At 39.9% G+C, this 72089-nt stretch overlaps 2 non-coding genes and 1 pseudogene across 2 annotated transcripts; 1 reads left to right on the top strand and 2 right to left on the bottom strand.

The window, feature by feature from the left end:
• Nucleotides 1–19891: 19891 nt before the first annotated feature.
• LOC148544749 (uncharacterized) lies at nucleotides 19892–21397 on the bottom strand (annotated as a pseudogene).
• A 3721-nt stretch (nucleotides 21398–25118) lies between these two features.
• Nucleotides 25119–25226, top strand: LOC148544748 (small nucleolar RNA R71). The gene has a single exon (XR_015900859.1). It is a non-coding gene; the product is annotated as a small nucleolar RNA R71 (small nucleolar RNA).
• A 25678-nt stretch (nucleotides 25227–50904) lies between these two features.
• Nucleotides 50905–51011, bottom strand: LOC148544747 (small nucleolar RNA R71). The gene has a single exon (XR_015902098.1). It is a non-coding gene; the product is annotated as a small nucleolar RNA R71 (small nucleolar RNA).
• Nucleotides 51012–72089: the final 21078 nt, after the last annotated feature.

The following is a 72089-nucleotide window of genomic DNA, read 5'->3' as shown; positions in this document are numbered from 1 at the left end:
TACTGTCTAACTTCAATAACGAATGATTCATTCAATGGCAGCTGTTTCGAAGGTTACCTGAAACTGTTGGTCGATCTCGGACGAGATCTCTTGTACTGGTCGGGGCTGTTGTGTCCGACTTGTTGGGCTTAGTGGTGGTGCTGATCCTTCGTCACCGGAGGGTGGTGGTACCTGGAAGGGACTCCGATGCTTAAGTTAGCAAGGGTATTAAGCAGGTTTTTTAGTAGAATTAGAGTATGAGTTATACGTGGGTGCTCTAGTGTATTTATAATGGTGTAGGGTGATCTCCTTTTGGGATAAGATAGTTATCTTATCTTATCTTATCTTTTGAGTGAAGTCATCCTATCTTTAAGGGAACCGCCCTTATCCTTCTAGGCTTGGGCTACCCTTGGACTTTGGGTCGTGTTCCTTGGTTTGGGCTTGCTTTGGGCTCCTCTGGTGATTTGGCCGAACTCTTTATGAAGAGGTCGGGTAATCCTGACCTGAAGAGGTCAGTCGGCTTGCCTTCAATCAGCCCGGGTCATACAGCTCGACCCAGGGCATGAACAGTGCCCCTGCTTGAGCTCAGTCTTTCTTTTGAGGTCGTATCTTTTGCTAGACTTTGACCCCTTTTGGGAAAGTCGAGCTTGAGCATTGTCAATCTCGTCGTAGAGCTTCCTTTTTGAATGCGGAGCGTTTTCTCACCCTTTTTAATTTTCATCGTGCATTGCATTTTTCATAGGGAACGTGTGAAGGTTTTTAAAGACTCATTAACTCCCTTCTGCCATTTTCCTCTTTCTCATTTCATTTTTTGAATTTTCAAAGTGCCATCCTTTCAGCTCTTTCTTTCATTATCTGTGATCTTTCCTTTCTCTTGCTCCCAAGCTTCCACGTCTGCGTGCTCTCCTTGCTTTCGGAGGTGACTGTCAGTGCGGTCTCATCAAGTCTTCATCACTTTCTTTACAGGTTGGTCCTTTTCTTCGTTTTTCTCTTTCCGCGCTATATATTATTTTTTTATGCTTGGATGTGTTTGATCTTTGCTTGAATTTATGTTGGAAAGTTTGAATCTTTCTCTGGTTTTGTTGCATGCGGTCATCGCTGTAATGTGTGCTCTAAGAGCTTCTTCGATTTGTATAAACCTTTTCGCGTTTCCTGATGGTTAATGCTTTTAGGGATTTGAATGTTATTACTGTCTCTAATTGTGTCTTCTGATTTGAAGCTTTGGAATAATGAACTATTTGATTCTGAAAAAGGTTACATCTTTATGGCATGTTTGATGTCGATAGTTCTTGTGTTTTGTATGGCATGGATGATTTTCCTATGACTCTTTTGATTCGTGACTTTCTTTTCGGAGTGTCGCTTGTTGAAAGAGGGTTATTTTTTGTTGAGAGATGTCGAGACATAGTACTTGTAATTTTTCCCGAATTCTTATTCTGTTGCTGCCTCCAAAGGATGGCCATGGACCTTGGTGTGAGTCCTGGGATTTCCTTTTGCTGTTGTGTACTTTAGTCTGAGTTGTATCCACATTTGCCGAGCTGATTTTTCGATCCTATTTTTTTTCTTGCTGTAGGACTAGTTAACCCATGTCTTCTTGCAAAAATATTGTAAAGACATCCTCCAAAGTCCCTGAGGACAAGTCTGACTGGCTGGATTCCCTCGTCTTGATGTGTGTTTCAGTGGTTAATTCTGAATATTGCATGGAGCTTAAAAAGCATCATCGGATCTGTAGTAGTAGGGATCAGGAGAAGAATTACGAGTTGGTAGCACCTTACCCTGACAAGAGGGTTTACTTTCCTTCTCTGACCCAGGGGGAACATTCCTTCTTTTTTGCTTATGACTACTTCTTTAGCCAAATGAACATTACCCTTCCTTTTACCTCTTTCGAGACCGATTTGTTGTGGTCATGTAATGTAGCTCCGTCCCAGCTTCATCCGAACTCCTGGGGCTTTATTATGATCTTTCAGTTGCTGTGCCAAGAATTGGATGTCAAGCCTTCTCAAACTCTTTTTCTTTACCTCTTTGTTTTGACCAAACCTGGGACTTCCAAAAAGAAAGCTTCTTGGATTCCTATCCAGTTTGTCCAAGGACATAAAGTGTTTTCTATGTATGACGAGTCCTTTAGGGACTTTAAGAACTACTTTTTTAAGGTCTGAGCTATTGAGGGAGCTCGACCATTTTTCTTAGAGCCGAATAATGAACCTGCCTTCCCCTTATGTTGGCAAAAGAATGTTGCTGTGTCTAGATATTCGTAGGAGATGCTTGATGAGGTCGAGCAGGCTTTTGTGAATGTGTTGGAGGAGATTTGGGGGCAACCCCCTCATCTCGACACAAAGAAATTCTTGGAGGACCCCTCCCTTATCCGAGCTGAGCTGAGTAGTAGTCGTCTTCTTTTTTCTTTGCTTTGTTTATTTACTTTTGTTTCTTTTTTTCTAGTTTTGTAACTTGATTTTGCTATGTTTTTCAGAGATGGTTAAGAATAATGATTCCATGAAGGCCTTTAAGAAGGCGAGAAAAGCTACAGCTGCCCAGAACATCTCGGCTAAGGCTGCTGGGGAAGGATCTTCTCAGGTCCCTCCTAAAAAGTTGACCTTGAGCACTTCTGGGTCGAGGAGGGTGATTTCTACTCCTCAGGTCCATTTGGTTGATCCTCCCCAGACTTCTGTTGCTACCTCTTCTCCCACTGCCAGCTCTCCTCCAAAAAGACAGAGGACTGTTGAGCCTTTTAATTTGGATGCCCCTGATTTTGATGCTGTGGGGTTTGTCGATCATCAAATTGCTCCTTATGGTGTTGTTCCTAATGATGATGTATCCATTCTTTGTCATCTAGACTTCATTACCCGAAGCAGTATTAAGATGGCACACATGGGAGCAGCCTTATTCCGAACTAACCAGGATCTTCCTATTCATGCGACAAAGACTTTTATGGAGGAGGCCAAGTCGGAATTCGACAGGATCAAGGGGTTGAAGGAGGAACCTGAGGTGAAGGTGGCAAAGCTTGAAAAAGAGTTAGAAGGTGAGAAGACTCAGGCTACTGCTGTAGTGGCTTCTGCAAATCTGGCTGAGGAGATGACGCAGCAGCATAAGGATAGCTATGTTCGGACTTATGGTGAGATGATAGAGCTCAGGGAGTGGTTGGAATCTGCTCGAGCTGATTATGCCGAGCTCCAGGGTCATCTCGTGGGCAGTGTAACTTCTGCCTATGAGAATTTGAAGGACCAGGTCCGAGTTCATGCTCCCGAGCTTGACCTGTCTCTCTTCAATTTGGATAATATTGTGGAAAATGGGAAGATCGTTTCTGCCCCGGATGAAGATGATGATGATGTAGATCCACCTCCTGTGCCATCCATCAAAGCTTCTATTGCCCCAACTTCTCCAGCTCCTGAATCTGAGGTCGGCCATCCCGATTCTGACCCTGATGTTTAGATCCTGACTCGCCCGGATGGAACAGTTGATGCGGTCCCTATTGCGACTCGTCCTCCTTCACCCCGAGATGCAGCCACTGGAGAGTCTTTGAATACTTTATAGTTTCTTGTTTTTCTTTGGTATCTCGTGGCCCGACTTTGTTGGTCTTTGAAATTCTGGATTTTTTGTAATTAGTAGTTCGTTTGACTTTGACATTTTGGTTGCTTTTGTTAGCAACTTTCTTTAGTAAAACAAATGCTTTTGAACTCTTGAGGTCGACTCTCGGGTAGCCTTCTGAGTCTTTATTATAGTAGATTTGTTTCCTCTTGACGTGTTTGTTTACAATCTTTTGGAACTTCCAGGAATCTTAAGAGTGTTGGCGCTTTTGCTACCCGACCTCTTTTTTGATTGCCTTGGTGCTTGTTTATTTCCTGCTTTGGTCGAAGTGACCTTTTGAGGTTAGCCTTGTTCGACTATTCTTTTTAGTATTCTCATAGAACACTTGTGAATTGATTTTGGAGAGGTCGTGGCTTTCTTTGGGTCGAGCTGTGTCCCTTTTAGCGCACGCCTTCTGTTGGTCGACTTCTTTCGTTGAATCTTTCGAGTTGTTTCTAGTAATCCAGTTTTAGTTGGACCTCACTGAGTCTCTTTTTGTGGATTTACTTTTTACTAACCCTGTCGCTTTTGACCGGCTTGGGCCGACTTCTTCACGTCGGTCCCTTCTTAGTTATTTCTAGTAATCCACTTTTGATAAGGGCTGATCAGGCCTCTTTCTTTGGATTACTTTTTTATAACTTTGTCGCTTTGGTCAATTGGTCCGACTTCTTCATGTCGGTCCGTCTCAAGTTATTTCTAGTAATCCATTTTTTCTCAGACCTCGTCAGGCCTCTTTCTATGGATCACTTTTTTATAACTTTTTGTCGCTTTGGTCGATCGGTCCGACTTCTTCATGTCGGTCCATCTCAAGTTATTTCTAGTAATCCATTTTTTAGTCAGGGCTGGCCATGCCTCAGCTTATGAATTACTTTTTATAACTTTGTCGATTTTGTCGTGATCGGACGGTGAATTTGATCTTCACCTTGCTGACTTGTAGCTTTGTCTTTGATCAAGCAGTGAATTTGGTTTTCACTTTTTGCCGATCTTTGTCGAAATTCGGACGATGAATTCAATTTTCATCGTGGTCGGGCGGTGAATTTGTTTTCACCTTGCCGACCTATAGAGACTCTTTGTAGAAGAAATCTAAAAAAATTTATTCAAATAGGAAGTGGACATACAGGAGAAATATATATATGTGGGATTTTACCCTCTTAAGTTAGGTAGTTTTGCAGATCTTGGCTTGGTGCCTCGTTAAAAAACCTTTTCAGGAAAATGAGTGCACCTTTGACCTAAGATCCTTTATTACTTCCTAACTATAATACCTTCTTAGGTTGCAGGTGTGCCATGACCTTGGTAGCTCTCGCCCTCAAGTTCAGACACCCTGTAGTAGGCTTTTCCTAATGCCTCTGTGATTCGGTAGTGTCCTTTCTAGTTAGCCGCTAGTTTTCCCTCTCCAGGTTGACTTGTTCCGATATCATTTCGGATTAGGATGAAGTCGTTGTTGGCAAAACTTCGCTGTACTACCTTTTGATTGTACCTTGAGGCTATTCGACGTTTTAATGTCACCTCCCTGATCCGAGCACTTTCCCGTATTTCTGGAAGTAAGTCGAGCTCTTCCTTTTGAAGTTGGGGGTTGGCCTCTTCACTGTAGAAGATCGTTCTGGAGGACCCTTCTTCGACTTCCAGTGGAATCATTGCCTCCATTCCGTAGGCTAGTCAGAAGGGTGATTCCCTCGTTGTGGAGTGTGGAGTTGTCCGAGATGCCCATAGGACTTGTGGGAGTTCTTCAGCCCAGGCTCCCATTGCATCCTGTAATCTTCATTTTAGCCCGGCTAATATGTGTTTATTGGCGGCTTCTGCCTGTCCATTAGCCTTGGGGTGTTCTACAGAAGTGAATTGGTGCTTTATTTTTAAGTCGGCCACCAATTTTCTAAAGCCTGTGTCTGTGAATTGAGTGCCATTGTCTGTGGTAATGGAGTAAGGAACCCCAAACCTTGTGACAATGTTTCTATATAGGAATTTTCGACTTCTTTGAGTGGTGGCGTTAGCTAGGGGCTCGGCCTCAATCCACTTTGTGAAATAGTCTACCCCTACGATGAGGAACTTGACCTATCCTGATCCTTGAGGGAAGGGCCCAAGGAGGTCGAGCCCCCATTTTGCAAATGGCCAGGCTGAGGTTATGCTGATGAGTTCCTCTGGTGGGGCGATGTGGAAATTAGCATGTTTCTGACATGGTGGACATGTCTTTACGAACTCTGTTGCTTCCTTTTGCAAAGTTGGCCAATAGAATCCGGCTCAGAGCACTTTTTTGGCAAGAGCTCATGCTCCGAGATGGTTGCCACAGAAGCCACTGTGTACTTCTTCTAAAACTTTCTTTGTGTTGGAAGTCGGCACACATTTTAATAGTGGTGTTGAAATCCCTTTCTTGTATAGAGTATTGTTTATGATGGTGTAGTATTGTGCCTCCCGTTTTAACCTCTTCGCCTCTTTCTTATCTGTAGGGAGTGTTTCTGTTTTGAGGTAGTTAATTATGGGAGTCATCCATCCTTGATCCAGACCTGTTATGGCTAGGACCTTTTCTTCTTCTGAGATTGACGGGCTCTGTAGTATTTCCTCGATGAGGCTTCTATTGTTCCCCCCTGGTTTGGTGCTAGCTAGTTTTGAGAGTGCATCAGCTCGAGCATTCTGTTTCTGAGGTATGTGGCGGACCTCGTATTCTCCGAGTTGTCCGAGCTGTTTCCTAGTTTTGTCCAAGTACTTTTTCATGGTGGGATCCTTGGCTTGGTAGCTCCCTGCTATTTGTAAGGTGACTACTTGTGAGTCACTGAAGATGATAAGCTTTTGAGCTCCAACCTCCTTAGCCAGCTTCAAACCAGCTATTAGTCCTCATATTCGGCCTAGTTATTTGAAGCAGGGAACCCGAATTCGAGGGAAAATTCAATTTGGGTTCCCTGATCGCTTTCTATTATCACACCTGCGCCATTTCTGGTTTTGTTTGAAGAGCCGTCTATGTAGAGATTCTATTCTGTGGGAGTTCCCGGAGTGTCAGTGTACTCAGCAATGAAGTCGGCCAAATATTGGGACTTGATGGCTGTTCGAGTTTCATATTGAATATCAAACTCGGACAGCTCGACTGCCCATTGTAGAATTCTTCCCGCTAAGTCTGTCTTTTGGAGAATGCCTTTCATGGGCTGATTAGTCCGAACCGTGATAGTGTGAGCCTGAAAGTAAGGGCGAAGTCATCGGGAAGTTAGTATGAGGGCGTAGGCGAACTTCTCTATCTTTTGATAGTTCAGTTCTGCCCCTTGTAGAGCTTTGCTGACGAAGTAGATGGGTTGTTGCCCATTTTCGTCTTCTCTGACTAGTGCTGAGGCTATTGCTCGATTTCCTACTGCGAGGTATAATACAAGTGGTTCTCCTTCCCGTGGTCGAGTTAGAATAGGTGGTTGTCCTAGGAACCGTTTGAAATCCTGGAAGGCCTGCTCGCACTCTGTTGTCCATTCAAACCTCTTTCCCTTCTTTAAAGTGGCATAGAAGGGGAGAGATCTTATGGCCGATCCGGCTAGAAATTTGGACAGGGCTGCCAGTCTTCCGTTGAGTTGTTGTACCTCTTTGACGCAGGTCAGACTTTTCATGTCGAGTATTGCCCGACATTTATCTGGGTTTGCCTCAATTCCTCTTTGTGTGAGCATGAAGCCCAAGAACTTGCCAGCTTCTACTGCAAAGGTGCATTTTGCTGGATTGAGTCGCATACCGTGCTTTCTTATGGTGTCGAACATTTTGGTGAGGTCGGATAGTAACGATTCATCACTCTGTGTTTTTACCAACATGTCATCTTCATATACCTCCATGAGTTTCCCGATGTGGTCTGCGAAGACTTTGTTCGTTAATCTTTCGTATGTAGCTCCTACGTTTTTGAGTCCGAATGGCATGACGACATAACAATAGTTTGCTTTTGGAGTTAGGAATGAGGTTTTTTCTTGATCAGGTGGATACATTGAGATTTGATTGTATCCTGAATAAGAATCCATGAACGAGAGGTATTTGTATCCGGAGGAAGCATCCACTAGAGTGTCGATATTTGGGAGTGGATAGGGATCTTTTGGGCAAGCTTTATTGAGGTCAGTGTAATCAGTGCACATTCGCCATTTCCCATTTGATTTTTTCACCAAGACAAGATTGGCTAGCCATAGAAGGTACTTGACTTCTCTTATGAATCTTGCCTCCAGTAGAGCTTGTACCTGTTCTTCCACAGCTAGGAATCTTTCCGGTCCGAGCTTCCTACGCTTCTATTGTACCAGCCGAGATCCTGGGTATACTACCAGTTTATTGCACATTAGCTTGGGGTCTATGCCCGGTATGTCTGCGGCCCTCCATGCAAAGTGGTCGACATTATCCCTTAGGAACTATATCAAGGGCTTTTTTACCTCTTTCTTCAGGGTTGCCCCAATATTTGTTGTTTTGTCCAGGGTGTCTCCGAGCTGGACTTCTTCGATTTCGCTCTCAGGATGTGGGCGAAGTTCTTCCCGACTTCGAACTCCCCCGAGTTCGATGGTGTGAATTTCTTCCCATTTGCCTCTGAGGTTTAGACTTTAATTGTAACAGCGTCGCGCTATTTTTTGATCTTCATTTATCGTAGTGATTCCTTCTGGAGTTGGGAATTTCATGCATAGATGTAGAGTTGAAACTAATGCTGCGAGCTGATTCAATGTTGCCTGACCTATCAGGGCGTTGTAGGCTGAGTTTACATCGACTACAATGTAGTCTATGTTGAGTGTCCTTGATCGGGTTCCTTTTCCGAAGGTTGTGTGTAGTGAGATGTATCCAAGCGGTTGGATTGGAGTGTCTCCTAGTCCACACAAGCTGTTCGGATATGCTCTAAGTTCTTTCTCCTGTAGGCCGAGTTTATCGAAGGCGGGTTTAAACAAGATATCCGCCGAGCTTCCTTGGTCCACCAGGGTGCGGTGGAGGTTTGCATGGGCCAATATGATAGAGATGACCATAGGATTGTCATGTCCCAGGATGATGCCTGCCGCGTGTTCTTGGGTGAAAGTAATAGTAGGGAGGTCGGGTGATCTTTCTCCTCCCTCAACATGATATATTTCTTTGAGGTGTCTTTTGCGAGATGATTTTGAGATCTCCCCTCCTGCGAATCCTCCATTTATTATGTGAACGTGTCTTTCTGGGGTGTGAGGTTGTCGTTCTCTTCGTCCGACCTCTTCGTCCCTTCTTCTTTTTTGAAGCTCATCCGATTTGTTGGCTAAATACCGATCTAGTCGTCCTTCTCTTACCAATTTCTCAATAACATTTTTCAAGTCGAAGCACTGGTGCACGAAATTTTGATCTCTAAAACGGTACCAAAAACTTGGTACGCACAATCATAATCTCAATTCTTTTTCACAACTCTGCACAACTAACCAGCAAGTGCACTGGGTCGTCCAAGTAATAAACCTTACGTGAGTAAGGGTCGATTACACGGAGATTGTCGGCTTGAAGCAAGCTATGGTCATCCTTGTAAATCTCAGTCAGGCAGATTCAAATGGTTATGGGATTTTGATAATTAAAATATAATTAAAATATAAAATAAGATAGAAATACTTATGTAATTCATTGGTGAGAATTTCAGATAAGCGTATGGAGATGCTTTGCTCCTTATGAATCTCTGCTTTCCTACTGCCTTCATTCAATCATTCATACTCCTTTCCATGGCAAGCTTTATGTTGGGGGATCACCGTTGTCAATGACTACCGTCCGTCCTCTCAGTGAAAATGATCCAAATGTGCTGTCACCACACGGCTAATCATCTGTCGATTCTCGATCATGATGGAATAGGATCCATTGATCCTTTTGCGTCTGTCATTACGCCCAACACTCGCGAGTTTGAAGCTCGTCACAGTCATCCCTTCCCAGATCCTACTCGGAATACCACAGACAAGGTTTAGACTTTTCGGATCTTAGGAATGGCCGCCAATAATTCTAGCCTATACCACGAAGACTCTGATCGTGAACCAGGAGGCTAAGAGATACACACTCAAGCTATTGCAGATAGAACGGAAGTGGTTGTCAGGCACGCGTTCATAGGTGAGAATGATGATGAGTGTCACGGATCATCACATTCATCAGGTTGAAGTGCGAGTGAATATCTTGGAATAAGAATAAGCTTAAATTGAATAGAAAAATAATAGTACTTTGCATTAATTCATGAAGAACAGCAGAGCTCCACACCTTAATCTATGGGGTGTAGAAACTCCACCATTGAAAATACATAAGTGATGAAGGTCCAGGCATGGCCGAATGGCCAGCCCCCTAAACGTGATCAAGAGATCAAAAGTGATACAAAGATAGTCTCAAAAATGATCAAAAGATGTGAAATAAATCACTAAAAGTAGTTTTTATACTAAACTAGTAACTAGGATTTACAGAAATGAGTAAATGATGCAGAAATCCACTTCCGGGGCCCACTTGGTGTGTGCTTAGGCTGAGCATTGAGCTTTATACGTGTAGAGACTTCTCTTGGAGTTAAACGCCAGGTTGCAGCCTGTTTGTGGCGTTTAACTCTGGTTTGTAATTTGTTTCTGGCGTTTAACTCCGGAATAGGACAGGAAGTTGGCGTTTGAACGCCAGTTTGCATCGTCAAAACTTGGGAAAAGTATAAACTATTATATATTTCTGGAAAGCCCTAGATGTCTACTTTCCAACGTGATTGAGAACATGCCAATTGGGTTTTTGTAGCTCCAGATAATCTACTTTGAGTGCAGGGAGGTCAGAATCCAACAGCATCTGTAGTCCTTTTTCAGCCTTTGAATCGGATTTTTGCTCAAGTCCCTCAATTACAGCCGGAAAATACCTGAAATCATAGAAAAACACAAAAACTCATAGTAAAGTCTAGAAATATGAATTTTGCATAAAAACTAATAAAAACATAGTAAAAACTAACTAAATTATACTAAAAATTACCTAAAAACAATGCCAAAAAGCGTATAAATTATCCGCTCATCACAACACCAAACTTAAATTGTTGCTTGTTCCCAATCAACTAAAAATCAAATAGGATAAAAAGAAGAGAATATACTATAAATTCCAAAACATCAATGAAACTTAGCTCCAATTAGATGAGCGGGACTAGTAGCTTTTTGCCTCTGAATAGTTTTAGCATCTCACTTTATCCTTTGAAGTTCAGAATGATTGGCATCTATAGGAACTCAGAATTTAGATAGTGTTATTGATTCTCCTAGTTTAGTATGTTGATTCTTGAACACAGCTACTTTATGAGTCTTGGCCGTGGCCCTAAGCACTTTGTTTTCCAGTATTACCACCGGATACATAAATGCCACAGACACATAACTAGGTGAACCTTTTCAGATTGTGACTCAGCTTTGCTAGAGTCCCCAATTAGAGGTGTCCAGGGTTCTTAAGCATACTCTTTTTGCTTTGGATCACGACTTTAACCGCTTAGTCTCAAGCTTTTCACTTGACACCTTCACGCCACATGTGATGACAAGTCATCTTAGCCTATTTTCACTAGTCTTTTCTTTTGTTTTCAATCGATTTTATGCACTTTCTTAAGCCATAAGCAAGCCAATTGGGTAGATTTCCATGTTTCCTTTGATTCAATCAACCATGGATGAATTAATGCACTTTCATGAGATTTTGTGCTATAATTGTCATATATTATGAAAGAAACACAATCTCATGATTTGGGGCATAGCTTTGATTGTTTTGATTGATTGATGATAGGTGAAAAGAGTTTTGAAGAAGGTTGAAGAAAGACGGAATGGCTAGGAGCAAGAGAGAACAAAAAGCTTGAGCCAAAGTTTGCCTCAAACTTTAGCTCAAACTTTTGGAAGAGTTGAAAACACCCTGGGGGAAAAAGCTTGAGCCAACGTTTGCCTCAAACTTTTTGGCAAACGTTGGCATCACAAAACCAACACCCTGGAGGAGAAAAGCTTGCGCCAACGTTTGCCTCAAGCTTTTTGGCAAACGTTGGCGCCACACTTGCACACCCTGGAGGAGAAAAGCTTGCGCCAACGTTTGCCTCAAGCTTTTTGGCAAACGTTGGCGCCACACATATACACAAGGGGACCAACGTTTGGCCTAAAGTTTGACCTCAAACTTTAGCCCAAACGTTGGTAGCAGCAAATGAGGGCAGCTGGTATAAAAAGTTTGAGTAAAAGTTTGCCTCAAACTTTTACTCAAGCTTTTATGATTCTTGGCCCGGTTCACAATGGGTTTCTCTCCAACTCCAAGAGCAATCAACAGAGGCTTTTATCAACCCAATTCCATCAAGTTCAAAGGCCCAATTCAAGGCTTGAAGACCATTTGAAGAAAGTGTATAAATAGCTTAGGATTTAAGTTTTAGAGGAGCTTTTCCTTTTACTTTTGCTGAGTAGTTTTTGGAGAGCTTTTGGTTTTGAGTTGTTTGGAGTTTCTGAGTTTCGGAGTAGGAGAATTGAATTCTCTTCCTCTTAGTTTTCTTGTTTTCAATTTCAATTACATTTGTCTTGGATCTTGGGTTGGAGAATTGAAGAAATTCTATTTCAATCTCATCCTGAGATCTCTCTATTTTCTTTACTGCATAATTGAATTTAAATTTCTGTTCATTGTCTCTTCTTCTACTCATTCTGCTACTTACTTTTCTCTATTTCTTGCAATTGAATTCTACATTTGGATCTAGGAAGGCATTGAGATCTAGACTCGGTTATCTAGTCTCTTGGGTCCTGAGATCTGGAGTTTGCATTTTAAATTCTCTGTTTAAAGCTTTTCAAGTTCATTTACATTTCCGTTTTAGATCCGGTTCAATTCAAGTCACCTTCTACTTGTCTGATTAATGCAATTTACTTTTCCTTGTTTAAATTCTGCAAATCCACTTCCCAATTCCCTTTACAATTCAAGCCATTTACATTTCTTGCACTTTAAGATTCTGTAATTTACATTTCTTGCGTTCTAAGTTTCTGCCATTTAATTTCTTGCTCTTTAAGATTCTGCACATTTACCTTCTCTGCTCTTTAATTTACTGCAATTGTCCCTCTCCCTTTTAATTTCATGCAATTTAGCTTCTGTCGAATACAAACCACTCAAATCAACTCTTGATTCGCTTGACTAAATCAACCACTAAACCAAAATTGCTCAATCCTTCAATCCCTGTGGGATCGACCTCACTCCCGTGAGTTTTATTACTTGATGCGACCCGGTGCACTTGCCGGTGAGTTTTGTGTGTTAGGAATTCGTTTTCCGAAAATACACATCAACAAGCACATGGTTATGGACAGCTTGGTTTAGCCGCTTAGGCCAGGATTTTATTCCTTTGGGCCCTCCTATCCATTAATGCTCAAAGCCTTGGATCCTTTTTATTTTTCCCTTGCCTTTTGGTTTAAAGGGTTACTGGCTTTTTGCTCTTGCCTTTTGGTTTAAAGAGCTCTTGGCTTTTTCTGCTTGCTTTTTTTTTTCGCCATTTTTTTCTTTTTTTTCGCAAGCCTTGCTTTTTCACTGCTTTTTCTTGCTTCAAGAATCAATTTTATGATTTTTCAGATTATCAATAACATTTCTCCTTTTCCATCATTCTTTCAAGAGCTAACGGTTTTAACATTCATAAACAACAAATTCAAAAGACATATGCACTGTTCAAGCATTCATTCAAAAAACAAAAAGTATTGTCACCACATCAAAATAATTAAACTAATTTCAAGGATTAATTCGAAATCATGTACTTCTTGTTCTTTTATGGTTAAAACATTTTTTCATTCAAGAAAGGTGATGGATTCATAGGACATTCATAGCTTTAAGGCATAGACACTTAAACACTAATGATCATGTAATAAAGACATAAACATAAATAAACATAAAGCATAGAGAATGAAAACAGAAAAAATAAATAGACAAGGAGATTAAGGAAAGGGTCCACCTTAGTGAGGGTGGCGTCTTCCTCCTCTTGAAGAACCAATGGTGCTCTTGAGCTCCTCTATGTTTCTTCCTTGCCTTTGTTGCTCCTCCCTCATAGCTCTTTGATCTTCTCTAATCTTATGGAGAATGATGGAGTGCTCTTGGTGCTCCACCCTTAGTTGTCCCATGTTGGAACTTAATTCTCCTAGGGAGGTGTTAATTTGCTCCCAATAGTTTTGTGGAGGAAAGTGCATCCCTTGAGGCATCTCAGGGATTTCATGATGAGGAATTTCTTCATGCTCTTGTTGAGGTCCATGAGTGGGTTCTCTTGTTTGCATCATCCTCTTTTTAGTGATGGGCTTGTCCTCTTCAATGACGATGTCTCCCTCTATGACAATCCCAGCCGAATTACAGAGTTGACAAATGAGGTGAGGGAAGGCTAACCTTGCTAAAATGGATGACTTGTCAGCCACCTTGTAGAGTTCTTGAGGTATAATCTCATGAACTTCCATTTCCTCCCCAATCATGATACTATGGATCATGATGGCCCGGTCTATAGTAACTTCAGACCGGTTGCTAGTGGGAATGATTGAGCGTTGGATGAACTCTAACCATCCTCTAGCGACAGGCTTAAGGTCATGCCTTCTCAATTGAACCGGCTTGCCTCTTGAGTCAATTTTCCATTGAGCTCCTTCCACACATATGTCTATGAGGACTTCGTCCAACCTTTGATCAAAGTTGACCCTTCTAGTGTAGGGGCATGCATTTTCTTGCATCATTGGCAAGTTGAACGCCAACCTTACATTTTCCGGACTGAAATCTAAGTAGTTCTCCCGAACCATTGTAATCCAATTCTTTGGATTCGGGTTCATATGTTGATCATAGTTCCTAGTGATCCATGTGTTTGCATAGAACTCATGAACCATTAAGATTCCGACTTGTTGAATAGGATTGAAGAGAACTTCCCATCCTCTTCTTCTAATCTCTTGTCGGATCTCCGGATATTCGCCTTTTTTGAGCTTAAAAGGGACCTCAGGGATCACCTTTTTCTTGGCCACAACTTCATAGAACTGGTCTTGATGGACCTTTGAGATGAATATTTCCATCTTCCATGACTCAGAGGTGAAAGTAATTGCCTTCTCTTTCCTCTTTCTTGAGATTTCTCTGGCCTTAGGTGCCATAAATGGTTATGGAAAAATAAAAGTAATACTTTTACCACACCAAACTTAAAAGGTTTGCTCGTCCTCGAGCAAAAAAAGAAAGAAAGTAGTAGTAGAAGAAGAAAATGGAGGAGATGGAGGGAGATATGTGGTTCGGCCAACGGGGTATAAGGTGTTTGTGATGTGTGAAAATGAAGGAGTGGTGAGGGGTTTATATAGGGGTGGGGGGAGGGTTAGGTTTCGTGTATTAGGGTTGGGTTTGGGGGGAAATATGGTTTTGAATTTGAAGGTAGATGGAGTTTTGGGGAAGAGTGAATGAGGTGATTGGTGAAGGGTATTTGGGGAAGAGTGTTATGAAAAGGTGTGGAGAAGAGAGAAGAAGAGGTGGGATAGGTGGGAATCATGTGGGGTCCACAGATCCTGAGGGGCAAGGACTTACCATCCCTGCTCCATTTAGGCGTGTAAATGCCCTTAGAGTGCAATCCTGGCGTTTAACGCCAGACTGCTGCTTGTTTCTGGCGTTAAACGCCAGCTTTTCTCCCTTTCTTGGTGTTTAACGCCAACTTGGTGCCCTGTTCTGGCATTAAACGCTAGTCTGGTGCCTGTTTCTAGTGTTTAACGCCAGCTTGATGCTTCTTTCTGGCGTTAAATGCCAGTCTGATGCTTCTTACTGGCGTTTAAACGCCAGTAAGCTTATCCTCCAGGGTGTGCTATTTTTAATGCTATTTTTCATTCTGTTTTTGATTTTTCAGTTGTTTTGGTGGCTTCACATGAACATCAACCTACAGAAAACATAAAATAACAATGGAAAATAAATAGATATAATTAAATAACATTGGGTTGCCTCCCAATAAGCGTTTCTTTAATGTCAATAGCTTGACAGTGAGCTCTCATGGAGCCTCACAGATAATCAGAGCAAGGTTGGGACCACTCAACACCAAACTTAGAGTTTGATTGTGGCTTCCCAACACCAAACTTAGAGTTTGAATGTGGGGGTTTTGTTTGACTCTGTATTGAGAGAAGCTTTTCATGCTTCCTCTCCATGGATACAGAAGGAGAACCTTAAGTCTTAAATACAAGGTAGTCCTCATTTAACTGAAGGACCAACTCTCCTCTGTTAACATCAATCACAGCTTTTGCTATGGCTAGGAAGGGTCTGCCAAGGATGATGGATTCATCCTCATCCTTCCCAGTGTCTAGGATTATAAAATCAGCAGGGATGTAAAGGCCTTCAACCTTTACTAGCACGTCCTCTACTAGTCCATAAGCCTTTTTCATTGATTTATCTGCCATCTCTAGTGAGATTCTTACAGCTTGTACCTTAAAGATTCCCAGTTTCTCCATTACAGAGAGTGACATGAAGTTTATCCCTGACCCCAGGTCACACAGAGCCTTCTCAAAGGTCATGGTGCCTATGGTACAAGGTATGAAGAATTTTCCGGGATCCGGTTTCTTCTGAGGTAATGGCTGCCTCATTAATGCATTCAGTTCATTGGTGAACAAGGGGGTTCATCCTCCCAAGTCTCATTACCAAATAACTTGGCATTTAGCTTCATGATTGCTCCTAGATATTTAGCAACTTGCTCTTCAGTGATGTCTTCATCCTCTTCAGAGGAAGAATATTCATCAGAGCTCATGAATGGCAGAAAGAAGTTCAATGGAATCTCTATGTTCTGTATGAGCCTCAGATTCCTTTGGTTCCTCAAAGGGAAACTCCTTTCTATCCAGAGGACGTCCCATGAGGCTTTTCTCACTGGGACTCACGTCCTCCTCACTCTCTCCAGGTTCGGCTATGTTGATCATGATTATGGCCTTGCACTCTCTCTTAGGATTTTCTTCTGTATTGCTTGAGAGAGTACTGGGAGGAGTTTCAGTAATCTTCTTACTCAGCTGACCCACCTGTGCCTCCAAATTTCTAATGGAGGACCTTGTTTCATTCATGAAACTTAGTATGGTCTTGGATAGATCAGAGACTATGGTTGCTAGGCCAGAATGGTGGTGCGGTATTTTACAACCACACTTACTAACCGGCAAGTGCACCGGGTCGTACCAAGTAATACCTTACGTGAGTAAGGGTCGATCCCACGAGGATTGATGGATTAAGCAACAATAGCGTTTGATAGGATTAGTTAGACAGACAGAAAATAGTGTTGAGATGCAATATAAAAGACATTAAACAATATCAAAAACATTGAAGAAAGGCAAGTAATTAAGATGGGAATAATATATGGAGAAGACAGTTAAGGTTTTAGAGTTATCTATTTTTCCGGATTAACTTTTCTTACTAACTAATTTAATTATGCAGGATTTAATTTATGGCAAACTGTATGTGACTAGACCCTAATTCCTTAGACCTTCCTAGTCTCCTCTAAAATTCATTAACTGCCAATTCCTTGGTCAATTAATTCCAATTAGAGGGTGATAATCAATTTCTAGTTTATATGCCACAAAAACTCTAATTATCCAAGAGGTAAAAGGATTATATGTCACGTATCCTATTAAATTCAGATAATTAAAATTTAGGAGAAATAGTTTTCAAGCTGTTGTTCAGGTAAAGAGCTTTTCCAAGTTTTACAAGAACTCAAATAGAAAGAGGGTCATACTTCCGTTCCACCCAAATTCATAAAATAAAGAGCGAAAACAATTCTTAAATTATAAATCCATACATAAATTAAAATAGTAAAAGCAATAAAATTAATCCATAGAAATAGACAGAGCTCCTAACCTTAACAGTGGAGGTTTAGTTGCTCATGGAAAAGAGAAAATAAGGATTCAGGTAAAAATGTACAGAGTTACAATCTGATGGCATCAGCTCCCTTTTTATAACTAATCCTAAAAAATATAAAATCTAATATTTAAAATTAAACTTAAAATAATATCTTTTCCTAATTTAAGATTTGAATTTAAATTTAAATTAATTAATAGATCTTCAGTTGATGGGTGGGGACCACTTGAATTGTCCATGCTGTAGCTTCTAATCTGTGTTTTCTGGGCTGGAAATTGGGTCAAAATAGCCCAGAAATCGCCCGTAACGTTTTCTGTCAATTCTGCAGATCGCTCATGTGACGCGTCCGCGTCGTCCACGCGTTCGCGTCATTTGTGCAAATTCCAGTCCACGCGATCGCGTCAGGCACGCGATCGCGTTATTGCGATTTCCTCCATTCCGCGCGGTCGCGTGAGCCATGCGTCCGCGTCGGTATTCGTTGGTCATCTCCTTGGCTTCTTCTCTTTCTCTGCAGAAACTTCATCAAATCCATCCAAATCCTACCTAAAATAAATAAAATTGCACAAAACTCAAAATAGCATCCATAGTGGCTAAAATATAATTAATTCTTAATTAAATTCAACAATTTAGGTGCAAATTCACTAGGAAAAAATAGACAAGATGCTCACGCATCACAACACCAAACTTAAACTGTTGCTTGTCCTCAAGCAACCAAAACTAATATAAGCTTAGGATGTGAATTTGCATGAGGATGAGAGTTCGATTAAGCCCATGTCTCTTCTTATAGTGGGGTTTATAATTGCAATCCTGAACAGTTTTGGCATCTCTCTTTATCCTTTGAAGTTCAGAATGATTGGCATCCATAGGAACTCAGAATTCAGATAGTGTTATTGATTTTCCTAGTTCAGTATGTTGATTCTTGAACACAGCTACTTTATGAGTCTTGGCTGTGACCCTAAGCATTTTGTTTTCCAGTATTACCACCGGATACATAAATGCCACAGACACATAACTGGGTGAACCTTTTCAGATTGTGACTCAGCTTTGCTAGAGTCCCCAGTTAGAGGTGCCCAGAGCTCTTAAGCACACTCTTTTTGCTTTGGATCACGACTTTAACCGCTCAGTCTCAAGCTTTTCACTTGACACCTTCACGCCACAAGCACATGGTTAGGGACAGCTTGATTTAGCCGCTTAGGCCAGGATTTTATTCCCTTGGGCCCTCCTATCCATTAATGCTCAAAGTCTTGGATCCTTTTTACCCTTTGCCTTTTAGTTTAAAGGGTTATTGGCTTTTTCTGCTTGCTTCTTTTTCTTTTTTTTTTTATTTTTTTTGCAAGCTTTGTGTTTTTCGCTACTTTTTCTTGCTTCAAGAATCAATTTTTTGATTTTTCAGATTATCAATAACATATCTCTTTGTCATCATTCTTTCAAGAGCCAACAATTTTAACATTCATAAACTTCACTATCAAAAAATATGCACTGTTCATGTCATGCATTCAGAATCACAGAAAATACCACCACATTTAAGTAAATAAGATTATTATTCAATATAGACCCACTTTGTCATGCAATATATCACTCCTATTTTTTTTTTTTTGATTTAAGCTCAGTGAGTAATACATGAGACATCTTTTCAGAATTAAAGCAATAGGAAAACTAAACTTGTCCTAGAATTCTAACTAATAAAGGATCATGCAGCAAACAAAGCAAAATAATAGGAAACCGGAACATAACATAGAAAAAGAGGGGAGGAATAAAAAATGAAAGGAACTCAACCACCTTAATTATCCTAGCGGTCGCTTTATTCTTTAGGTTGTGCTCCTTCGCAAAGATGATTCGCCTCCCTTTTGTAATAGAAAACCAATAAGCGCAGCGTCAACACCAAACTTAAAGGTTTGCTTGTCCTCAAGCAAAGAAGAACTGAAAATAGAAGAGACAAATATTAAAATGAAAGAAGAAATAAAAGGATAAGAGAACAAGAGAGAATTAGGATTGGGAGAGGGAGAAAGAAAACTGGGCGGTGCAAGCAACGTGTTCGCGTGCAGCACGCGATCGCGTACGTCGCGCATTCTTCATAATGACGCGATAGCGTCAGGCACGCGTTCGCGTGGATGGCCATATATGCTACTAACGCGAACGCGTCAGTCACCCGTCCGCGTGACCAAATTTGTGCTTTTAGCACACTTCTTGCCCCAAGCTGGCACAACTCTCTGCCCAAACGCTCTTTTACGTCGAATTTGCAGGTCACGCGATCGCGTCGGTGACGCGATCGCGTGGATGACGAAAATCACAAACGACGCGAACGCGTGATGTACGTGATCGCGTGGGATCGTTTGTGCGAAAGGCTCCATTCTGGCGCCACTCCCGCGCAACTCTCTGTAACTTTTTATTTTTTCTCGCACCCCTAGATGACGCATTCGCGTCAGCGACGCTGGCGCGTCGGGTGCTTTTTTTTTTTATAGCTTGAGGTGTTCGGTTCCTGGAAGAACATAGTTGCATGATCAGAAAATTAGTGAGAACTTAATAAAAAATAAAATAAAATAACTAAGGAAAATACTACTACGAAAAAAAAATAGCTAAGGATACGAAATTATCGGGTTGCCTCCCGACAAGCACTTCTTTATCGTCATTAGCTTGACGGTCAGCTCCTCTAAGGAGGAGGATCATAGGGGCTCAGCTCTTCACCCCTTACTTTGAACTTCTTTCCTGTGTCTCCATAACGTAGCTCAATATGCTCCAGAGAGAGGATTCTCATTACCGTATAAACCCATGCTGGATTGCTGGTCAACACCACCTTCATTCCTGGGGAGAAACCTTCAGTGGGGATCTTTTTGTTTCTCCATCCTCTGGGTATTTTTTTCCTTTTGGGGACCTCCTCCTTAGTGGATGATGCAGTTTCAACACCAAACTTAGGTTTGATGTCAGGCGGAATTTTATCGGTTGTCACCACAGGAGGTTTAAGTTCCAAATTCTGCTGTGCATCATCAGGGGGTTCTTGAAGGTTTGGATCAATAAACTCAGCCGGCATGCACCTCTCTTCTTCACCTGTTGAATGCACATCTTTGAAGACATGAAAGATTAGTTGCTCATTATGCACTCTAAGCACTAATTCACCCACTTCTACATCAATCAGAGCTCTTCCAGTGGCTAGAAATGGTCTTCCTAGAATTATAGAGGCATTCTCATCCTCCCCTGTGTCAAGAATCACAAAATCTGCTGGGAGGAAGAACTTACCCACTTTGACCAAGATATTCTTCACTAATCCGGATGCTGGCTTCATGGATTTATCTGCCATCTGTAATGCTATCTTTGTGGGTTGTGCCTCTTAGATCTGCAGCTTCTTCATCACAGACAAGGGCATTAAATTGATGCTTGCTCCCAGATCACATAACGCCTTCTCAAAGGTTTTGCTCCCAATGGTGCATGGAATTTGAAAGCTCCCTGGATCTGGCATCTTCTTTGGTAAGTTATTCTGAATGATGGCACTGCATTCTTTAGTCAGGACCACTGTCTCATTTCCCTTTAAAGGCTTCTTCTTTGACAACAACTCCTTCATGAACTTGGCATAGAGAGGCATTTGTTCCAGAACCTCAGCAAAAGGAATATTTATTTCCAGCTTTCTGAAGACTTCCAAGAATTTTGAAAACTGTTTGTCCTTGGTCTCCTTTTGAAGTCTCTGAGGATATGGCATTTTAGGCTTGTACTCAGGAGCCTTTGGCAAAGTAGGATAAGTGTCAAGAGAGTCTGGGAATGGGTTGTCCGCACGCTTTGGAGGGGCGTGTTCTACTTCTTCCTTCTTCTTCTCTGGAGCTTCCTTTTCAACGAGCTCTTCATTGGCCTTGGTCTCAGAGCCAGCTACTTTACCACTTCTCAATTGAATAGCCTTGCAATCTTCTCCTGGGCTCACCACTGTATCCTCTTGAAATGTACTTGTAGACCTCTCAAGTATTTGCTTGCTCAATTGGCCCACTAGCACCTCTAAGTTTCTAATAGAGGCTTTGGTTTCCTGTATAACTTGTGCTTCCGTACTTGCCACTTGTTCACTTATTACAGTGATAGCCTTGCATTCCTCTTTTGGATTTGGAATTGTGTTACCAGGAAGGCTGTTAGTGGTCCTCTGATCAATTTCATTAACCTTTGTGGCTAATTGACCCATTTGAATTTCCAGGTTCTTGATGGATGCTTTGGTTTCCTGTCTAAAACCTGTTAATATTGCTTCTAAATCATTGTTCTGCTGGAAACTGCCCTGAGAACTATTGTTGAAGTTCTGAGGTCTCTGAGGTTGGTCCCTCCACCCAAAGTTTGGGTGGTTTCTCCATCCCGGGTTGTATGTCTTAGAATATGGATTATTGTTGGGATTCCTAGGACCACTCCCTATGTAATTCACCTGTTCATAAGAAGGTTGAGCATAATCATAATTATCATTTTGCATAAAGTTACCTGTCATGTCATAGGAGGTCTCTTGGGGTGGATTTTGAGTGTTGATAGCTGAGACTTGCATGCCACCCATCTGTTGAGTAAGTAGATTTATCTGCTGAGACATGAGTTTGTTCTGAGCAAGAAGAGCATTAACAGCTTCTACTTCCAGCACGCCTCTCTTCTGAGAGGTCTCAGAGTTCACAGGATTTCTGTTAGATGAGTACAGATATTGGTTGCTTGCAACCAATTCAATCAGCTCAATAGTCTCCTCTGGTGTCTTCTTCTTGTGCAATGAACCGCCTGCAAAAGTGTCTAGGCTCATCTTTGACATCTCTCCTAAGCCTTCATAAAAGATATCCAGTTGAGTCCACTTGGAGAACATGTCCGGAGGGCATTGCCTAGTCAGCAGCTTGTACCTTTCCCAAGCTTCATAAAGAGTTTCACCCTCCTTTTACTTGAAAGTCTGAACCTCCAACCTAAGCTTAGTCAGCTTCTTTGGTGGAAAAAATTTAGTGAGAAATTCTGTGACAACCTTTTCCCACGTATTCAGACTTTCCTTTGGTTGGGAATCTAGCCATAGCTTTGCTTTATCCCTCAGAGCAAACAGGAAAAGCATGAGTCTATACACCTCTGGATTCACTCCATTTGTCTTCACAGTATCACATATCTGCAGAAAATCAGATATGAACTGATTTGGATCTTCATGAGGAAGTCCATGATACTGGCAGTTTTGCTGCACCAGGGTGACCAGTTGTGGCTTCAACTCAAAGTTGTTTGCAGTTATAGGAGGCACCACAATACTTTTTCCATAAAGATCCGCAGTAGGGGCAGAATAAGAGCCAAGCACTCTCCTCTGTTGATCATCCCTATTCGGATTTACCACATTGGCATTAGCATTATTATTTGCCATAGTGGATTCTGCAGTCTTGCAAAGTCTTGCTTGTTGTAAACGTCGCCTGAAAGTTCTTTCAGGTTCAGGATCAAAGTCTAAGAGATGTTCTTTGTCTCTGTTCCTGCGCATACACAAGCAGAAAACAAGAAAAAATGGGACTCTCTACGTCAGAGTGCAGAGAAGTCCCTGTGAGGTAACCTGTGTAAAATAATAAAATAAAAATACTAAATAAATAAATAAATAAATTCAAAAATTAAAAAAAAAAATAAACAGGAAAATAAAATTAACTGGGTAACACCAAACTTAAATTCAGAAATAAATTTTTTTTTTGCTATTTTATTTATTTAAATATAATTTTTTTTAATAAAAGGAAAAAGGTACGGGAAAGGGGGGATAACGTAAATGAATAGGGAAAATAAAAAATAAAAAAAATAAACGTAAAGAGAAGAAAAAAAAAGAAAAAAAATAATCGTAAGAAAAAAATGAAAAATAAAAAATATAGAAATTAATAATAATAATAAAAAAATTATCTAATCTAAGCAATCAAACAACGAGTAGTTGTTAATCACAATCAATCCCCGGCAACGGCTCCAAAAACTTGGTGCGGTATTTTACAACCACACTTACTAACCGGCAAGTGCACCGGGTCGTACCAAGTAATACCTTACGTGAGTAAGGGTCGATCCCACGAGAATTGATGGATTAAGCAACAATAGCGTTTGATAGGATTAGTTAGACAGACAGAAAATAGTGTTGAGATGCAATATAAAAGACATTAAACAATATCAAAAATATTGAAGAAAGGCAAGTAATTAAGATGGGAATAATATATGGAGAAGACAGTTAAGGTTTTAGAGTTATCTATTTTTCCGGATTAACTTTTCTTACTAACTAATTTAATTATGCAGGATTTAATTTATGGCAAACTGTATGTGACTAGACCCTAATTCCTTAGACCTTCCTAGTCTCCTCTAAAATTCATTAACTGCCAATTCCTTGGTCAATTAATTCCAATTAGAAGGTGATAATCAATTTCTAGTTTATATGCCACAAAAACTCTAATTATCCAAGAGGTAAAAGGATTATATGTCACGTATCCTATTAAATTCAGATAATTAAAATTTAGGAGAAATAGTTTTCAAGCTGTTGTTCAGGTAAAGAGCTTTTCCAAGTTTTACAAGAACTCAAATAGAAAGAGGGTCATACTTCCGTTCCACCCAAATTCATAAAATAAAGAGCGAAAACAATTCTTAAATTATAAATCCATACATAAATTAAAATAGTAAAAGCAATAAAATTAATCCATAGAAATAGACAGAGCTCCTAACCTTAACAGTGGAGGTTTAGTTGCTCATGGAAAAGAGAAAATAAGGATTCAGGTAAAAATGTACAGAGTTACAATCTGATGGCATCAGCTCCCTTTTTATAACTAATCCTAAAAAATATAAAATCTAATATTTAAAATTAAACTTAAAATAATATCTTTTCCTAATTTAAGATTTGAAATTAAATTTAAATTAGTTAACAGATCTTCAGTTGATGGGTGGGGACCACTTGAATTGTCCATGCTGCAGCTTCTAATCTGTGTTTTTTGGGCTGGAAACTGGGTCAAAATCACCCAGAAATCGCCCCCAGCGTTTTCTGTCAATTCTGCAGATCGCTCATGTGACGCGTCCGCGTCGTCCACGCGTTCGCGTCATTTGTGCAAATTCCAGTCCACGCGATCGCGTCAGGCATGCGATCGCGTTATTGCGATTTCCTCCATTCCGCGCGGTCGCGTGAGCCATGCGTCTGCGTCGGTATTCATTGGTCATCTCCTTGGCTTCTTCTCTTTCTCTGCAGAAACTTCATCAAATCCATCCGAATGCTACCTAAAATAAATAAAATTGCACAAAACTCAAAATAGCATCCATAGTGGCTAAAATATAATTAATTCTTAATTAAATTCAACAATTTAGGTGCAAATTCACTAGAAAAAATAGTCAAGATGCTCACGCATCAAATGGCTCTGTTTAGAATTCTCTGTCTGTTGCTGAGAAGATTATGGAAAAGGCTTGCTATTGCTAAACCTATTTCTTCCAACATTATTGTTGAAGCCTTGTTGAGGCTTCTGATGGTCCTTCCATGAGAAATTTGGATGATTTCTCCATGAAGGATTATAGGTGTTTCCATAGGGTTCTCCCATGTAATTCACCTCTGCCATTGCAGGGTTCTCAGGATCATAAGCTTCTCTTTCAGAAGATGCTTCTTTAGTACTGTTGGATGCAGCTTGCAATCCATTCAGACTCTGAGAAATCATATTGACTTGCTGAGTTAATATTTTGTTCTGAGCCAATATGGAATTCAGAGTATCAATTTCAAGAACTCCCTTCTTCTGAGGCGTCCCATTGTTTACAGGATTCCTCTCAGAGGTGTACATGAACTGGTTATTTGCAACCATTTCAATGAGTTCCTGAGCTTCTGCAGGTGTTTTCAGATGAAGAGATCCTCCTGCAGAATGGTCCAATGACATTTTTGACAACTCAGACAGACCATCATAGAATATACATATGATGCTCCATTCTGGAAGCATGTCAGTAGGACACCTTTTGATCAATTGCTTATATCTTTCCCAAGCTTCATAGAGGGACTCACCTTCCTTCTGTCTGAAGGTTTGGATTTCCACTCTAAGCTTGCTCATCTTTTGAGGTGGAAAGAATTTGGCCATGAAAGCACTGACCAGCTTTTCCCAAGAGTTCAGGCTTTCCTTAGGTTGTGAATCCAACCATGTTCTAGCTCTGTCTCTTACAGCAAAAGGGAAAAGCATAAGCCTGTAGACCTCAAGATCAACTCCATTGGTCTTAATAGTGTCACAGATTTGCAAGAATTCAGCTAAGAACTGATGAGGATCTTCCAATGGAAGTCCATGAAACTTACAATTTTGCTGCATCAGAGAAACTAATTGAGGCTTAAGCTCAAAGTTGTTTACTCCAATGGCAGGAATTGAGATGCTTCTTCCACAGAAGTCAGAAGAAGGTGCAATGAAGTCACCAAGCATCTTCCTTGTATTCTTGGCATTGTTGTTATTTGGTTCGGCCATGTCTCCTTCTTTTTCAAAAATTTCTCTCAGGTTCTCTCCAGAGGGTTATGCTTTAGCTTCTCTTAGTTTCCTCTTAAGAGTCCTTTCAGGTTCAGGATCAGCTTCAATAAGAATGTCTTTGTCCTTGTTCTTGTTCATATGAAAAAGAAGAGAACAGAAAAGAATAGGAATCCTCTATGTCACAGTATAGAGATTCCTTTATGTGAGTAGAAGAAGAGAAGAATAGAAGAAGGAGAAGAGAAAAATTCGAACACAGTGAAGAAGAGGGGGTTCGAATTTTGAGTGGAAGAGGAGTGTCAGTAGATAAATAAATAAATAGAGAGATGAGAGAGGGAGATTGAATTCGAATTTAAATTAAAATAAAAGGAAAATAATTTTTTTGTTTTTATTTTAATTATTAGTTAGAATTCAAAAATTAAAAAGAGAAATAAAATTAAAATTAAAATTTGAAACAGTTAGTTAATTAAAAAGAATTTTGAAAAAGTGGGTAGGAGTTTTCAAAAATTAGAGAGACAAATTAGTTAGGTGGTTTTGAAAAAGATATGATTGAAATAGAAAACTTTTAAAATCAAACCAAAAAGTCAAGTAGTTAATTGAAAAAGATTTGAAAATCAAATTTGAAAGGATAAGAAGTTAGAAAAGATTTTGAAAATTGATTTTTTGAAAAAGATATGATTGAAAATCATTTTGAAAAAGATTTGAAAAGGAAATTAAAAAGATTTGATTTTTGAAATTAAAGTTGATTACTTGACTAACAAGAAACTAAAAAGATATGATTCTAGAATTTAAAGATTGAACCTTTCTTAATAGGCAAGTAACAACTTGGAAATTTTTGAAGCAAAATATTAAAAGTTAGTGAGATTTTTGAAAATATGAAGTAAGAATAAGAAAAAGATTTTGAAAATCAATAAAAAAAATTTCGAAAAATATGTAAAAAATAAATGAAAAAGATTTGATTTTTGAAAAAGATTTGAAAAGATAGAATTTTGAAATTGAAATTGATGAGTAAAATAAGGAAAGATATATTTTTTATTTTTGGATTTTTAGTAAAGAGAGAGAAAAATACCAAATTGAAACAAAACATAAAAATTATGAATCAAAACAACTAATGCATGCAAGAACACTTTGAATGTCAAGATGAACACCAAGAACACTTTGAATGTCAAGATGAACACCAAAACTTATTTTTGTAAATTTTTAAGAAAAGAAAAACATGCAAGACACCAAACTTAGAAATTTTCAAACTTTAGACACTAACAAATTAAAAATGCATATAAAAAACAAGAAAAGACACAAAACATGAAAATGCAAAGATCAAACAAAGAAAATCATCAAGAACAACTTGAAGATCATGAAGAACACCATGCCTGACTCTTCGAAAATTTTCAGGAAATTAAAAGGATGTAATTGACACCAAACTTACAATTTGGCACTAGACTCAAACAAGAAATACAAAATTATTTTTTGGTTTTATGATTTTATTAACTTTTTTTTTGTATTTTTCGAAAATTATTTGGTAAAAGAAAAATAAGGATTTCAAAATTTTTAATGAGAATTCCAAGAATCATGCAATGTTAGTTTAAAGCTCCAGTCCAGGAATTAGACATGGCTTACTAGCCAGCCAAGCTTTCAGTGAAAGCTCCGGTCCAAAACACTAGACATAGCCAATGGCCAGCCAAGCTTTAGCAGATTATTACATACAACAGCTAATTTGCTGAGAAAGACAAAGAAGCTTTTCTAAGGATAGTTGAAACCCCGGTCCAAAATATTAGACATGGCTTACAGCCAGCCAGGATTCAACATATCTCATGAAACTCTAGAATTCATTCTTAAAAGTTCTGAAGAACATAGAATAATTTATTTTTTTGAAAATTTTTTTTTTGAAATTAAAAATAATAAAAATAAAAAGCTTAAAACTAAAATAAAATTACCTAATATGAGCAACAAGATGAACCGTCAGTTTTCCAAACTTGAACAATCCCGGCAACGGCGCCAAAAATTTGGTGCACGAAATTGTGATCTCTAAAATGGCACCAAAAACATGGTACGCACGTTCATAATCTCAATTCTTTTTCACAACTCTGCACAACTAACCAGCAAGTGCACTGGGTCATCCAAGTAATAAACCTTACGTGAGTAAGGGTCGATCCCACGGAGATTGTCGGCATGAAGCAAGCTATGGTCATCCTTGTAAATCTCAGTCAGGCAGATTCAAATGCTTATGGGATTTTGATAATTAAAATATAATTAAAATATAAAATAAGATAGAAATACTTATGTAATTCATTGGTGAGAATTTCAGATAAGCGTATGGAGATGTTTTGCTCCTTCTGAATCTCTGCTTTTCCTACTGCCTTCATTCAATCATTCATACTCCTTTCCATGGCAAGCTTTATGTTGGGGGATCACCGTTGTCAATGGCTACCATCCGTCCTCTCAGTGAAAATGGTCCAAATGCGCTATCACCGCACGACTAATCATCTGTCGGTTCTCGATCATGTTGGAATAGGATCCATTGATCCTTTTGCATCTGTCACTACGCCCAACACTTGCGAGTTTGAAGCTCGTCACAGTCATCCTTTCCCAGATTCTACTCAGAATACCATAGACAAGGTTTAGACTTTCCAGATCTCAGGAATGGCCGCCAATAATTCTAGCCTATACCACGAAGACCTTGATCGTGAACCAGGAGGCTAAGAGATACACACTCAAGCTATTGCAGATAGAACGGAAGTGGTTGTAAGGCACACGTTCATAGGTGAGAATGATGATGAGTGTCACGGATCATCACATTCATCAGGTTGAAGTGCTAGTGAATATCTTGGAATAAGAATAAGCTTGAATTGAATAGAAAAACAATAGTACTTTGCATTAATTCATGAAGAATAGCAGAGCTCCACACCTTAATCTATGGGGTGAAGAAACTCCATCGTTGAAAATACATAAGCGATGAAGGTCCAGGCATGGCCGAATGGCCAGCCCCCTAAACGTGATCAAGATATCAAAAGTGATATAAAGATAGTCTCAAAAATGATCAAAAGATGTGAAATAAATCACTAAAAGTAGTTTTTATACTAAACTAGTAACTAGGGTTTACAGAAATGAGTAAATGATGCAGAAATCCACTTCCGGGGACCACTTGGTGTGTGCTTGGGCTGAGCATTGAGCTTTTCATGTGTAGAGACTTCTCTTGGAGTTAAACGCCAGGTTGCAGCTTGTTTGTTGCGTTTAACTCTGGTTTGTAATCTGTTTTTGGCGTTTAACTCCAGAATAGGGCAGGAAGTTGACGTTTGAACGCCAGTTTGCGTCATAAAAACTTAGGCAAAGTATGGACTATTATATATTTCTGGAAAGCCCTGGATGTCTACTTTCCAAAGCAATTGAGAGCGTTCCAATTGGGTATCTGTAGCTCCAGAAACTCCACTTCGAGTGCAGGGAGGTCAGAATCCAACAGCATCTGCAGTCCTTTTTCAGCCTCTGAATCAGATTTTTGCTCAAGTCCCTCAATTTCAGCTAGAAAATACTTGAAATCACAGAAAAACACACAAACTCATAGTAAAGTCCAGAAATGTGAATTTTTCATAAAAACTAATAAAAACATAGTAAAAACTAACTAAATTATACTAAAAATTACCTAAAAATAATGCCAAAAAGCGTATAAATTATCCGCTCATCAAGCACTCATTGGTAGGATATCCGTAGATTCGGTGATATTCACAGTATTCTGTCCAATTTCCTCCTCCTTTCTTGCTTTTGAGTGCACGAGGTGGTGGTATCTTTTCAGTATCGCATACTTCTCGGTAAACATCCACAAGAGACACCCAAAGTGGGGTGTAGTTGTTGTATTTTTTAGGCTTCTCGCTGTATTGATCTTCTTTTTTCTTGGACTCTTTATCCTTATGCCGGGAGGAGTAGGAGAATCCGGATTTTGAGGTCTCTCCTAGCCAAGAGTTTTCCTCCATGTTGATGTACTTCTCAGCTCGTTCCTGCACTTCGTTCAGAGATGTTAGATGTTTCTTTGATATGAAGTGACTAAAAGGTCCTTCTCGCAGGCCATTGATGAGACCCATAATGTCTGCTTCCATTAGTAGGCTTTGTATGTCCAGGCATGCTTTGTTGAACCTCTCCATGTAGCTACGAAGACTCTCCCGATCACCCTACTTAATTCCTAATAGGCTTGGGGCGTGTTTGGCTTTGTCCTTCTGATGCACGGAAACTTGTCTCTCAATAAATTTCCCTCGGAAAGTATACCGAATTCTCGTCAAGTAAAAACTCACAATAGAGTGAGGTCGAATCCCACAGGTATTGATTGGTCAACCAACTTTAATTGGAGGAATTTTCTAGTTGAACTAAGCAGAATTTGATTGGAGAGTTGCAGGAAATTAACTGGCGAGAAAGTAAATGGCAGAAAGTGTAATTACTGGAAATAAAGAACTGAATGTAAATAACAAAAAGTAAATTGCAGAATCTTAAATGGGGAATGGGGAAGATGAACATAAAAGTAAATGACAGAAAGTAAGAGAATGGGTAAGATCAGAAATGGGAGATTCATTAGGCTCAGGAGATGTTGTATTCTCCGGATCAAGTTCATTCTCATCTCTTCCTCAATCAATGCATTCATTGATTTCCTTGGCAATCTTAAGTGCTTGGATTCCAATTCCTTGGTAACCCAATCTCTCAAATCTTGATCAATAGCCAATTCCTTGGTCTAATTGCTCATGAGAAGAGATGAAGTATGGTCACTGATTATACCACATGTATTCCCAAATCAAAGTATTGGTAGGATTATATGTCACCATATCCATCCAAACCCCAATTTGGTCCAACATGAGAAAGCATTTCTAGCATGATCCTTCATTCCTCTTCCAAGGTCCGAAGAGATCCAAGTATGAATAGCTTTTTTTCTAAGATAACTACCCAATAGGAAGAAGATTGAAAGCTTTCTAGTAAAATCAAGAGAAAAGAAAGAAGAAGAATAATGAAAACTATTATTGATCCATCAAATTACAATAGAGCTCCCTAACCCAATGAAAGGGGTTTAGTTGTTCATAGCTCTGGGAATGGAAAGTGTAAGTGTAAAGTACATTATGAAAACTAAAACTAGAAGTTGCAGAGAAAGTAAAGTATGCAGAGTGTAGTTCTTCAAAATGCCAAAAGCTCTCCCTTACTAGTTCAAAACTACTCCTACATGTACTACTCTTCTGATCTTCTAGTTGGCTCTTCAAGTCTTGGATATGGGCCTTTAGATCTTAAATTGAAGCAGTTGCAGTCTTCAGTGGGCTCAGCTTTGCTTGCAGAGAAAATGTGAGTTAGGCATGGACATTAGTTAGGACGTTAGTGGTGTTAACGTTAAGTGAAAATGTTGGTTCGAGAACGTTAGTGACGATCACCTTTTTCACTAACGTTCCTAACCCAAGATGGTCCACGTTAACTTCAACGTTAGTGGCACTAACGTGACCACTAACGTTGCCTCTTGGTCCTTCACAAATGTTATTGGCATTCACCTTTTCCAATAACGTTTGCTTGTTGCCTTTCCTTCCTACGTTAGAGTCCACATTAGTGTAGCTAACGTGACCCCTAACGTGGGCATGCCTCAGCTTCGAGAGCGTTAGTGACACTTACCTTTGTCACTAACGCTCCAAACGCCCTTTCTCACGTTAATTGTATTAACGTGGCCACTAACGTGGTAGTGATTGCCATCTCCAACGTTAGTGACAAAGGTGAGTGTCACTAATGTTGGCTCATCATTTCTTTCCTCCACGTTAATGTAGTTAACGTGGCAACTAACGTGGCTAATAGTGGCTTGGTCCAACGTTAGTGACAAAGGTGAGTGTCACTAACATTGGCACTTCTTTGTTCCTTCCACGTTAGAGTTCATGTTAATGTAATTAACGTGACTCTTAACGTGGCTAAGTGTGCCCCTTTTTCCAACGTTAATGGTATTCACTTTTACCACAAACGTTGGAGCTTTACTTTTTTTCCACGTTAGCTTCCACGTTAATGTAGTTAACGTGGCAACTAATGTGGGCTATGATGGCTCACGAAGGCGTTATTGGTGATCACTTTTCTCATTAACGTTGCAAACTAGCTCCCATTCCACGTTAATGGTCACGTTAGTTAGACTAACGTGGCTATTAACGTGGCATCTTCCTTGCTTCCTTTATCCTGAAATCAAGCAAGTAAAGTGCATCAAAGCTAGGTTCTAACTCATGAGATCATGCATCATCCACTTTATCATTCAATTCATGCATAATTCTCATAAAATCATATAAAATTCACAATGTTTGCTTGAATCAAGATGTAAGTTATTATCTACCCAAAACTTGCTTATTAACTAAGAAAATGCATGAAACTACCCTAAAACAGTAAAGAAAAGGTCAGTGAAACTGGCCAAAATGTCCTGGCATCACCTTCTGGATGAAAAATCGGGCAAGAAATTTCTTGGCCAAGTCGTCAAAACTTGTGATGGATCTGGGGGGCAAAGTGTCGAACCACTTGATTGCGGTCTTTGTTAGTGTTGTTGGGAAGGCTTTGCATCGAATAGCATCCGAGGCATCAGTGAGATACATTCTTCTTCTAAAATTGCTGAGATGATGGCTTGGATTTGATGTGCCGTCGTACAGGGTCATGTCGGGAGCTTTAAAGTCCTTTGGGACTTTGGCTTTCATGATCTCTTTGGTAAAAGGGTCTTGATCCTTGTGGGGGCTATCTTCCTGACTGGATCGGGTAGTCTTGGTTTTGAGATCTGCTTCAAGCTTTAGGAGCTTGTCCTCTAATTCTTGGCATTGCCTAGTTTTCCTTCGTAGGTCCCTCTCGGCTTCCCGTTGATGCTCGGCCTCTTTTTTGAGCTGTTTGAGACGATCTTGTTGAGCTTGAAGCGCCTCTATAATTTCTGTGCTTGGCGAATTCTTATCTTTGTTTGGCTGAGAGGTATCATTTGCTGTGGTGTCCGCGTTCTTATGCGGCGTTCTGTTTTCTAAATCAAAATTGTGGTCGTTGTCAAGGTTGTCCGCCATGATGATGGGATGACTTCCAGGTCCCGGCAACGGCGCCAATGTTTCGAGGGTTACCTGAAACTGTAGGTCGATCTCAGACGAGATCTCTTATATTGGTCGGGGCTGTTGTGTCCAACTTGTTGGGCTTAGTGGTGGTGCTGATCCTTCGTCACCGGAGGGTGGTGGTACCTGCAAGGGACTCCGATGCTTAAGTTAGCAAGGGTATTAAGCAGGTTTTTTAGTAGAATCAGAGTGTGAGTTATACCTGGGTGCTCCAGTATATTTATAATGGTGTAGGGTGATCTCCTTTTGGGATAAGATAGTTATCTTATCTTATCTTTTGAGTGAAGTTATCCTATCTTTAAGAGAACCGCCCTTATCCTTCTAGGCTTGGGCTGCCCTTGGACTTTGGGTCGTGTTCGTTGGTTTGGGCTTGCTTTGGGCTCCTCTGGTGATTTGGCCGAACTCTTTATGAAGAAGTCGGGTAATCTTGACCTGAAGAGGTCGGTCGGCTTGCCTTCAATCAGCCCGGGTCATACAGCTCGACCCAGGGCATGAACAGCAGCCGTAAGTGACTAACTCATGTCCTTTCATCAAGTTAATCTCTTCTAAACAATAGTAGTCGACCATATCCGAGTAACTCATGTCTTGTCATCAAGTTGACTTATGGCTTCTCATTGTAGCCGAAGATGAAGCTCTAAGAAATCCACTCCCCTTCGTGATCCTACTCAAAACGCCACAGACAAGGTCAGATCTTCCGGATCAGAGAGTGATGCTTTTCTGACTCTAGCCTTAGTGCCACAGAGTCCTCGATAACCCACGGTCAACGGGATTTTATATCACATATCCAAAGTTTCCCAGGTACTCTCTTGGAATCTGCAATGCATTCTCTAGCTTTAGTTCAATGATATCCGGGTCAAGACTCGCACGGAACCCATGTAGAACAAGGATGAATGTCACAGTTCACCCCCCAATTCATTAAGATTGAAGAACGAGAATGCATAAGAGAATAGAATCAGACATATTGAAATAGAAATAGTAATATTATTAATCCATGAGAATTAGCAGAGCTCCTAACCCTAACTTAGGAGGTTTAGTTGCTCATGCTTTACAGAAGTAGTAGAAGTAATGTGTCTGTGCCTCTACCCTTCTGGGAGGCATAATCTAAAGACAAGTATAGACTATTATATATTGATGGAAAGCCCTGGAAGTTAGCTTTCCATTGCCGTTGAGAGCTTATCAATTGGACCTCTGTAGCTCCAGAAATGCATGTTTGAATGCACGAAGGTCAGGAGTTGACAATATCTGCAATCCTTTCTTTGCCTCTAAATCAGACTTTTCCAAAACTTGTTAGATTCACCCAAAAATCACCTAAAATCATGGGAAAACCACAAAAACTCAAAGTAGCATCCGAAAAGTAATTTTTGCACTAAAATCTACCAAAACATAATAAAAGTTAATCAAATATACCAAAAACACCAAGGAAACAATGCCAAAAAGCATATAAAATATCCGCTCATCACTTGCCGAGAAGGTAAAATAGTTAAAAACAAGGTTTTCATTGAAAAACAAGATAGTGTGCGTACGCATAGGGTTGTGCGTACGCACTCCCAGAAGAGTTTCTCAAAGTGTGCGTACGCATAGAGGTGTGCATATGCACAGAAACATGCGAACGCCCCCAACAGAAGGCACTTCCCAACGTGTGCATGCGCACAATGTTATGCGTACGCATTGCAAATTTTGCAGGGTGTGTGTGCGCACCAGAGGGTGCTAGCGCTCCCAACAATAGGCATCTCCTTGTGTGTGCGTACGCACGTTTTCAAAAATTTACAGGGTGTGCGTGTGCACAAAGCTGTGTGTACGCACAAGTCAAAATGTAGCCACTGTTCAGAGCGCGCCCACAACAGTGTGCGTGCGTACACAAACCAGAAATCACAAATTCTACATCACAGAATTCAGAGTTTTGACACCAACTTCCAATGATCATATCTTTTTCTACAAAATTTCGATTTCTACGAAATCTATACTGTTTTAAAGCTCTCTGAATTATCTTTAATTTGATACAAAATTTATTGAATTTCAAAAACCATATCTTAAGATATAATCCATCAAAGTTCATCAAAAATCGAGTTTCACAAAAGCCAACAAGATTCTCTAAATTTCAAGACTTTGAACCAAACCAATTCCGAACCACAACACATATCAATTCTCATTGGAACTTATCATTTTCATGTCAAACTACCACTATTACCAAATTTCCTTACCTTACATTATCCTCTTAATTCTCAACCGCAATTTACCAAATCCATCATACTAGAACCACTTCTCAACCAATACACTCATCAATTATCATCCTATCACTACCAATCATCACATTTAGCATCATTCATCCTCACCCTCAAGATTCAATACCATTCATCAATAACCACAACATAGTTCATCACAATTATCATAATTCATCAATTTCATCACAATCACCAAAAATTATTATACATTATTAACAATTCAAACCTATCCTATGCTCAACTAGCCTAAGTGTCCAAAAAATTACATATTACATAGAGAAAACCGAAACCATACCTTGGCCGATTCCCAATATGTGCTATACACTAAACTAAGTCCGAACCAAGCTTCCACAAGTTCTCCAAACTCAATCAAGTCACCAATCAACTCCAACAAGCATCAACAATCAATATTCCAAGCTATACACATTAATGCACCACAATTCAATACCTAGGGTTCATCAAATTCATAACTTCACAAGGTAAAGAGTTTCCTTACTTCTCCAAATATGATAGGATCACAACCCAATAATCTTCTCAAGTTAGATTGATCCTAAACACATCAAAACATCAAAATCTCAAAACCCCAAACACTAGATTTTTGAATTTTTAGAAGGAAATGCTGAGAGAGAAAACGAGATTTTCTTACCAGTTTCTTGGATGTATTTTGTAGAGCTCTTCTTGGTGATCGCGTAGCCGCAAACGGTGCAGCGATCAGAGCTCCGTAGCTCAAGATACAAGCAATTGAAGAAGAGGATGAATAGTGTATTCTCTCTTCCTCAATGCAGCTGCTAGGGTTGTGTTCAAGTGTATTATGAGGTTGAAATGGGTCTAATTGGTTGTTTATATATGTTGGGCTTATCCGTTAGCATTTTTGACCTGTTTAGTCCAACTTTGGGCCAAACCTTTAAAATTAGTGTCCGATTTTCAATTAGTGCCCATTTTTGGCCCGATACTGCCGGTTAATTTACCAGTATGCATTTTTATGCAATTTTTTGCATAAAATTACATTTTCCAACTCAGAAAATTCTACTAAGTCCAAAAATCATATTTAAATTTTATAATTAACATTATAAATTTTTAGATCCTAATTTGGGCAATTTAATTATTTAATTAAGCGGTTAATTAGTCGCGATTCTTACAATTATCCTCTTCAATTGGTTGCTTGCCTCTTGGATTCCAAAATCCTTTTTTCTACTGTTATTTCCTTGCTCACTCTTCAATTTCTTCCTTCTGCCTTCTAAGTTCAACCGTGATGAGAAATTTCAAAGTATGGCTGTATACTTGGGTTTATATTATGAGCTGCCATAGCACAATAACTTATTTTGGAGTGAGTGTTTACCATGTATTCCTCCAGTTCTCACTGGCGGGAGTCTTACAGTGCTCTGTATTCTTGTTGCTCCCTGTATTGTTGTGCTTGGATGATTTGGATTTGTTAAAATTCCTTATAGTATTGAGCTTGCTGTGCTTGTATATCTTGAAGTGCTCTTTGCAATTGATTCCATCCCATTGTTGATTGGGCATGACTCCAATCAAAGGCTTGTTGAGCATAAGATTGATAAGGGACTTGTTTACTTGACCCTTCTTGAAAATGAAGAGCATGAGGCTTAGATTTAAGTATTTTTTGAGGCAGAGATCAGGAAATATCTTCCTCTTGTACCTCTGGTGGTGAAGGTGGAAGGCTGTGGTATTTCTTCCTCTTGTATTTGTCGACAAGGTGCTGATTTTACTCTCTCCAAGGTCTTTTTAGAAATCGGTCTTTCTACTAGGAAGGGAATATCATTTTCAATGAAAACTCTGACTTCTTCACAAAGGCGATGAATGATGTTTGGGAAGCCCAGCATAGAATTTAGGAATAAAGCTGAGGAAATGTGATATATTTCATTTGGTATGATCTTGTCCACTCTCATCTCTGCACCAGTCATAATGTAATGAATCATGATAGCTCTAGCCTTAGTGAGCTCGGATCAGTTGCTTGCTGGACTGATCGATGTAACACCTTACTATTTAATACTTAAGTTATAATTCAATTAGAGTTTAGTGCTACGACACAAGGTTAAGATATAAATACGTATATATAGAAAGGAATATTATACTAGAAGCCTGTGAAAGGATTTAAAACTCGAGAAAAATACAATTCGTCGATCGCTCACTCGATAATGTATATCTAATTAAAAGCTCGAAGGAAGAATAAGAGTAAAGAAACATATATAAGTATATATAAGTATCAACCAGTCTAATTCCGCCAAAGATTAGGCTGGCTAGAGTTACAACAGTAGAATAGTTGGATAGACATAACCTATCTCTCTAAAATACATCATAAGCCTCTAAAGGCAAGTCTTCAAAATAAGTGCATAATATAAGTGTTTCCAAAAGGAGAGAGTCTAAAATTAAAGCATAATAAAAGGTCTTCTTTCCTGTTATTCTAGATAAACCTCCTGCTCATTAAAAAGCGCTGGGACCTACATCTGAAAAGTAATAATTCCCAAAACTAGTGAGAACATCATCCCTTACGGGGTTCTCAGCAGAGCAATAATTTCAAATAGAGACTATGTAAAACCACATAAATGAACCCGCTAGGCAATCCTAATTTCCAATTATACAAAGTTCAAGCCTAGAGTTCTTACTAACCCGATCAAAGTAGATAAACTAAATCCCAACTATATTAATGATCTGTAAATCTCAATTTGCCCTTATACAAATCATCATCTCTCTCAATATCATAGATTCCCAACTCATTTAATAATTCAATATTAAATTTAGTTTTAATATTATCAATTCATTATCAATTTTTCATTTTTTTCCACAATTCTCAATCATCACCTCTCATCAAGAACAACCCTCAGTGGCACTACCGTCAACATAAGGGATCTCTAATGAGCGGATATTTTATACACTTTTTGGCATTATTTTCATATAGTTTCAAGTATGTTTTGTTTAATTTTTATTAAGTTTTTATAGGTTTTAGTGTTAAATTCACATTTTTGGATTCTACTATGAGTTTATGTGTTTTTATGTAATTTCAGGTATTTTCTGGCTGAAATTGAGGAGTTAGAGCAAAAGTCTGATTCAGAGACAGAGAAAGCACTGCAGATGCTATTTGGAGGACCCCCTAGCTAGCGTTCAACGCCCTAGAGGCCTCATAGCACGTGGATCTCATCAAAGCTCAACCCAAACACTCACCAAGTGGGCCACAAAAGTGGATTTTTAGCACAAAAAGACTATTTTACCCTTACTAGTTATTAGTTTAGTATTTAAAGTAGAAGATCACTTGTTGTTAGGGATCTTCGCCTATCCTTTACCATATTTTCATTTTACACATTGTATTTTCTATCAGTATGAGTTTCTAAACCTCCTAGGTTGAGGGGAGGAGCCCTGCTGAATTTTATGGATTAATAAAAGTATTACTGTTTCTCTTTAATCTGTGTTTGATTCTCTATTCTAAGATGTATCTTCGTTCTTCATCAATATGAATGCTTTTAACTGGCATAAGGTTATCACATTCTTCATGGGTTCAGAGTGTGTCTTTCATCGGACAATGATGAACTACCAGTTTGATTATACATCTCTTAGAAGGCTAATTCATGACTTCATTGGGGACTTCTCGAGACATCAGTTCAGCCGATTTATGGGGAGATTAGGGTCTCTATGGTAGAGGCTAGAACCAAAGGAGTAGCATCCTTTGATCCAGAAGATTCGACCTTGTCTGTGGTATTTTGAGTAGGATCACCAAAGAGAATGGACTGCAGGAGCTTCACCCTCAATCAGAATGTATCCTAATCTTAGGGTTCAGATCTGGAGGAGTATTGGCGGCTGCTCAAACCAGCATTAATCATATACAGCCTTCCATAGAAGAAATCATTCACAATTGAAGAAGACAGTAATACCAGAGTTAATCAAGAAGGACAAAGCATCTCCAAGCCTCAACCACCTTCTTATCATAGTTTACACGACTTTTGAGTTTTGAGTAACCTTTTCTCTTTATTCGTTTTATGCAATTTCACAAACATACCAACATCTCCTATTCACCTGACTAAGATCTGCATAATAACCATAGCTTGCTTCAAACCACAATCCTCATGGGATTGACCCTAACTCGCTTAGGTATTACTTGGACGACCCAGTGCACTTGCTGGTTCAGCTGTATGAAGCATGGGGATTCGTCCACCGAGTTTTTTATGCCGTTTCTGGGGAGCAGACCCAGGGTGTTCAAACGCCAATGCAGAGGGTAGGGAATCTGAATTCCCTAGCCTCTCAAGACTTGTCCCTACCCACTTCAAAATCAAATTTTCCTCCCATTTACCCTATTCTTCTCTTTTCTTTATTTTTGCTTGAGGACGAACAAAGCTTTTAAGTTTGGTGTTGAAAAAGCATTGCTTTTTTTGCTTTCCATTACCACTTATGGCACCCAAGGTTTGAGAATCCTCTAGAAAGAGGAAAGGAAAGGAAGTAGCCACCACCTCTGAATCTTGGGAGATGGAGAGAAGATCAAAGAGCTTTGACGGAAGAACAACAAAGGCAAGGGAGTGACATTGAAGAGATCAAGCACCACATTGGATCCTCAAGGAGGACCATTAAAGGTGGATTCATTCTCTTTATCTCCTTTTCTTGTGTGTGTTTTTTTTCTATTTTCTATTATGTTGTGTTGTCTGTTCTCTTGTTCTTGTTGCATAATCATTTGCATTTATGTCTTAAGGCTATAAAATGTTCCATATATATCTCACCTTGCTTAAAAATAAAATTTTATTTGAAAAGAATTGAGAGATACATGAATTTCAAGTTTATAATAAGAATAGTTCAATTATCTTGATGTGGTGTCATTATTTTTATTTTCTGAATGTATGAATAAACAGTGCATATTTGAAGTTAGAATTTTAGAATTTTCGCTCTTGAAAGAATGATGATGAAAGTGAAGTATTATTGGTAATCTGAAATAACCAAAAATGGATTCTTGAAGCAAGAAAAAGCAGCAAAAAGAAAAAGAAAAAGCATGTTGCAAAAGAAAAAAAAATTTATGCATAAGAAAAAAATAAGAAAATGGCGAAAAAAATAAAGAGAAAAATTCATTACTACCCAAAAATGCAAGAAAATGAGAGCAGATTGAAAAAGCCAATAACCCTTTAAACCAAAAAGCAAAGGAAAAAGGATCCAAGGCGTTGAGCATCAATGGATAGGAGGGCCTACAAGGAATAAAATTCTAGCCTAGGCAGCTCAACCAAGCTGTCTCTAACCATGTGCTTGTGGCGTGAAGGTGTCAAGTGAAAAGCTTGAGACTGAGCGGTTAAAATCATGATCCAAAGAAAAAAGAGTGTGCTTAAGAACTCTGGAGACCTCTATCAGAGGATTCTAGGATAGCTGAATTACAATCCGAAAGTGTTCACCCAGGTAAAGTGTCTGTGGCATTTATGTATCCGGTGGTAATACTGGAAAACAAAGTGCTTAGGGTCATGGCCAAGACTCGAAAAGCTGTGTTTAAGAATAAAAAAGAACTAAACTAGGAGACTTAATAATATCATCTGGATTCTAAGTTCCTAGAGATGCCAACACTTCTGAGTTTCAATGGATAGTGAGATGCTAAAACTATTCAGAAGTAAAAAGCTACTAAGTCCCGCTCCTCTAATTGAAACTGAGCTTCATTGGAAACTCTGAGAATTATTGTATCTTACTCTTCTTTTTATCCTATTTTGTTTTTATTTGCTTGAGAACAAGCAACAGCTTAAGTTTGGTGTTGTGATGAGCGGATATTTATACGCTTTTTAGCATTATTTTCATATAGTTTCTAGTATGGTTTGTTTAATTTTTATTAAGTTTTTATAGGTTTTAGTGTTAAATTCACATTTTTGGATTCTGCTATGAGTTTGTGTGTTTTTATGCAATTTCAGGTATTTTCTAGCTGAAATTGAGGAGCTGGAACCAAAGTCTGATTCAGAGACAGAGCAGATGCTGTCTGGATCTGACCTCCTTACACTCGGAAGAGATTTTCTGGAGCTACAAAAGTCCAAATAGAGCGCTCTAAATGGCTATGAAAAGCCTACTTCCAGAGCATTCCAGAAATGTATAATCGTCTATACTTTGCTTCAGATTAGAAGGCCCAAAACTGGTGTCCAATGCCAGCCTCCTGCCCCCTTTCAAGCGTCCAGCGCCTAAGGAGAAGAGACCAGTGTCCAAACGCCCAAAGAGGACCCCTATCCAGCGTTCAACTCCCTAGAGGCCTCATAGCACGTGGATCTCATCAAAGCTCATCCCAAACACTCACCAAGTGGGCCACAAAAGTGGATTTTTAGCACTAAAAGACTATTTTACACTTACTAGTCATTAGTTTAGTATTTAAAGTAGAAGACCACTTGTTGTTAGGGATCTTCTCCTATCATTTACCATATTTTCATTTTACACATTGTATTTTCTATCAGTATGAGTTTCTAAACCCCCTAGGTTGAGGAGAGGAGCCTTGCTGAGTTTTATGGATTAATAAAAGTATTATTGTTTCTCTTTAATATGTGTTTGATTCTCTATTCTAAGATGTATCCTCGTTCTTCATCAATATAAATGTGTTGAACTGGCATAAGGTTATCACATTCTACATGGGTTCAGAGTGCATCTTTCATCGGACAATGATGAACCCCCAGCTTGATTATACATCTCTTAGACGGCTAATCCACGACTTCGTTGGGGACTTCCCGAGACATCAGTTCAGCCGATTTACGAGGAGATTAAGGTCTCTGTGGTAGAGGCTAGAACCAAAGGTGCAGCATCCTCTGATCCGAAAGATTCGACCTTGTCTGTGGCATTTTGAGTAGGATCACCAAAGAGAATGGACTGTAGGAACTTTACCCTCAATCAGAATAGATCCGCACTAACCCTGGGGTTCAGATCTAGATGAGTATTGGTGGCTGCTCAAACCAACGTCAATCACATACAGCCTACTGATGAGGGAAAAACGATTCCACACAAACTCACCGGCAAGTATACCGGGTCGCATCAAGTAGTAATAACTCACAAGAGTGAGGTCGATCCCACAGAGATTGATGGATTGAGCAACTTTAGTTTGGTGATGAATTTAGTTAAGCAAATATTTGATGAGTTGGGTGAAATTTGATTAACAGAAGTAAAATTGCAAGAAAACTAAACTGCAGAATTGAAATTGGCCGAATCTTAAAGTGCAGAAGAAGTAAATTGCAGAAACTTAAAGCGCAAGAAATTAAAATAACTAAAATTTAAATTGCAAGAAAGCTAAATAACTGAAACTTAAAGTGCAAGAAATTTAAATTGTTGAATCTAAAGTGCACAGGAACTTAAATTGCATGAAGAGTAAAGGAATTTGGGTGCTGGGATTCAGAATGGAACTTGAAAAAGTAAATTGCAGTAAACTAACGAGCTTCTCAGCTGACAGAACATAGATCAGGTATTCAGGACCAAAACAGGAAAGTAAAGCTGCAGAAGAATTAAAATAGAGTGAAAACTTAAATCTACTTTGAAATTCTAAAAGAGAAGTTGACAATTGAAATAGAATAACAAGCAGAAAGAAAGTTTAGATCTCAAACGCTCTCTTAACAAAACAGAAAAAAAAAGAATTTGCAAAGGAAAGTAAAAACCAGAAATTAACTATGATCAGATCTTTAATTCTAACAAGGAAAAGTAAAGGAGATGAAGAAATTCAGCAGAATACAAAGACCCAATGCAGAAAGTAACCATTGCAGAAAAATAGAAAGCAAAACAGAAAAGAAAAATTTAGATCTGATCTCAATTCTCAAATTCAAAAAAATGAAAACGAAAAGAGAGCCCCCTCAAAAATCAAATTCCTAGCTATATATACACTTTCTATTTCTGGATCTCAGCACTTGGAGTGGGCTTTTTGGCCTTTGAAGATGTGGAGAAAAAATGCCATTCTGATCCAGCTCCCAGTGGAACGTTGCGTTCTCTAAGTGAGCGCAGCGTTCACTTTCCACGCGTACGCGTCTCTGGCACGTGCGCGCCCTTTTTGCATTTTTGCTCATCGACGCGTACGCGTCATGTACGTGTACAGGTCCTATCAGTCTTCAGCTCCAAATATGCTTGCGCGCCATGATCATGCGTACGCGCCTTCAGCAGCGTTAACTTAGTGAGCGTTACGTTGGGTTAGTGAGTGGTGCCCACGCGTGCGCGTCCTTTACGCGTGCGCATGGGTGGCAAAATCTCAATTCAAGCTTCAGCGCCAGCTACACGTGTGTGCGTTTTGTCTCAGATGCACCATCGACGCGTACGCGTCAGACACGCGTGCGCGTCGGTTGCAAAATTTTGCCTCCAAATTTCACTCTCCCCGAAAATGCTGAGTAATTTAACGTAGCACTCTCTTTAAAAACGAGCGCCAACACACCCACGCGTACGTGTCATGCACGCGTACGCGTGGATTTTCAAGTTTTGTTGCCTGATGCGTGCGCGTCCTGTGCGCGTGTGCGCCATAAGTGAGCGTGGCGCTCTTTATTTGAATGTAACGCTTCCCTGTGCTGAACCTTCTTCTCTTCATTTTATCACCTAAAGTCAACCAATCAAGCAATCAAAGTCCTACCAAAACCACAAGAATTTGTATCTTTCATAATAATCATTTAATTCTTGCATAAATCTCATGATTTTTCATAAAATAAATGATGTTTGGTTGAATCAAAATAATCATAAAATTCCACTCCAACCACTTACTTATTGTGCAAGAAGTGCATAAAACCTAATGAAACAAATGAAAAATACTTGTGAAACTAGCATAAGATGACTTGTCATCACAACACCAAACTTAAATCTTGCTTGTCCCCAAGCAAGCACTTAAACATGAGAAGAAATGAAAGAAAACAGAAAAGTATGCATGTCCTTATTTAGCAGGTAATTGCATTTGGTTCATGGGGTTTTATACAGATGCAATTGAAGCTCTTCTTTTATTAGATGTCAGGCTTGAAATGTCCTTTAAATGATGACTAAAGTTGCTGCTATGAGCCTTGTTATTCATCCATCCTTGGTTTTCTTTTATTTTCTTTTGTTTTTATGCTGAGAAGCTTACACTCTTATTCAAAGCTAGATGTTATGTGTTGCAGCAGCTTTTTAGCTTTGGTTTTCAGTCAACACATCTCCACCACAGACACTTGGCTCACAATTCATCCTAAGACATTAATGCCCAGCACCTCTTTGGGTTACTAAATGCTTTGTAATTAGGTTGCTCTTGATGGTGGATTTTTGGTTGGTAATCCCGGATTAGTTAATCCAAGTTACCAAGTTTGAAAAGACTCCTCAGAACCTACTAATCCAAGCAGATCCTAATACAATAGCATCACAGGCATATATCCTAAGGTCTAAGCTATTGGTGTCTAGCCTTTTTATTTGTTTCTTTCATTTTTGTTTCCAATTCTTGGCTTTTCTTCCTTCCATATCTTGCTCTTTCTTTTCCAAGGATACTTGTTAGTCAAGAGTTCACAAGTAGCAGCCTAGTTTCCACTATAAAGGAACATCCTAGACTTTATCCTTTATTATTGAGCTTGTTTCAACAATCAAACACATATACCACCACTAAACTTTATTATCATTCCTACTACATTGGACAATCACTTCCTGTTTCAAAATTTTTCTCTTATTGAATCTGTTCCGAGGGTTACCTGAAACTGTAGGTTGATCTCGGACGAGATCTTCTATACTGGTCGGAGCTGATGTGTCCGACTTGATGATGGTGGTCGGAGCTGCCGTGTCCGACTTGTTGGATCTGGAGGTGGTGCTGATCCTTCGTTACCGGAGGGGGCTGGTCCCTGCAAAGGACTCCGATGCTTAAGTTAGCAAGGGTATTAAGCAGGTTTTTAGTAGAATCAGAGTATGAGTTATACCTGGGTGCTCCAGTATATTTATAATGATGAGGAGTGACCTTTCTGGAGATAAGATAACCTTATTTTTGGGTGAGGTCATCTTATCTTCAAGGAAACCTCCCTTATCTCTGTAAGCTTGGAATGCCTTTAGATTTGGGTTGTGTTCCTCTGTTTGGGCCCTATTTGGGATTTTCCTGGTAATTTGGCCGAGCTCTTTGAGAAGAGGTCGGATGGTCCTGATCTGAAGAGGTTGGTCGACTTGTCGTTAAACATCCCGGGTCGGACAGCTCGACCCAGGGTATGAACAGTGCCCCTACTTGAGCGTGGTCTTCCTTTTGAGGTAGAGTCCTTAGTTTCAGGACTTCGATCCTTCTCTGGAAAAGCCAAGCTCGAGCATTGTCGATTTCTTTTTGTAGAGATCCCTCTGAATGCAAAACGTTTTTTCTTTTTCCTTTATCCTTTGGAAACGCACGTCTCTTTGCTTTGGGAACGTGCGAGGGTTTAATGACCCATTAATTCTTTAATGCTCCGTTTCTTTTGTCTCCCACTTTCATTTTGAATTTACACCAAAAGCTGTTTTCCTGTAACTTTCCCTTTTCTTTCTATTCTTCTGTTTGGTTTGCCTGGGACTTGCGTTTTTTGTGCTTCTGTGACGCCCTTTGGTAGTTGTTGGTGCTTCTTTTGCTTGAAGGCAATTCCGGTTTTCATCTCTTCATCTTCAGGTTTCTTCAGCGCTTTTCTCCTCTTTCAGGTTGGTTCTTTTTGTTTCTCTCTTTTACTTATTTTGCCGTTCTTTCCTTGTACTTGCATTGTTCGATTCTTGGTAAAGTTTCAATTTTGCTTGAGTTTACGTTGGAAAGCTTGAATCTTTTCGTATTACCATGCTTGGTTGTCGCTTGTGACGCATGCTTTCTAGTGTTCTTTTGACTTTATGTATGCTCCTAGGTGGACTCCTTGGTAGTTTGATATTTTTAGGGTTTCGCCTGCTGTTTGCTGCTTTTGATTGTACTTTGATGTTTGAGTTTTATGAACTGCATTTGTTTGATTCTGAAAAGATTGCTCCTTGATTTTTTCCCTGTTTGATAGTTTTCTTTGCTGATAGATTTGTAGAAGACAATGGTTTTCTGATAACTTTCTTTGATTTGTGTCTTTCTTCTTGAAGCGTTGCTTAGAGTCTTGCTGGGATGTTTAGCCTTTGTAGTTTTTTCTAAGTCCTTGCTCAGTGTTACTGCCTCCAAAGGATGCCCCTGGACCTTAGTGTATGTGCTGGAGTTTTTCTTTTACTGTTTGTATGCTTGAGTCATGTTTTGTCTGAGATGATTTCTTTTTTGCCCGAGCTGTTTTGGTTTAGTAATCCATCTTCTTTTTCTGGCTGTAGAACTAGTTGACCATGTCTTCTCACAAAAATATTGTCGAGATGTCTTCCAAGGTTCCTGAGGGTATGTCCGACTGGCTGGACTCCCTCGTCCTTATGTGTGTTTCTGTAGTTAATTCCGAGTTCTGCGTGGAGCTTAGAAAACATCACCGAATCTGTAGTGATAGAGATCAGGAAAAGAACTATGAATTGGTAGCGCCTGATTCTGATGAGATGGTTTGCTTTCCTCCTTTGGCCCAGGAGGAAGGTCTCTTCGTCTATGCTTATGACTATTTTTTCAGCCAGCTGAATATTACATTTTCTTTTACTTCCTTTGACACCGATTTGTTATGGTCGTATAACGTAGCTCCATCCCAGCTCCATCCGAACTCTTGGAGTTTTATCAAGATCTTTCAATTGCTTTGCCAAGAGTTGGACGTCAAACCTTCTCAGACCCTCTTTCTTTATCTCTTTGTTTTGACTAAGCCCGGGATTTCCTCCAAAAAGAAAGCTTTTTGGATTTCCTTTTGATCTGCCAAAGGACATAAAGTGTTTGCTATGTATGACGAGTCCTTTAGGGACTTTAAGAATTACTTTTTTAAGGTCCGAGCTGTTGAGGGAGCTCGACCATTTTTCTTAAAGGCGAATAATGAACCTGCCATCCCTTTGTGTTGGCAAAAGAATGTTGTGGTATCTCGATACTCGTGGGAGATGCTTGACGAGGTGGAGCAGGCTTTTGTAAATATTTTGGAAGATATTTTGGGGGAACCTCTCCATCTCGATACCAAGAGATTTTTGGGGGACCCCTCCCTTGTCTGAACTGCGTTGGGTATTGACCGACTTATTTTTGCTCTGTTTTACTTTGCTTCCTTTCTTTCCAGTTTATAATTTGCTTCTTTGGTTGCTTTTATTTTTTCAGAGATGGCTAAGAACAATGATTCCATGAAAGCCTTTAAAAATGTGAAGAAGACTACAACTGCCCAGAATATCTCGGCCAAGGTGGCTGGGAAAGGATCCTCTCATGTTTTGCCAAAACAGCCGGTATCGAGCTCTCTTGGACCGAGGAGGGTGATTCCTACCCCTCGCGTTCATGTGATCGATCCTCCCCAGACTTCTGCTGCCACCTCTTCTCCTACTGCTATTCCTCATCCAAAAAGACAGAGGACTGTTGAGCCCTTCAATCTGGATGCCTCCGACTTTGATGCTGTCGGGTTTGTTGATCAACAAATTGGTCCCTATGGTGTTATTCCTACTGACGACATTTTCCTTCTTCGTCATTTGGACTTCATTACCCGGAGTAGCATTAAGATGGCACATATGGGGGCGGCTCTATACCGAACTGCCCAGCATCTTCCTATTCATGCAACAAAGGCTTATATGGAGGAGGCCAAGTCGGAGTTCGACCGGATCAATGGTTTGAAGGAGGAGCTCGAGATGAAAGTGGCCAACTTGGAAAAAGAGTTGGAGGGTGAAAAGACTCGGGCTATTGCCTTGGCGGCTTCTGCAAAGTTGTCTGAGGATATGGCGTTGAAGCATAAAGAGAGCTATGTCACAACTTATAGGGAGATGATGGGTCTTAGGGAGAGTTTGGAGTCTACCCGAGCTGACTATGCCAAGCTTCAGGGTCATCTTGTAGGCAATGTAAATGTTGCTTATGAGAATTTGAAGGATCAAGTTCGAGTTCTTGCACCTGAACTTGACCTTACTGATGCCAGGGCATTTTGGCCAGTTTCACTGACCTTTTCTTTATGGTTTTAAGGTAGTTTCATGCATTTTCTTAGGAAATAAGCAAGTTTTGGGTAAATAATCACTTACATCTCAATTCAAGCAAACATTGTGAATTTTACATGATTTCATGAGAATTATGCATGAATTAAAGGACAAATTGAATGATGCATGTCTCATAACTTGGATCAGAGTTTTGATACACTTTATTGCTTGATTTCAGGATAAAGGAAGCAAGGAAGAACCACGTTAGTAGCAACGTTAGCCTAGCTAACGTGACCACTAATGTGGAATGAAGGCTAGCTTGCAACGTTAATGAGAAAAGTAATTGCCAATAACGCCTTCATGAGCCATCATAGCCCACGTTAGTTGCCACGTTAACTATGTTAACGTGAAAGAGAAGTAGAACTCCAACGTTAGTGGTAAAAGTAAGTGCCACTAACGTTCCAAAAGGGGCAATTGGCCACGTTAAGAGCCACGTTAACTTAGTTAACGTGAGCTCTAACGTGGAAGAAGAAGATGATGCCAACGTTAGTGACACTCACCTTTGTCACTAACGTTGGACTAAGCCCATATTGGCTACGTTAAAAGTCACGTTAACCTAGTTAACGTGGACTCTAACGTGGAGGGAGCAAGAATCACCAACGTTAGTGACACTCACCTTTGTCATTAACGTTGGATTGAGCCACTATGAGCCACTTTAGTCGCCACGTTAATTACATTAACGTGGAGAAGAGGGATGATGAGCCAACGTTAGTGACACTCACCTTTGTCACTAATGTTGGAGATGGCTATTAATACCACGTTAGAAGTCACGTTAACTTAGTTAACGTGAACTCTAACGTGGGAAGTAGGGGCATTATGAAGCGTTAGTGACAAAGGTAAGTGTCACTAACGCTCTCGAAGATTTGGCAAGCCTACGTTAAAGGCCACGTTAACTATTCTAACATGAACTCTAATGTAGGGAGAAAGGGGTACTCTTAACGTTATTGAAAAAGGTAAACCCCAGTAACGTTTGCAAGGGCCAAGGGTCAACGTTAGTGGTCACTTTGGGTTAAGAACGTTAGTGGAAAAGGTGATTGTCACTAATGTTCTCAACCCCACATTTTCACTTAACGTTAACACCACTAACGCCCTAAGCTAAAGTCCCTGCCTACTTCACACTTTCTCTACAAGTAAAGCTGAGTCCACTGAAGAAGATAACTGCTTCAACTCAAGATCCAAAGGCCCATATCCAAGACTTGAAGAGCCAACTAGAAGATCAGAAGAATAGTATAAATAGGGAGAGCTTTGAACTAGAAAAGAGAGCTTGGGGAGCATTATTAGAATTACTCTCTGTATTTTACTTTCTCTGCACTTCTAGTTTAACTTTCAGAATGTACTCTCCATCTTTGCTTTCCATTCCCAGAGCTATGAACAACTAAACCCCTTTCATTGGGTTAGGGAGCTCTGTTGTAATTTGATGGATCAATAATAGTTTTCATTATTTTTCTTCTTTCTTTTCTCTTGATTTTACTAGAAAGCTTTCAATCTTTATCCAATTGAGTAGTTATCTTGGAAAAGAAGCTATTCATACTTGGATCTCTTCTGAACCTTGGAAAAGGGATGAAGAGATCATGCTAGAAATGCTTTCTCATGTTTGACCAAATTGGAGTTTGGGCGAATATGGTGACATATAATTCTCCTAATACTTTGATTTGGAAATACATGTGGTATAATCAGTGACCATACTTTAACTCTTCTCATGAGCAATTAGACCAAGGAATTGGCTATTGATCTGATTTGAGAGATTGAATTACCAAGGAATTGAAATTCAATCACTTAAGATTGTCAAGGAGATCAATGAATGTATTGATTGAGGAAGAGATGAAAATGAACTTGATCCAGAGAATGCAACATCTCCTAAGCCCAATGAATTCCCCATTTCTGATCTTACCCATTCTCTTTACTTTATGCCATTTACTTTCATGCTAAACTTCCCTTCCCCATTTAAGATTCTGCAATTTACTTCCAGTCATTTATTTTCTGCTATTTACTTTACCGCCATTTAATTTCCTGCAATTCTCAACTCACTTTCTGCTTAGCTCAACTAGAACATTCTCCCAATTAAAGTTGCTTGACCAATCAATCCCTGTGGGATTCGACCTCACTCTACTGTGAGTTTTTACTTGACGACAATTCGGTATACTTGTCGAAGAAAATTTGTTGAGAGACAAGTTTCCGTGCATCAAGTTTATGGCGCCGTTGCCGGGGATTGATTTTGTATCAACAATGATTAAATTGGTGGATAACTAGATTGAGCATTTGTTTTTATTTTGTTTGATTTAAGTTCATTTGAGTAATTTACTTTCTGTTTAGCTATTTTTTTCCCTTTCTCCTACCCATTTTCTTAGTTGTTTACAATTCAGTCACTAACCCACTAACTGTTTGATATATTGCATCACTCACACTAACAGCATTTCTATAGAAATTACTGTCTGCATCTATCTCTCTTGCTTTTGCTTTGTTAGTTGTATGACAGGTAGAAGAAGTGGGGCTTCAACTTCCTTTGATTCTGAACCTGAGAGGACCTTCCTTAGATTAAGGAGGGAAGCAAGAGGAAAGAGAGTAGTTGGTGCTGAAGAAGAGGAAGAGTACTTTAAACCAGACATGGAGGAGAATATGGAGAACCATCATGAAGAAGAGGCTCACAACCATGGCAGAGAAGGTCCAGCGCATCAGGCTGGACAAGAGAGAAGAGTTATGGGTTCTTACATCAACCCAAACCCAGGAAACTATAGAAGTAGCATCCAAAGGCCAACCATACATGCCAACAACTTTGAACTAAAGCCACAGCTTATCACCTTTGTTCAAAACAATTGTTCATTCGGAGGAAGTGTCCAAGAAGACCTCAATCTACATCTAACCACCTTCCTGAGGATATGCGATACTGTGAAGTCTAATGGTGTTCATCCTGACACCTATAGACTACTTCTGTTTCCCTTCTCACTCAAGGACAAAGCAGCTAAATGGCTGGAATCCTTTCCAAAGGAGAGTTTAGTAACCTGGGAAGATGTGGTGAACAAGTTCTTGGCAAGATTCTATCCTCCTCAATGGATCAACAGGTTGAGAGCTGAGGTACAAACGTTCAGGTAGTAGGATGGTGAAACTCTATATGAAGCATGGGAGAGTTTTAAAGACTTGACAAGAAGATGCCCGCCAGATATGTTCAATGAATGGGTGCAGTTGCACATCTTCTATGAAGGCCTTTCGTATGAATCAAAGAAGGCAGTAGACCACGCAGAGAATGACTACTTCTATGCTTCTGAAAGAGGCAATACTAGAGGAGTGATGGAGCTAAACAATGTGGATGCACTGCTAGCTCAAAACAAGCTGATTACCAAGTAATTAGCTGACCTCACCAAGAAGATGGAGAGGAATCAAGTAGCAGCAATTACTACTTCATCAGCAACCCAAGAAGGAGTGAATGAAGAAGCAGAGGGTGATCAGGAACAAGCCAACTACATTGGGAATTCACCTAGGCAGAACCATGACCCATACTCCAAAACGTATAATCCTGGTTGGAGGAACCACCCAAACTTTGGGTGGAAAAATCAACAAGACCAAGGCCAAGATCAGAGACGTCCCAACCCCAACAACACATCTCACCAACATGCCACACAGAGACCATATCAGCACCCACCTAACAACCCTTTTCAACATCCATATCAAAACCAAACTAGCCATTCTCATCCCTCCAATCTCAACTCACCATCACCATCCGAGGATAGACTCTCAAAGATTGAGACCCTACTCGAGAGCATATGTAAGGAGATTCAAGACAGTAAGATGTTCCGAGAAGAGGTACGATCCAACATGCAGAATCAAGAGGCTGTCATCAAGAAACTTGAGACACAAGTTGGTTACCTACTCCAGCAAACTCCTGTTCATAACCTTGGTAGCAACATTGAGCCAAACCCAAGGGAGGAGTGTCAAGCTATCACCCTCAGAAGTGGTAAGGAGTTGAAGGAGACCTCCAAGAAACCACAAGAGGAGGACCCAACTGAAAGGAAGGAGGAACAAAAGGAAGTTCAAGTTCCCATCTCCAATTCGCGTAAAAGGGGAGAAGAGCTGAAGCCATATGTTCCAAGAGTCCCATATCCTCAGTAATTGAGAAAAAAGGGGGATGACAGCCAATTCTCAAGGTTTCTAGAAATCTTCAAGAAACTACAGATTAACATACCCTTTGCTGAAGCAATAGAGAAAATGCCGCTCTATGCCAAGTTCTTGAAGGAATTGATGACCAAAAAGAGAAGTTGGAAGAACAACGAAATGGTGATACTAACCGAGGAATGTAGTGCCATCATTCAGCACAAGCTACCCCAGAAATTGAAGGATCCTGGGAGCTTCTAGATCCCCTGTATTATAGGAGAGATCACGGTGGAGAAGGCTCTGTGTGATTTAGGAGCCAGCATAAATTTGATGTCAGTAGCCATGATGAAAAAAATGAAAGTTAAGGAGGCCAAGCCAACAAAAATGGCCCTACAACTGGCAGATCGATCATTCAAATTTCCTCACGGCACAGTAGAAGACTTGCTAGTGAAGGTAGGAGACTTTATCTTCCCAGCAGACTTTGTGGTATTGGATATGAAGGAAGGAGCCAAAGCTTCTATCATTCTGGGCAGACCATTCCTAGCCACTGCTGGAGCTATCATTGATGTCCAGAAAGGTGAACTGACACTGAGGTTACACAATGAGAAGATGATATTCAATGTGTTCAAAGCCATGAGTTACCCACAAGAACCAATGGGAGAGTGTATGAGGGTGGATTCACTAGAAGATATAGCACAAGATACTCTCGAAGAGGAAGAATTTGAGGGGTTGATAGAAGAAGAGTCAGCTTCAAGCGAAGAGGTTACAACAGCAGAGGTTCACATTCAAGGCACATTAGAAGGGAAGAGTGAAGGAAAAGAAGCACCTAAACTTGAACTTAAAACACTGCCACCTACCCTCAAATATGTATACTTAGGAGAGAATTAAAGTTACACAGTGATCATTAACTCAGCCCTCAGCCATAAGCAAGAAGAGGAACTACTCCAAGTGTTGCGAAAGCATAAGGATGCCATTGGATGGACCCTCGCTAACCTGAAAGGAATCAGTTCGGCCATATGCATGCATAAGATATTGTTGGAAGATGATGCCAAACCATCCATTCAACCCCAAAGGAGGCTGAATCCAGTCATGAAGGAAGTGGTATAGAAAGAAATTATGAAGCTATGGCAGGGAGGGGTAATCTACCCGTTCTCAGACAGCCCCTGGGTCAGCCCCGTGCATGTTGTGCCAAAAAAGGGAGGAATCACTGTAGTCCCCAATGAGAAGAACAAACTGATCGCCACCAAGACCGTCACAGGATGGCGGATGTGCATAGACTACAGAAAACTGAATGAAGCTACAAGAAAAGATCATTTCCCCCTTCCATTCATGGATCAGATGCTGGAAAGACTTGCAGGACACGCATATTACTATTTTCTCGATGGTTATTCAAGATACAATCAAATAGTGGTTGATCCGAGAGACCAAGAGAAAACCTCATTGACATGTCCATATGGAGTGTTCGCCTACAGGCACATGCCATTTGGGCTATGTAATGCACCTGCGACTTTCCAACGCTGCATGCTTTCTATCTTCTCAGATATGATAGAGAAATTCATTGAAGTTTTTATGGATTATTTCTCGGTATTTGGAGATTCCTTCCCTAGTTGCCTAAATCACCTGACCCTAGTGTTAAAAAGATGTCAAGAAACTAATTTGGTCTTGAACTGGGAGAAATGTCACTTTATGGTGACAGGAGGAATAGTTCTTGGCCATAAGGTTTCTAACCAAGGCATTGAAGTGGACAGAGCCAAGGTGGAACTCATTGAAAAATTACCTCCACCAAGTGATGTCAAGGCAATTAGGAGTTTTCTAGGGCATGCTGGCTTTTACAGAAGGTTTATTAAAGATTTTTCAAAGATAGCCAAGCCCTTAAGAAATCTCATTGTATCTGATACACCATTTATCTTTGATGAAAAGTGCATGCTGGCATTTGAAAACTTGAAAAAGAGGTTGTCCTCTGCCCCTATCATTTCCCCACCTGACTGGAACCTACCATTTGAACTGATGTGCGATGCATCTGATTTCGCAATTGGGGCAGTGTTAGGACAGAGGAAAGATAACTTGGTCCATGTGATATATTATGCTAGCAAAGTCCTCAATGATACCCAAAGAAATTATACCACTACTGAAAAGGAGTTGTTGGCAATAGTTTTTGCATTTGACAAGTTTAGATCATACCTCATTGGTGCCAAAGTGATTGTCTTCACAGATCACACAGCACTTAAATATTTGTTTGCCAAGCAAGAATCAAAACCAAGACTAATAAGATGGATCTTATTGTTGCAGGAATTCAATATAGAAATCAAAGACAAGAAAGGAGTGGAGAACAAGGTAGCAGATCACCTATCCAGAATCCCTCATGATAAAGGAGGAACACCTGATACAAATGTAAATGAGTTCTTCCCAGATGAGCAGTTGATGACGATTCACAGAGCACCCTGGTTTGCAGATATTGCCAATTTTAAGGCAATTGGGGCTTTACATCCAGACATCAACAAACACCAGAAAAGAAAGCTCATCAATGATGCAAAGTATTTTGTCTGGGATGAACCATATCTCTTCAAGAAGTGTTCAGATGGAATTCTGAGAAGATGTGTCTCGGAAGAAGAGGGACGAGAGGTCTTGTGGAACTACCACAGCTCATGCTATGGAGGCCATTTTGGAGGGGACAGAACTGCAGCCAAGGTATTACAAAGCGAATTCTTTTGGCCCACCCTTTTCAAGGATGCCAAAGAACTGGTAAAGAATTGCAATGAATGTCAAAGAGCTGGAAACTTACCCAAAAGAAATGAGATGCCACAAAATTTCATCTTAGAACTAGAACTGTTTGGTGTGTGGGGAATCTATTTCATGGGACCTTTCCCAACCTCATATTCAAACAAGTACATCTTGGTAGCAGTGGATTACGTTTCCAAGTGGGTAGAGGCTATTGCAACCCCAACGAATGATAACAAGGTGGTCATGAACTTCCTCAGAAAGAATATCTTTAGCCGGTTCGGAGTCCCACAAGCACTCATCAGTGATGGAGGGAGCCATTTTTGTAACAGACCACTAGAAGCTCTCCTCCTATGATATGAAGTGAAACATAAGATTTCCACGCCTTACCACCCCCAAACAAGTGAGCAAACTGAGATATCTAACAGAGAGCTAAAAAGGATTCTGGAAAAGACTGTGGGAGCATCAAGGAAGGATTGGTCGAAGAAGCAGGATGATGCTCTTTGGGCATACAGAACGGCATTCAAAACACCAATCGGGATGTCCCCATACCAACTGGTGTATGGAAAGGCTTGTCATCTACCATTAGAGCTGGAACACAAAGCTCTCTGGGCTCTCAAGCTGCTAAATTTTGATAGCACTGCTGCTGGTGAAAAGAGGGTCTTGCAGCTGCAAGAAATGGAGGAGTTTAGATCTCAAGCCTATGAAAATGCCAAGATTTATAAAGAAAAGGCAAAGAGAAGGCATGAGCTCCATTTAACACCCAGAAGCTTCGATGAAGGACAGCAAGTGCTCCTCTATAATTCCAAATTAAGACTCTTCCCTGGGAAACTCAAATCAAGGTGGTCAGGACCCTTTCTTGTCACAAAGGTCTTGCCGTATGGGCACTTAGAAATTATGGAGGAAAGTTCAAAGAGGAAGTTCACTGTTAACAGACAGAGGCTCAAACACTACATGGGCAACATGGGGGAAAACTCCAAAGTGAAGTATCACCTCAAGTAATGGAGGAATCGTCGAGCTAGCGACGCTAAAAGAGCGCTTCGTTGGGAGGCAACCCAACCTAAGGTAGTTCTCTTTTCATTTGCATTTTAATAAAAATCACAAGTAGTTTCCCCCATATTGTGAGGAGCTAAGTTTGGTGTTACACACCAAAACAATACAAGAGTGAGTGTGTAACTCTAAGTTTAGTGTTCCACCAAAGATTTTAATTAGAATCACATTACACTCCTTCAAGGGCAAATTGCTAGATCCAACCAATCAGGGGAACCACTTAACAGTAGTTAGTTTCTAGTTGTCTTGCTGATAACAACACATGAGATTTACTGCATGCATTCAACCTGCTGTATTAGGCAAGGAACTAAGTTTGGTGTTCACACACCAAGTTAAGTTCCGAAATGCACAAGCATACATGCATACTAACTATCTCTCAAGTGCTTTGGAGACAAGCAACTTTCAATAACTTTGCAGGGATTCAATCAATCTTTTGGAAAAACAGTGCACCATCATCCAAGGAAGCGAGGAAAGATGCAGAAGCTATGGAGGATGACAACAAATGGGTAGCTGGAAGTCATCACCAAAAGGTTGTATTGTTACTTGATTCCATATGCTTGGAAATAATCAATTTGGAAGTCTGAATGTGCCCTTGATTAATAGTCACTCTTTAAGCTTAATGCACTAGAATTTTATGTTTGTTTTTGCTTAGGTCTATGCTTGCTAGTCAAGTTGCCTGTTTTCATTTTCATCTTGCTTATTGTATGCTTGTCCTTTTAAGCTAAATAAAAAGAAAAAAAGAGATGTTATGAAAGATCAGAGTAATGTTCAAGTTGTGGAGTAGGTTCTTAAATTTGTGGTGTAGTAATCACTTAGCTAAGTTAGTTCACCAACAAGGTGGGAAGGCAACTATCTGTCCTGAATCATATACTTGAAACACACCCCATGAGACTAGCTAAATAATAAGATCCTAATAAGAAAAAGGAGAAAACAATGAGGGTTGAAAAAGAAAGAAAAGTTAATAAAGAATAAGGCTAGGCACCAAGGGCTTGAAACTTGAGGGATGTGTCTGTGGTGCTCTTGTACCAAGGATCTGCTTGGATGAATAATTTCTTAGGAGTGCTTCATCACTTGGTAACTTGGGTTAACTAACCCGGGATTATCAACTGAAAATCTACTATCAAGAGCAACCTTGCTACAGAACATTTAGTAACCCAAAGAGGTGCTGGATACCAAGACCTCAAGGAAAGAAAATGACAAACCATGTGCCTGTGGTGTGCATGTATGGGGGAGAGAGACTTGAGGGAGTAAGTCCTTAGGGGTGTTTGGCTGAAAGCTTATCTTAAAGAGTCGCCCCCTCACAGAACACTTAGCCTAAGGAAGAAATAAAGCTTGGAAAGACAAAGGGATCAATAAATAAAAGTCTCAAAGGGTGAAATCAAGTGAGTATTCCAAGGCATGATAAAAGTCTGAAAGCCAGTAAAGGAATGAACCTAAGTTGCTATGCATGAAACACCATAAAACCAAGAACATGACTTCCACAATAATGATTCATTCCTCTTGTCATTTCATTCATCATTCTCTTGTTCCAGTACTTGCTTAGGGACAAGCAAGCTTTAAGTTTGGTATTGTGATGCCAGGGCATTTTGGCCAGTTTTACTGACCTTTTCTTTATGGTTTTAAGGTAGTTTCATGCATTTTCTTAGGAAATAAGCAAGTTTTGGGTAAATAATCACTTACATCTTGATTCAAGCAAACATTGTGAATTTTACATGATTTCATGAGAATTATGCATGAATTAAAGGACAAATTGAATGATGCATGTCTCATAACTTGGATCAGAGCTTTGATGCACTTTATTGCTTGATTTCAGGATAAAGGAAGCAAGGAAGAACCACGTTAGCAGCCACGTTAGTCTAGCTAACGTGACCACTAACGTGGAGTGAAGGCTAGCTTGCAACGTTAATGAGAAAAGTGATTGCCAATAACGCCTTCGTGAGCCATCATAGCCCACGTTAGTTGCCACGTTAACTATGTTAATGTGGAAGCTAACGTGGAAGAGAAGTAGAACTCCAACGTTAGTGGTAAAAGTAAGTGCCACTAACGTTCCAAAAGGGGCAATTGGCCACGTTAAGAGCCACGTTAACTTAGTTAACGTGAGCTCTAACATGGAAGAAGAAGATGATGCCAACGTTAGTGACACTCACCTTTGTCACTAACGTTGGACTAAGCCCATATTGGCTATGTTAAAAGCCACGTTAACCTAGTTAACGTGGACTCTAACGTGGAGGGAGTGAGAATCACCAACGTTAGTGACACTCACCTTTGTCACTAACGTTGGATTGAGCCACTATGAGCCACGTTAGTCGCCATGTTAATGTAATTAACGTGGAGAAGAGGGATGATGAGCCAACGTTAGTGACACTCACCTTTGTCACTAACGTTAGAGATGGCTATCAATACCACGTTAGAAGTCACGTTAACTTAGTTAACGTGAACTCTAACGTGGAAAGTAGGGGCGTTCTGAAGCGTTAGTGACAAAGGTAAGTGTCACTAACGCTCTCGAAGATTTGGCAAGCCTATGTTAAAGGCCACGTTAACTATTCTAAAGTGAACTCTAACGTAGGGAGAAAGGGGTACTCTTAACGTTATTAAAGGTCACGTTAGTGCCACTAACGTTGAAGTTAACGTGGACCACTTTGGGTTAGGAACGTTAGTGGAAAAGGTGATTGCCACTAACGTTCTCAACCCCACATTTTTACTTAATGTTAACAGCACTAACGCCCTAAGCTAAAGTCCCTGCCTACTTCACACTTTCTCTGCAAGTAAAGCTGAGCCCACTGAAGAAGATAACTGCTTCAACTCAAGATCCAAAGGCCCATATCCAAGACTTGAAGAGCCAACTAGAAGATCAGAATAATAGTATAAATAGGGTGAGCTTTGAACTAGAAAAGAGAGCTTGGGGAGCATTATTAGAATTACTTTCTGTATTTTACTTTCTCTGCACTTCTAGTTTAACTTTCAGAATGTACTCTCCATCTTTGCTTTCCATTCCCAGAGCTATGAACAACTAAACCCCTTTCATTGGGTTAGGGAGCTCTGTTGTAATTTGATGGATGAATAATAGTTTTTATTATTCTTCTTCTTTCTTTTCTCTTGATTTTACTAGAAAGCTTTCAATCTTCATCCAATTAAGTAGTTAGCTTAGAAAAGAAGCTATTCATACTTGGATCTCTTCTGAACCTTGGAAAAGGAATGAAGAGATCATGCTAGAAATACTTTCTCATGTTGGACCAAATTGGGGTTTGGGCGAATATGGTGACATATAATTCTCCTAATACTTTGATTTGGAAATACATGTGGTATAATCAGTGACCACACTTCATCTCTTCTCATGAGCAATTAGACCAAGGAATTGGCTATTGATCTGATTTGAGAGATTGAATTACCAAGGAATTGGAATTCAATCACTTAAGATTGCCAAGGAGATCAATGAATGCATTGATTGAGGAAGAGATGAAAATGAACTTGATCTGGAGAATGCAACATCTCCTAAGCCCAATGAATTCCCCATTTCTGATCTTACCCATTCTCTTTACTTTATGCCATTTACTTTCATGCTAAACTTGCCTTCCCCATTTAAGATTCTGTAATTTACTTCCAATCATTTATTTTCTGCTATTTACTTTCCCGCCATTTAATTTCCTGCAATTCTCAACTCACTTTCTGCTTAGCTCAACTAGAACATTCTCCCAATTAAAGTTGATTGACCAATCAATCCCTGTGGGATTCGACCTCACTCTACTGTGAGTTTTTACTTGACGACAATTCGGTATACTTGCCGAAGGAAATTTGTTGAGAGACAAGTTTCCGTGCATCACTTACTCATTTTAGCTTGGACAACATTGTAAAAGATGGCATGATTGTCCCTGATGACCCTGATGATGATGATGATGTCGACCCTCCTCCTGTACCTTCTGCCAAAGTTTCTGTTGCCCCGCTGTTCCGAGGGTTACCTGAAATTTTGGGTCGGTCTCGGACGAGATCTTCAATATTGGTCGGAGCTGACGCATCCGGCTGGTGAGTGGTGACCGGAACTGTCGTATCCGACTTGTTGGACTGGCTATGCTGCTGATCCTTCGTCACCGGAGGGGGGTGGTACTTGAAAGGGACTCCGATGCTTAAGTTAGCAAGGGTATTAAGCAGGTTTTTAGTAGAATCAGACTATGAGTTATACCTGGGTGCTCTAGTGTATTTATAATGGTTGTAGAGTGATCTTTCTGAGAATAAGATAGTTATCTTATTTTATCTTATCTTTGAGTGAGGTCATCTTATCTTCAAGGGAACTGCCCTTATCTCTATAGGCTTGGATTGCCTTTGGATTTGGGTCGTGTTCCTCTGTTTGGGCCCTTTTTGGGCTTTCTTGGCGATTTGGCCGAGCTCTTTAAGAAAAGGTCGGATAGCCCTGACCTGAAGAGGTCGGTTGACTTTGTCGTTTAAACATCCCGGGTCGGATAGTTCGACCCAGGGCATTAACAGTGCCCCTGCTCAAGCGTGGTCTTCCTTTTGGAGGTCGAGTCCTTAGTTTTAGGACTTTGATCCTTCTCTGGAGAAGCCGAACTCGAACATTTGTTGACTTCTTTTGTGTAGAGACCCCTTCTGAATACGGAGCGTTTCTTCTTCTTCTTTGATTTCGAAAACAGGTGTTTCCTGTCTTAGGAACGTGCAAGGGTTTTTAATGCCCATTTAATCGTTCCATTTCTTTGTCTCCCGCTTTCTCGTTTTATTTTTGAATTGCATTAAAACTTTCTCTTTTCTGTTTCTCTTCACTGTTGCTCGCTGTAACTTCCCCTTTTTCTCTCTTATTCTTCCATTTCGTTTGTGCTTCTCTGTTCCTTTTGGATTTTTGTTTTCACGTCTTTACGCTTCTTTCTGTGACACCATTGGTGATTGTTGGTGCTTTCTTTGCTCGAAGGCAATTCTGGATTCCGCTTCTCCGTCTTCAATTTCTTCGGAGCTTTCTTCTTTTTCAGGTTTGGCTCTTCTTTCCGTTTCTTTACTTCTTTCGTCGTTCTTCCCTTAAGCTTGCATTGTTCTTATTTCTTGGTAGAGTTTTGATTTTGCTTGAGTGTACATTGGAAAGCTTGAACCTTTTCGTATTCTTATGCTTGTGGGTCACTGTGATGTATTTTTTCTGGCTTTCTTTCGCCCTTATGTATACTCTTGGCATTTTTTCTGATGGTTGAGGCTTTTTAGGGCTTTGCATGTTGTTGCCTGTTTCTGCATTTTCTGATTTTGTAGCTTTTTGGGACAATGGCTTGTTTGATTCTGAAGAAAGGTTGCGTCTTTGATGATTTTCGCTTGACATGTTTTTGTTTCTTGGTAGTTCCTTTTGCTGATAGACTGAAACTGTAGTTTGAGGGGTGGTTATTGATGACTTATTTGGTTTGTAATTTTCTTCTCAGAGTGTTGATTGAAAGAAGGTTTTTCTTGATGATTTCCTTAAGTCCTTGCTCTGTTATTGCCTCCAAAGGATGCCCCTAGACTAGTGGATTGTGTCCTGGGTTTTCCTTTTGTCATGTGTGCCTTAGATCGAGTTATATCTGTTTTGTTTGAGCTTTTTTCTTTGTTGTGCCCGAGCTGTTTATTTAGTAATTCCTCTCTCTTTTCTTTGCTGTAGGATTAGTTGACCATGTCTTCTCGCAAAAATATTGTCGAGACTTCCTCCAAAGTCCCCAAGGGCATGTCTGATTGGCTGGACTCCCTTGTCTTGATGTGCGTCTCTGTAGTGCCTGATTTTGAGGAGAGGGTTCGCTTTCCCGCTCTGACCCAGGGGAACGCCCTTTCTTTTATGCTTATGACTATTTTTTCAGCTAGTTGAATATTACTTTTCCTTTCACTTCCTTTGAGACCGATTTGTTCTGATCGTGTAACGTAGCTCCATCCCAGCTCCATCGGAACTCCAGGGGTTTTATCAAGATCTTTTAGCTGCTTTGCAAAGAGTTGGACGTCACACCTTCTCAGACTCTCTTTCTTTATCTTTTTGTTTTAACTAAGCCTAGAATTTCTTCGAAAAAAAAAGCCTCTTGGATTTTCTTTAGATCTGCCCAAGGATATAAAGTTTTTGCTATGTATGATGTGTCCTTTAGGGACTTCAAGAACTACTTAGTTAAGGTCCGAGCTGTTGAGGGAGCTCGACTGTTTTTCTTAGAAGCGAATGATGAACCTGCCTCCCCCTTGTGTTGGCAATAGAATGTGGTGGTGTCTCGATACACGTGGGAGATGCTTGACGATGTCGAGCAGGCCTTTGTAAATGTTTTGGAGGATATTTAGGGGGAACCTCCCCATCTTGACACCAAGAAATTTTTGGGGGACCCATCCATTGTCCGAACTGCGTTAGGTATTAATTAATATGTTTTGTTCTGTTTTTACTTTGCTTCCTTCTTTTAGCAACTTGTGACCTGCTTCTAGGGTTCATTTTTGTTTTTTAGAGATGGCCAAGAATAATGACTCTATGAAAGCCTTTAAAAAGGCGAGGAAGGCTACTGCAGCCCAAAACATCTCGGCCAAAGTGGCTAGGGAAGGGTCTTCTCGTGTTCCTCCTAAACAGCCTGTGCCGAGCTCTCCTGGCCCGAGAAGGATGATCCCTACCCCTCGAGTCCATGTGCTCGATCCTTCCCAGGCTTCTGTTGCTGCCTCTTCTCCTACGGCCGTTCCTCCTTCAAAAAGACCTCGGACTGTTGAGCCCTTTAATTTAGATGCTCCTGATTTTGATGCTGTTGGGTTTGTTGAGCAGCAGATTGCTCCTTATGGTGTCATTCCTACTGACGATGTCTCTCTTCTTCGTCATTTGGATTTTATTACTCGGAGTAGCATCAAGATGGCACATATGGGGGCAGCTTTGTATCGAACCACCCAGGATCTTCCTATCCATGCCACGAAGGCCTTTATGGAGGAGGCTAAATCAGAGTTTGACCGGATTATGGGTTTGAAGGAGGAGCTCGAGGTGAAAGTGACCAGGTTAGAGAAAGAGTTGGAGGGTGAAAAGACTAGAGCTATTGCTTTGGCGGCTTCTGCAAAGTTGGCTGAGGATACGGCATTGAAGCATAAGGAGAGCTATGTTACCACTTATAGGGAGATGATGGGTCTCAGGGGGAGCTTGGAGTCTGTCCGAGCTAATTATGCCGAACTCCAAGGTCATCTTGTGGGCAGTGTTAATGCTGCTTATGAGAATTTGAAGGAGCAGGTTCGAGTTCTTGCGCCCGAGCTTGACCTTACTCTCTTCAGCTTGGACAACATTGTGAAGGATGGTAAAATTGTCCCTGATGACCCTGATGATGATGACGATGTCGAGCCTCCTCCTGTGCCTGCTGCCAAAGTCTCTGTTGCGCCGACTTCTTCAACTCCTGCAGCTGAGGTTGGTCATCCCGAGTTGGATCCTGATTGTTAGGTCCTGAACCGGGATTATGGAACGGTAGATACGGTGCCATCTTCAGACTCGTCCTCCTTCACCCCGTGATGCTGCAACTGGGAAATCTTTGAATCCTCTATGGTTATTTTGGTGTTTTGTGTATAGCCCAGCTTGTGGGCTTTGAACAATTTTTATTTTGTAGTTTTGTGGTTCTGACTTCTGAATACTTTTTAGTTACTTTTTTAGCAACTTTAATTTGAAAAATCCAAGGTTATGCCTTTTGAGCTCGACTTTAGGTGGCCTCTTAGGTCTTGTTTATTATAGTAACTTTGCTCCTGATTGTTGGTTGCTTTGCTTAATATTTTCTCAGGCATCTTCAGGGTGTTAGAACTTTGTTTTCCGGCCTCTTTCAATTGCCTTCGTATTTTCATACTTGTAGTTTGATTCTTTTGAGCTCGTAGATTTCTGAGTCCAACTTGTGTGCCTTTTGTTGGATGACTTCTTTATCTCGGCCTAAAGCTATTTTTAGTAATCCATATTATTTGGATTACCTTTTGTAGCTTGTGTGATTTCGCTGGGATGACTTCACCATGTCGGTTCCTTCTAAGTTATTTTTAGTAATCCATTTTCTTGGACCTTGGTCAGGTCTTTTTTATGGATTACTTTTCATAACTTTTGTTTTGGGCCGACTTCATCATGTCGGTCCCTTCTAAGTTATTTCTAGTAATCTTCTTTTTTGGACCTTTGTCAGGTCTCTTTTAGGGATTACTTTTTATAACTTTTTTGTTTTGGGCCGACTTCATCACGTCGGTCCCTTCTAAGTTATTTCTAGTAATCCTCTTTTTTGGACCTTTGTCAGGTCTCTTTTAGGGATTACTTTTTATAACTTTTTTGTTTTGGGCCGACTTCATCACGTCGGTCCCTTCTAAGTTATTTCTAGTAATCCTCTTTTTTAGGGCTGGCCAGGCCTCTTTCTAGAGATTTACTTTTTATAACTTTGGTTATTGTGGTCGACTGGTCCGACTTCTTTTATGTCGGCCTGTCTTTAAGTAATTTTTAGCAACCCATTTTTATTAAGACCTCGTCAGGTCCTTTCCATGGATCATTTTCGATAACTTCTTGCGTTATTCTATTTTTGTTGCCTTTTCATCTTTGTCGATTTCGTAGAAATTGGGTTTGATCCCCTTTTGGTCGACCTTTTGATGAATTTGGTTTTCATCTTCGTTGCTCTTTATCGTGATCGAGCAGTGAATTTGATTTTCACTTTCTGCCGATCTGTAGCTTTATAATCGGGCGATAAATTTTTGCATTTCAGATTAATGTGTCTTGAGGATTAGTAGAAATCTAAAAACTTTATTTAAAATAAAGAAATGCAAATATATACAAGTGGGCATTCTAAGTCAGGTAGTTCATGAATCTTGGATTGGTGCCTCGTTAAAAAACCTTTTTTAGGAAAAAGAGTGCACCTTATCCTAAGATCTTTTATTACCTCCTAACTGTAATACCTTCTTAAATTGTAGGCGTGCCATGACCTTAGGGGGCTCTCATCCTTCGAGTTCGGTCAGCTTGTAGTATCCTTTTCCGAGTACTTCTATGACTCGGTAGGGTCTTTTCCAGTTTGCTGCCAGCTTCCCTTCTCCAGGTCGACTTGTTCTAATATCATTTCGAATTAGGACGAGGTTATTCTCAGCAAAACCTCGCTGTACTACCTTTCGGTTGTATCTTGAGGCCATTCGACATTTTAACACCTCTTCCTTGATCCGAGCTCTTTCTCAAATTTCTGGAAGTAAGTCGAGTTCCTCTTTTTGAAGTAGGGAATTGGCCTCTTCATTGTAGTGGATTACTCTGGGTGATCCTTCTTCAACCTCCACTGGGATCATTGCCTCCATTCCGTAAGCTAATCGAAAAGGTGATTCCTTTGTGGTGGAGTGTGGAGTTGTCCGATATGCCCATAGGACTTGTGGGAGTTCTTCAGCCCAGGCTCTCTTTGTAGCCTGTAATCTCCGTTTTAGCCCGGCTAATATGACTTTATTGGTGGCTTCTGCCTGTCCGTTAGCCTAGGGATGTCCTATGGATGTAAATTGATGCTTTATTTTCAAGTCGGCCACTAATTTTCTGAAGCCTACGTCTGTGAATTGAGTGCCATTATTTGTGGTAATGGAGTATGGGACCCCAAACCTTGTGACAATGCTTCTGCCTGTCTGAGGGTTACCTGAAACTGTGGGTTGGTCTCGGATGAGATCTTCAGTATTGGTCAGAGCTGACGCGTCCAGCTGGTGAGTGGCGACCGGAACTGTCGTATCCAACTTGTTGGACTGGCTATGCTGCTGATCCTTCATCACTGGAGGGTGGTGGTACCTGCAAGGGACTCCAATGCTTAAGTTAGTAAGGGTATTAAGCAGGTTTTTAGTAGAATCAGAGTATGAGTTAAACTTGGGTGCTCCAGTGTATTTATAATGGTTGTAGAGTGATCTTTCTGAGGATAAGATAGTTATCTTATCTTATCTTATCTTTGAGTGAGGTCATCTTATCTTCAAGGGAACCGTCTTTATCTCAATAGGCTTGGACTGCCTTTGGATTTGGGTTGTGTTCCTCTGTTTGGGCCCTTTTTGGGCTTTCTTAGCGATTTGGCCGAGCTCTTTAAGAAGAGGTCGGATAGCCCTGACCTGAAGAGGTCGGTTGAATTTGTCGTCTAAACATCCCGGGTCGGACAGTTCGACCCAGCGTATGAACACCCGCCTTCCTCAACTCCGGAAGCTGAAGTCGGTTAGCCTGAGTCTGATCCTGACGTCCAGATCCTGAACCGGGATGATGGGACGGTGGTTGCAGTACCCCTTCAGACTCGTCCTCCTTCACCTCGGGATGCTGCAACTGGGAAGTCTTTGGATTCTCTATAATTATTTCTGATGTATTGTGTATAGCCCGGCCTGTGGCCTTTGATCTCTTTTATTTTGTAGTTTGTGGTCTTGACTTCTGGATACTTTAGTTGCTTTTTTAGCAACTTTATTTTGAAAAAACAAAGGTAGTTTTTCAAGCCTCTAGGGGTCGACTTCAGGTGTTCTCTTGGGTCTTGTTTATTATAGCAAATTTCTTTCTGCTTGTTGATTGCTTGCTTAATATTTTCCAGGTATCTTCAGGGTGTTGGAATCTTGTTTTCCGACCTCTTTTGATTGCCTTCGTACTTTCATACTTGTAGCTTGATCCTTTTGAGGTCATGGCTTTCTGGGTTCAACTTGAAGTCCCTTATAGCGCATGCCTTCTATGGGCCGATTTCTTCATCTCGGTCTATTCAAAGTTATTTCTAATAATCCATTTTGTTTGGGCCTTGTCAGGTCTCTTTATATGGGTTACTTTATTTAAAACTTTCTGTAGCTTTGTCAAGCCGACTTGGCCCCTTCTAAGTTATGTTTGGTAATCCGTTTTATTTGGACCTTGGTCAGGTCTCCTTTTGTTGATTACTTATTTATAACTTGTGTGATTTTGTTGGGCCGACTTCATCATGTCGGTCCCTTTTAAGTTATTTTTAGTAATCCATTTCATTTGGAGCTTGGTCAGGTCTCTTTTATGAATTACTTCCTATAACTTTTGGTTTGGGCTGACTTTATCATGTCGGTCCTTTCTAAGTTATTTCTAGTAATCCATTTCATTTAGACCTTGGTCAGGTCTCTTTTATGGATTACTTCCTATAACTTTTGGTTTGGGCCAACTTTATCATGTCGGTCCTTTCTAAGTTATTTCTAGTAATCCATTTTATTTGGACCTTTGTCAGGTCTCTTTTATGGATTGCTTTTATAACTTTGTGATTTTGTTGGGCCGACTTCATCATGTCAGTCCCTTCTAAGTTATTTTTAGTAATCCTCTTTTTTAGGGCTGGCCAGGCCTCTTTCCAGGGATTTACTTTTTATAACTTTGGTTATTGTGGTCGACTGGTCTGACTTCTTTACGTCGGTCTGTCTTTAAGTTATTTTTAGCGACCCATTTTTATTAAGACCTCGTCAGGTCCTTTCTATGGATCACTTTCGACAACTTCTTGCATTATTCTATTTTTGTCGCCTTTTCATCTTTGCCGATTTTGTAGAAATTGGGTTTGATCCCTGTATGGTAGACCTTTTGATGAATTTGGTTTTCATCTTCGTTGCTCTTTATCGTGATTGAGCAGTGAATTTGATTTTCACTTTCTGCCGATCTGTAGCTTTATAATCGGGCAATGAATTTTTTGCATTTCAAATTAATGCGTCTTGATAAGAGGATTTGTAGAAAATCTAAAAACTTTTTTCAGAATAAAAAAATGCAAATATATACATGTGGGCATTTTATCTCTCTAAGTCAGGTAGTTCATGGATCTTGGCTCGGTGCCTCGTTAAAAAACCTTTTTCAGGAAAAAGAGTGCACTTCATCCTAAGATCTTTATTACCTCCTAACTGTAATACTTTCTTAAGTTGCAAGCGTGCCATGACCTTGGAAGCTCTCGCCCTTCGAGTTCGGTCACCCTGTAGTATCCCTTTCCAAGTACTTTCTACGACTCGGTAGGGTCCTTTCCAATTTGCTGCCAGCTTTCCTTCTCTAGGTCGACTTGTTCCAATATCATTTCGGATTAAGACGAGATTGTTCTCGGAAAAACCTTGCTGTACTACTTTTCGGTTGTATCTTAAGGCCATTCGACATTTTGATGCCTCTTCCTTGATCCGAGCTCTTTCTCGAATTTCTGGAAGTAGGTCGAGTTTCTCCTTTTGAAGTATGGAATTGGCCTCTTCATTGTAGTGGATTACTCTAGGTGATCCTTTTTCGATCTCTACTGGGATCATTGCCTCCATTCCATAAGCTAATCGGAAAGGTGATTCCTTTGTGGTGGAGTGTGGAGTTGTCCGATATGCCCATAGGACTTGTGGGAGCTCTTCAGCCCAGGCTCCCTTTGCATCCTGTAATCTCCATTTTAGCCCGACTAATATGACTTTATTGGCGGCTTCTGCCTGTCCATTGGCCTGGGATGTTCTACAGATGTGAATTGGTGCTTTATTTTCCAGTCGGCCACCAATTTTCTGATGCCTGCGTCTGTGAATTGAGTGCCGTTATCTATAGTGATGGAGTGTGGGACCCCAAACCTTGTGATAATGTTTTTATATAAGAATTTTCGACTTCTTTGAGCAGTGGCGTTCGCTATGGGTTCTGCCTCAATCCATTTTGTAAAATAGTCTACTCCGACGATGAGAAACTTGACCTGTCCTGATCCTTAAGGGAATGGCCCAAAGAGGTCGAGTCCCCATTTTGCAAATGGCCAGGGTGAGGTTATGATGATGACCTCCTCTGGTGGGGCGATATAAAAATTAGCATGCTTCTGACATGGTGGACATGTCTTTACGAATTCCATTGCTTCTTTTTGTAAAGTTGGCCAATAGAATCTGGCCCGGACTACCTTTTTTATGAGAGCTTGTGCTCTGAGATGGTTGCCACAGATGCCACTGTGTACTTCTTCTAAGACTTCCTTTGTGTTGGAAGTCGGCACGCATTTTAACAGTGGTGTTGAAATCCCTCTCTTGTATAGAGTATTGTTTATGATGGTGTAGTAACGAACTGATTTCTGCCGGTAAAGAATTTTTATAAAAATAATTGCGTTGTAAGTATAGTTTCTAAACCAACAGAGAATCCTTTCGTACAAAAGTTTTGGTTGTCACTTAAGCAAAGCCAATAAAAATAATAAACCAAAGTATTGAAACCTCGGGTTGTCTTCTCAATGAATTACAGGGAAGTATGATTTATTATTGGTTATGGTAATTATATATTTTTGGGTTTTTGAAATAAGAAACAAGTAATTTAAATGGCAAGAAAGATAAATTAATAATTATAAAAATCTCTTGCAAGGTATAAGAACTGGAAATTCCATCCTAGTTATCCTTATCAGGTGTGATGAGAATTGTTATTGCTCCCACTTAGTTAACCCTAAAGGAAAGTCAAGTGGACCAATTAATTTGATCCTCAAGTCCTAGTCAACTTATGTGGAAAGACTAGCTTTAGAGCGATCCAAATCAATCAGCAATTCCCAATTTTTAATCAACTGCTGAGTCTGATAACTCAAGTGTTACCAGTTACTTAACCAAAGCCAAAAGAGGAAAATAAATCTAAATTAAATTGAAAGAATCATAAATAGAATAAAACAATCATTAATCTGAAATACCTCAAATTGCATTAAATAGAATATTCAAATCTTAACATGAAGAGTTTATAAGCCAATTGGGCAACATAAGTCAAATACAAATAAAAGCAATAGAGTAAATAAAAGTAAAAGAGAACATAAAAAGTAAACGAACATTGAACCTGGTATGAAGAAAATAACCATAAAATAAGAGAAATCCTAATTCTAAAACCTAAGAGAGAGGAGAGAGCCTCTCTCTCTCTCTCTAAAACTACATCTAAAACCTAAAATTGTGAATAATAAATGTTGTATGAATTGTTGTTTTTTTTATTCCCCCATTCTCTGGCTTCTATTATGTGTTTCTGAGCTTGGATCTGGGCCAAAAAGGGGCCCAGAAATCGCTGAGGGCGTTTTCTGCAGATTCCTGCACGTGGTGTCTGTCACGCGTGCGCGTGGGTCACGCATTCACGTGGTTTAGAGTTTTCTTTGTCACGCGTACGCGTCAGTTAAGTGTCCGCGTCATTTGCGTTCTACTCTAGGCACGCGTCTGCGTCGTCCACGCGTGCGCGTCGCTGGCATTTTGCGCTAGGCACGCGTCCGCGTCATCCACGCGTCCACGTCGCTGCCTTTTCTTCAAAACTCCATTTTTGTGCTTTCCTTCCATTTTTGTATGTTTCCTTTCTGTCCTCTAAGCCATTCCTGCCCTATAAATCCTGAAATTACTTAACACATAGATCACGGCATCGAATGGTAATAAAGGATATTTAAAATTAATATTTTTAAAGCATAGGAAACATGTTTTCACATATATCATAAAATAAGGAAGGAATAGTAAAAGCATGCAATTTACATGAATAAGTGGGTGAAGAATTGATAAAAACACTTAATTGAGCACAAGATGAATCATAAAATAGGGGTTTATCAACCCCCCCACACTTAAACAATAGCATGTCCTCATGCTAATTCCAAGAGAAAAGAATGAAGGTAGAATGGTGGGATCTTATGCAATGCAATCTATTCTAAATGCAAGCTACCTAAATGAATCATGCAATTCTAATTACTATCCACCTATATATAGAGCTTACATGTGGTTAATTTGATTCATATTTTCAAGGAATCATATATGCATAACCAAGCCTGAATCATGTTAAAGCACTTTCACTATTGTGTTGAGTTAAAGGAATTCACAAACTTGCAAGACAATTAAATAATTAAATTTGGATATATGGAGATGAGCTATTGAACCCTCACTGGATTGGTGTTTACTCTCTAGTCACTCAGTGTTTGGGGTTGATCACTCTATTCTTTTCTAGTCATGCTTTCTAAAACTTTGTTCTTCATCTAACCAATCAACAAATATATAATGTATGCATACAGACATCATAAGGTCTTTTTCAAGGTTGTAATGGGGCCAAGGTAAAGGTGAGGATATATATGAGGCTAAGTGAGCTATAAATTGAATCCTTGATTAATGTAAGCTCTTACCTAACATACATACTCTTATATGCTTTAAATTCATACCTAGCTACCCATAATTCCCCACTTTCACATTCCATACTCATGTATTAACTTTTTCTCTTAACTTGTATCACATATGCATTGATTTTTCATTAACTTAAAATTGGGGTAATTTTGTTCCCTTATTTAATTACTTAATTATTATTTTTTTACTAGGAAAATAAACATAGCTTATCAATGCACATGAATTTTTTTAATTTTTCTAGTTTCACATGAGTAGGTACCCAAATTCCCATTATTTTATCATGACATATTCTCTTATTAACCCATGTTCCCACAATCTATCTATACTCAATTGACACACAATTTCTATCTTAAGCTAACCAAAGATTCAATTTGGGATTTTTAATTCTATTTTTTTGCTTAAGGTTAGTGATGTGGTTATAGAACAAAAGGGGATTAAAAGGCTCAAGAGGGCTAACAAGGGTGACATAAAAGGGTAGGTTTATTTGGGATAAGTGAGTAAACAACAAATAATGGCCTCAATCACATGCAGGTATGTATCTACATTCTATATTGGACATATAGATTGAAACAAAGTAAAGATTGCAAGCATAGAAAAGAAGTGCGAAACACACAGGAATGAAATTTATGGTTAAATGTAACCATACAATTAAGCTCAAAAACTCACGGGTTGTGTGTTCTTTGGCTCAAAAACCATATATCAATTATGTATGTCATGCAAGTAGAAATCAAGAGTTTCCATTCAACTCAATGTGAATCTTAGAATGGCTTTTATAAAATTTAGTATTTTCCTTGAAAAATGTTGTCAATTTACCAACATGTATTGCTATATATATATATATATATATAAGGTGTGTGGATTGTTGTGATTCTGTTATACTAAAGTTTCTAGTTTACTATTTTATTTTCAATTAAATCAAATTATCATATGCTAAAAGGGTAAACTAAACTAATTAATCCATATATTCTATATCACAACTTAATAAGCTAAAGGTGCAAACTAAACTAAATATCTAAGATATATACAAACCAAAGTGTAAAATATACTAAAGTAAACAGAAATACAATAAAAGGAAAATGTGCAAGTATTGAAGGATAAATAAGATAAAAATAAAATAAAATAAAATACAAAAAATAAACAAAATAGGATAAAAAGAGTTCGAAAGTGGTTCACCAAAAAGATTCGTCAGAGATGGCGACCTCCCCACACTTAAATAATAGCATCGTCCTTGATGCTCAATCAAGCTGGGTGTGAAGAAGTGTCATCTCCGGAAAGATGTGCTGCTGGTGTCTCGGTGGTGGCCTGAGAGTCTACAGTCTCTATGAGTGTCGGAGGGTCTGCCTGCTGAAGCGGAGGCTCTGTCTGTAGAGGGACCTCTGGATCTGCTGGCTGTATCTGATGTGGCTCCTCATGACGTGGTGCAG

Source organism: Arachis ipaensis, chromosome B9, assembly GCF_059453495.1.
Source record: "Arachis ipaensis isolate K30076 ecotype BB chromosome B9, ASM5945349v1, whole genome shotgun sequence".
Lineage (NCBI taxonomy): Eukaryota > Viridiplantae > Streptophyta > Magnoliopsida > Fabales > Fabaceae > Arachis > Arachis ipaensis.
Note: the sequence above shows the minus strand (reverse complement) of the source record. Positions and strands in the feature narration are given on the sequence as shown.